The sequence below is a fragment of the Pseudochaenichthys georgianus genome, chromosome 7 (genome assembly GCF_902827115.2).
Source record: "Pseudochaenichthys georgianus chromosome 7, fPseGeo1.2, whole genome shotgun sequence".
NCBI classification, from domain to species: domain Eukaryota; kingdom Metazoa; phylum Chordata; class Actinopteri; order Perciformes; family Channichthyidae; genus Pseudochaenichthys; species Pseudochaenichthys georgianus.
The window spans coordinates 43,196,497-43,268,585 of record NC_047509.1 but is presented as its reverse complement, the minus strand read 5'-3'; the positions used below and the strand labels follow the sequence as shown (position 1 = coordinate 43,268,585).

At 44.2% G+C, this 72,089-nt stretch overlaps 1 protein-coding gene across 1 annotated transcript; it reads left to right on the top strand.

The window, feature by feature from the left end:
- The first annotated feature begins 20,641 nt into the window (after positions 1-20,641).
- On the top strand, positions 20,642-29,777 carry dnaaf4 (dynein axonemal assembly factor 4). The gene is made up of 9 exons (XM_034087447.2): positions 20,642-22,669; positions 23,199-23,346; positions 24,445-24,578; positions 24,694-24,910; positions 24,986-25,131; positions 28,310-28,419; positions 28,499-28,652; positions 28,833-28,938; positions 29,069-29,777. The coding sequence occupies exons 1-9, from the start codon at positions 22,547-22,549 to the stop codon at positions 29,179-29,181; spliced, it is 1,251 nt and encodes a 416-aa protein (XP_033943338.1). The 5' UTR covers positions 20,642-22,546; the 3' UTR covers positions 29,182-29,777.
- Positions 29,778-72,089: the final 42,312 nt, after the last annotated feature.

Here is a 72,089-nt window from a genome sequence, read left to right as displayed (position 1 = left end):
CTTGTCAACGCGCTAAGGTGCACCGCCACACGAAGGCCCCGTTGGAGCGTTTCCTGGTGCCTGAGAGGAGGTTTGATCACGTCAACATTGACCTGGTTGGTCCGTTGCCTTCCTCTCAGGGGTTTTCCTACCTCCTCACCATGGTGGACAGAACGACCCGTTGGCCGGAGGCAGTTCCGCTCGTTTCGCCATCAGCCGCAGACGTTGCCCGGGCCTTCATTGCAACGTGGGTTTGTCGTTTTGGCACCCCGTCAGACATTTCCTCAGACAGGGGCTCTCAGTTCACGTCCGAGCTCTGGAACGCTGTGGCAGGCGGTTTGGGGGTCAAGCTGCACAGGACTACCGCTTACCACCCTCAGGCTAACGGCCTCTGCGAGCGCTTTCATCGCTCCATGAAGGCGTCCCTCAAGGCGTCCCTCAAGGCCGGCCTTACGGACGGTAACTGGGTCGACAAGCTGCCCTGGGTGATGCTGGGCCTGAGGACCGCACCTAAGGAAGATCTGCAGTGTTCTACAGCGGAGATGGTCTACGGTCAGCCGCTGAGAATTCCGGGGGATTTCCTCCCAAATGCTTCAGCTCCCTGGTCTGCCACGGCCCAGCGAGTTTTTCTGCGTGACGCGGCGGAGGCTTTCGCTCCAGTCCCGACTACTCAGCACGGTGCGCCAGGGTCTCAAGTTCCCGCGGAGCTACGCTCAGCTGGGCACGTCTTCATTCGTCACGACGCACACAGAGGCCCCCTGCAGCCCCCTTACGACGGACCTTTTCGGGTTTTGGAACACGGTGAAAAACACCTGGTGGTCGACATGGGCGGTAAGGCTGAGCACGTCTCGGTTGACCGGGTGAAGGCTGCTCACTTGGACGTGGACCGGCCGGTGGTGCTGGCTCGGCCGCCGAGACGGGGCCGACCCCCGGCTTTGATTCCTGTCAGGGAGTGTGGACCTGTTGTTCCGGTCCCTCCTCTGTCAGGGGCCGCACGGGCGGAGGTCGCTGTACCGACTCCGGTGCGCAGGTCTCGTGGGGGCAGGCGGATTGTTCCTCCCCGCCATACGGATTTTGTTTACACGTGAATTCTGGGGAGGCTTGTGTGGTGACACGTTATGGGACATAATTCACCTCTCTTATTGTGTTGCCACACGGACCCTTTAGTGGGAACACCTGGAGAGTTAGCCTCCATTCCTGCTAGCTCGTTAAGCAGAGCAGACGATGTGTTGACCTCTCTATATTTAATGGATAATAAAGAGTGGAACTCCGTTCTGAATACACCGCCTCCGACTCCCTTTTCCTGGCGCTACAACCTGTTCCAAAAGAGATATCTACCATTAACACCATTTACCAGCCACATACTGGTGAATCGTGCACGTGGCTGGTACTGTATGTTGCACGCACCAGCCAAAAATAACAATGGCAATCTATTGAGTGGCTGGTATAATTTCAACATTCACTCGGCTAGCCATTTGGCCAGTGGACAAAAATGTTACAATTTGACCTCTGCAACCGTATTGTTTAATTACACTGGGTCTCTAATGACATCTTTTAAGTCTACTATAAATAAACATATTCCTCTATCCTCTCACTCAAACCCAGTGTCATGGTAACCTGATAAACCTGTAACATTAACGTTACGTGGTCAACAATAAACCTGTAACCTGCCTATAAACCCACAGATGTATTTATGTATGTAACTATGTATTTTTCTACGTTTAACGTTAGCCAGTAGATGGTGGCAGCGGAACGTAATGATTAACGTTACCGACCTTGTTTATGTCATGTCAAGAGTTGGATGTCAACGCCACTCAACGCAAACAAGTGTGACAAGCAAACTTTACTCATCTTTTCAAATATTCAGTTACAAAGCTAGTAGCAAGCTAAGTTAGCATTACATAGCTGATGCTGAGCTAAACATGTTTGCTAACCGTCCATGCGTTAATGTGACTGACCTCTCCGGGTGAGTTTTCAAGTGCCTGATGAAATTTGACGTTGTTGCGCCAGCATCCTTGATTTTAATATTGCAGACTTTGCAGTGTGCGCTCCTTTTGTTGGTGCCGCCGGCGTTTTGTTCGAAGTTTTTATAGTTGAACCTAATTACAAGCGGTACAGCTGCAGGAGTGCCGCCAGTCGCCATGGTGTTACCATGAGGTAGTGCGAGAGGCGGGCACCTGCGTAATGAGGTTACCCTGGTTACCATGAAAAAAAGGAAGGGCGCCCGTCAGACGTTTCAGAGTTTCCTCAATGGTAATACGCCAAAAATAGAAAACACAATGATTGTTTACGAGTCCCAAAACACGAGTCCAAGTCGAGTCCGAAGTCTTTTGAGCAGGAGTCTTTTGAGCAGGAGACTTCAAGTCTGAAGTCTCTGTGTGTGCGACTTAAGTGCGACTCGAGTCCGAGTCACAAACTCGAGTCCGAGTCAAACTCGAGTCCCCATCTCTGATTTTGACTAGGTTTAAATATAGACATGCTCTTAAGCCTAACAGAGGTGGAGCATTTGTATGGACTATGTCAAAACCTACCATGGCTGTTTTCTCACCGTGTTTACATTGGGCCCGGCGCCACGAGGGGGCAAAAGGGGGCATTGCCCCCTCAGTTGTATTCTTTGCCCCCTCACTTTGAGCATCATTCATCCATCAAAAAGTACAATAAATGTCACAATTATTAAATAACTTTAAATAATTATTTTCCCCAACACAAGTTACTATGTTTAGATCAGATATGTGGGCAGGCAGTCAAGCAACGTGTAAAAAAGCCTCAACCCCAGGTGAGTTTAGTCTTAATGCTAGCATGTGTGCTTAGCTGTAAACACAGTCGGGTGGGTGACCAAAACGTCCCCGTTTTCCGTGGCCGGTACCCGGTTGAAACTCCCGAAATGTTCCTGTTTTTTAACGTGCGTTAAAAAAAATAGAGCAAGGTGAAATCAAATGTTATATGTCAGTGAAAACAGAGTAACAAGAGGCTTCTCAATACTCAAATTTCCCCTCCTCGACTCCCCTCCTCGACTCCCCTCCTCGAGACTTAGACCCGCCCACAGGAGATGCGAGCGGAGGACCGAGGAGGGGAACCGAGGAGAGAGGAGGGGAAGCAGCAGACGTTTAAAGAAATGAGAACTCCTCTCCTCTGAGCGGTCATATTAAAGCGACGTCCGTTCATTATGACGTGGCAACAGCTGCATCAGCTGTCGAGTGTTTTGTCATATTTTATAATCTCTGTTAGATCAGCTGAACATTGTTCCCCCACATATTTTATTTGAATTCATTGAGGAGTGCGGTATAATGAGACAATAACAGGCTACAGATGCGGACACACACACACAAATATATTTATATAAATATATACAATTTAAAGTATGAGAGCACTCTCATAATAACGTAACACAGTCAGAGACTGGATATACCCCCCCCCCCTCTCTGGTCGCTGAAATGGGGAATTGAAATACGGGCCAAAAGTTGTATTTGCAAGTATTAAAAGTAAGGACATCAAACCAACTGAGACCCGTCTGTCCGCGGCATCTGCGCACTGTACAACACACACACCTACACACTGTACAACACACGCAACCTACACACTGTACAACACACGCACCTACACACTGTACAACACACGCACCTACACACTGTACAACACACACCTACACACTGTACAACACACACCTACACACTGTACAACACACACCTACATACTGTACCACACACACCTACAGCTGCTAAAGCATAATCAGGCTACAGCCGTTGTGTATTTTATTATGTGAAGCACTAAATGGTTTTAGAAAAATATGGACTCTTTGTAGATATCTACTAAACTAAAGCAAATAAAGAGAGTAGGCCTGTTATACTGAGTGATATATATTTTACACACTGCTCTGCTTTCTGCAGGACCTTCACAGCTGTTCTCACTGTAAACATCGCGTTGCGATGAGAGCATGGTTCTCAAATAATATCCAGGGGATGCATGCAGAGCTGTCATTGGCTGAGATAAGTCCGGCCGTGCGTCACGCCTCCACCGTTCCCGGAAATGCATCCGCGGAGGAGCCGTGGAGGAACCATCAGTGTATCCTCGGTTATAGCTCCTCCAGAGAGCCTCCTCGATGCTCGATCCTCGGTCCTCGGTGTGCATTTAGAGAAATGAGACGTCCTTCAAAATGGCGCGCTGAAATTCATTTCCGGGTCACTACCGGAGGACCGAGGAGTCGAGGAGTCGAGGAGGGGAAATTTGAGTATTGAGAAGCCTCTCCTGTGTTGGCCTGTTTGTAGCGTTAGCTATTTTATTCTTCTACTACTTCTTCTTTTTTCTTTAATGGCGAATCGCTTCCACTTGGAGCATATATCGCCACCTACTGTTTGATGTTATTAAATGTTCATATTAAATCCTTGCCCTCAGACCAGTGTATTGAGGCACTTGAAGATCAGCTTGTTTACTTCATTTACTTTCGTGTATTGACTTGAAATCCATGTCCTTGATGTTATGTTGTTCCAGTGCAGTTTTCAGAATGAGTCTTTGTCTGTTATAATCCGGGCAGCTAACAAATACATGATGTATTGTCTCTGGTTGTTGGCAACCATCACAATTGCCATTTGGATGTTTTCCAATCAGATGCAGTGATGAGTTTAATCAGAGTGACCCAATGTATCCTGCTGTTAATGCTCTGTTCTCTTCTATACTCCCCCAAGGGCTTCCTGTTCCTACTTCCCTTTGTATCTGTATAAATGTCTTCCTTTGTGTTACTGTCCCATACTTTTGCCATTGTTGCTTGATAACCACTTTTGTAACAGATTTGACTTCTGATCGACTGATGGGTACCATAATATCAATCTGGTTTGCTTTCAAACCACATTTTGCCAGTTGATCCACTACCTCATTCCCTCTAATACCCACATGCGCTGGACCCACACAAATTGAACAATTCCCAAATGAACTAACCTAAACATGATGTGTAAAATTGCATGTAAAATATCCTGACGACATTCTGAAGAGAAGTTGTTTATACTCTCCAGAACTTGCTGTCAGAGCAAGGACCACTCGCATGCATATGGGATGAGTCGAGGTGGACATACCACTGGTGGTACAGAGGGTTTGAGTTGGAAACGGCATTCTCCAGGAAACAGTCCGATGCCTTCAAACACATCAGCCAACACTTCCATCATGGTTGTGTGTGTTATCGGCTTTGTATCAACTACATGTATCACTTTGACCAGAGATGTTCACAAGTCTTTTTTTGCAAGTCCAAGTCAAGTCTCAAGTCTTTGTGGGGTGAGACTTGATCAAGTCCAAGTCTTTGGTCACGAGTCCAAGTCAAGTCTCAAGTCTTTGTGGGGTGAGACTTGATCAAGTCTCAAGTCTTTGGTCACGAGTCCAAGTCAAGTCTCAAGTCTCTAAAAAAAAAAGTCTCATGTCTCTTCTGGTTGTAATCAGCCTTCTATTGTCTGCTGCTATCCAGTCTGTTAAGAATACTGCACAGCTATATCTAAGACATTCAAAGCATTTACTGTGTTATTATCACTCCTATATCTATTAGCATACAGTATCAGTACTGATTAGTTGTTTGTTATATGATCACTTTAAACCGGCTATTGCAATGCAATATGAGGAAAACATCACACTTTAGCTAAATGCAAACAATTTATAAGCAAAACACTTCAGAATCAGAAATCAGTATCACAAATACTTTATTAATCCCCCGCAGGGAAACTGTGTTAAAAGTATTTAAAAGCTGCAATATTATCTGAAATATACTGAACTGGTGACATTAAAACATGACCTTGTGGTGACACGTTATGGGACATAATTCACCTCTCTTATTGTGTTGCCACACGGACCCTTTAGTGGGAACACCTGGAGAGTTAGCCTCCATTCCTGCTAGCTCGTTAAGCAGAGCAGACGATGTGTTGACCTCTCTATATTTAATGGATAATAAAGAGTGGAACTCCGTTCTGAATACACCGCCTCCGACTCCCTTTTCCTGGCGCTACACTGGTGACCCTGACGTTTCCGAGAAAGTTTCCGGAAAATTAACGAGCATGGCTGAACGCGATGTGTTCGTAAAGCTGCCGGAATTCTGGGAGCACGCCGCGGAGGCATGGTTCGCACATGTGGAGGCGCACTTCGCCTGCCGACAGGTCCGTGACGGGGACCTGAAATACTACCATGTGGTAGCAGCGCTGGGCTGCTCTACGTCGTCCAGGTTGGTGGGATTCATCGCAGCCCCCCCACATCATGGCAAATATGAGGCGATTAAGGCCCTTCTCCTTAAGACATTTAGCTTATCTGCTAAGGAGAGGGCCCGCCAGTTACTTGACATTCAAGGCCTGGGAGACAGCAAGCCATCTCAGCTAATGGAGAAAATGCTAAATCTGCTAGGGGGGGAAGATCCCCGGATTTTATTCACGGAGATTTTCCTGCGTCACTTGCCTCCCCGGGCCCAGACGGCGCTGGCCAACACGCCTGTCACGGAGCCGCGTGCCTTGGCTGAGGAAGCGGATCGTTTTTTCCTGGCTACACAACAGCCCGGTGCAGAGACGTTAGCCGCGACGCGCAGCAGCACATCTGCAGTCAAGACAGCATGGCGGGGGCCGGACACGGCTGTGGCAAGCCGGCGTGGAGACACCGGAGAGTGCTCTTACCACGCACGTTTCGGGACAAGGGCGAAGAGATGCATCGCTCCGTGCAGCTACAAACCCCCAGGAAACGGAGGGGCCGGCGCTCGGTAGTGGCCCTGAGCGTCGGCGGCACGTGCAGGCTCCTCTTCGTCAGCGACAGCGTTTCGGGGAGCCTGTTTCTGTGTGACACGGGCGCTCAACGGAGCGTAGTTCCCGCGTCGAGTGAAGACGTCACCCGGGGAGGGCACGGACCGCGATTGACGACGGCTAACGGCGGTCCCATTCGCACGTACGGCGTGAGGCCTATGTGTTTGTGCATCGGAGGACAGCGTTTCAGCTGGGATTTCGTGACAGCGGACATTTCTTTTCCCCCCTCGGAGCGGATTCTTTGTGTGCTCATGGACTCTTAGTGGACGTTAAGAATAGGCGTTTGATTGATGCCTTGACGTTTTCTTCCCTCGTGTGCACACTTGGCAGCGCAGCGTACGACGGGCTGTCGGGCTCGCTGTCAGGGGCAGACACGTTTCTCAGACTGTTGGCCGAGTTTCCAGACCTGTCGCTGCCCACCTTCTCTGCGCTTACCACTAAGCATGGCGTGGAGCACCACGTCACTACCGAGGGGCCTCCTGTCTAAGCCAGGGCCCGGCGGTTGAACCCTTCTAAGCTGGCTGTGGCGAGGGCGGAGTTTGCAACCATGGAGCGCCTGGGCATTGTCCGCCGCTCTGACAGTCCTTGGGCTTCCCCCCTGCACGTCGTCCCCAAACCGAACAGCGGGTGCCGCCCGTGCGGGGATTACCGCCGACTCAACGACGCCACTACGCCTGACCGCTATCCAGTGCCGCACATTCAGGACTTTTCGGCGCATCTGGCCGGTACAGGGGTGTTTTCCAAGGTGGACCTGGTGCGTGGATACCACCAGGTGCCCATGCACCCCCTGGACATTCCCAAGACGGCAGTGATAACACCTTTTGGACTTTTTGAGTTCCTGCGGATGCCTTTTGGACTCAAGAATGCCGCTCAGACGTTCCAGCGCCTGATGGATTCGGTACTGCGGGACCTGCCGTTTGTGTTTGTCTACCTCGACGACATACTCGTCGCCAGCGCTTCAGTGAAGGAGCACCTGTCCCACCTCCGAGCCCTTTTCACACGGCTCAACGAACACGGATTAATCATCAATCCGGCAAAGTGCAGTTCGGGGTGTCTGACATTGATTTCCTGGGGGCACCGCGTCACCAAGGGCGGTGCGACCAACATCTGCCAGCGAAGGTGGAGGCTGTTGCGGCTTTTCCTCGCCCGCTCACATGCCCCCGGTTCGCTCCGTGAGTTTCTCTGGGGATGGTGACCTTCTACACCGTTTCATCGCCCGGGCCGCACACATCATGCGGCCGCTGTATGAAGCGTTGAAAGGCAAGACCCCCGTCCAGGCGATCGACGGGACAGCAGAGGCGGACGTCGCTTTTGCTTGAGGTCAAGGACCGCGTTGGCTCAGGCGGCTTTGCTGGCACACCCATCATCTACGGCTCCCATTTCCATCACCACGGACCGCGTCGGACTATGCGGTCGGCGCAGTGCACGAGCAGTGGGTGGAGGGCGCTTGGCAAGCCGCTCGCCTTTTTCAGCCGCCAGCTGACGCCCAGAGAACGCAGGTACAGCGCCCCTTTGACCGAGAGCTCCTTGGACTTTATTTGGCTGTGCGGCACTTCCGTTTCATGCTGGAAGGCCGTGAATTTACGGTGTTTGTCGACCACAAAGCCGCTCACCTTCGCCATGTCAAAGTGGCGGAGCCTTGGTCGGCACGTCAGCAGCGGGCAGCTTTCCCTACATATCAGAGGTTCACTACGGACATTAAGCACGTGGCTGGCAAGTCGAACCTGGTTGCTGATTGCCTCTCCAGAGTCGTCATCGGTGCCGTCCAGTTGGGCCTGACTATACCGCATGGCGGCGGACCAGGTCACAGATCCCGGCGTCCAGGCTCTGAAGGTGGAGGGCGCGGGGCTGCGCTTGGAGGACGTAGTGTTCGGCGACGCGGCATTACCCTCCTGTGTGACGTTTCCACGGGCCTGGCGCGGCCCTGTCGTCCCTGCCAGCTGGAGGCGCTCTGTGTTCGAAGCGGTGCACGGCCTATTACACCCTGGCGTTAAACCTTCGGTGCGCTTGGTGGCCGCGAAGTTCGTCTGGCATGGGCTGAAAAAGGATGTGAGGACTTGGGCCAGGGAGTGCGTGGCTTGTCAACGCGCTAAGGTGCACCGCCACACGAAGGCCCCGTTGGAGCGTTTCCTGGTGCCTGAGAGGAGGTTTGATCACGTCAACATTGACCTGGTTGGTCCGTTGCCTTCCTCTCAGGGGTTTTCCTACCTCCTCACCATGTGTGGACAGAACGACCCGTTGGCCGGAGGCAGTTCCGCTCGTTTCGCCATCAGCCGCAGACGTTGCCCGGGCCTTCATTGCAACGTGGGGTTTGTCGTTTTGGCACCCCGTCAGACTTTCCTCAGACAGGGGCTCTCAGTTCACGTCCGAGCTCTGGAACGCTGTGGCAGGCGGTTTGGGGGTCAAGCTGCACAGGACTACCGCGTACCACCCTCAGGCTAACGGCCCTCTGCGAGCGCTTTCATCGCTCCATGAAGGCGTCCCTCAAGGCGTCCCTCAAGGCCGGCCTTACGGACGGTAACTGGGTCGACAAGCTGCCCTGGGTGATGCTGGGCCTGAGGACCGCACCTAGGAAGATCTGCAGTGTTCTACAGCGGAGATGGTCTACGGTCAGCCGCTGAGAATTCCGGGGGATTTCCTCCCAAATGCTTCAGCTCCCTGGTCTGCCACGGCCCAGCGAGTTTTTCTGCGTGACGCGGCGGAGGCTTTCGCTCCAGTCCCGACTACTCAGCACGGTGCGCCAGGGTCTCAAGTTCCCGCGGAGCTACGCTCAGCTGGGCACGTCTTCATTCGTCACGACGCACACAGAGGCCCCCTGCAGCCCCCTTACGACGGACCTTTTCCGGGTTTTGGAACACGGTGAAAAACACCTGGTGGTCGACATGGGCGGTAAGGCTGAGCACGTCTCGGTTGACCGGGTGAAGGCTGCTCACTTGGACGTGGACCGGCCGGTGGTGCTGGCTCGGCCGCCGAGACGGGGCCGACCACCCGGCTTTGATTCCTGTCAGGGAGTGTGGACCTGTTGTTCCGGTCCCTCCTCTGTCAGGGGCCGCACGGGCGGAGGTCGCTGTACCGACTCCGGTGCGCAGGTCTCGTGGGGGCAGGCGGATTGTTTCCTCCCCGCCATACGGATTTTGTTTACACGTGAATTCTGGGGAGGCTTGTGTGGTGACACGTTATGGGACATAATTCACCTCTCTTATTGTGTTGCCACACGGACCCTTTAGTGGGAACACCTGGAGAGTTAGCCTCCATTCCTGCTAGCTCGTTAAGCAGAGCAGACGATGTGTTGACCTCTCTATATTTAATGGATAATAAAGAGTGGAACTCCGTTCTGAATACACCGCCTCCGACTCCCTTTTCCTGGCGCTACAACCTGTTCCAAAAGAGATATCTACCATTAACACCATTTACCAGCCACATACTGGTGAATCGTGCACGTGGCTGGTACTGTATGTTGCACGCACCAGCCAAAAATAACAATGGCAATCTATTGAGTGGCTGGTATAATTTCAACATTCACTCGGCTAGCCATTTGGCCAGTGGACAAAAATGTTACAATTTGACCTCTGCAACCGTATTGTTTTAATTACACTGGGTCTCTAATGACATCTTTTAAGTCTACTATAAATAAACATATTCCTCTATCCTCTCACTCAAACCCAGGTGTCATGGTAACCTGATAAACCTGTAACATTAACGTTACGTGGTCAACAATAAACCTGTAACCTGCCTATAAACCCACAGATGTATTATGTATGTAACTATGTATTTTTCTACGTTTAACGTTAGCCAGTAGATGGTGGCAGCGGAACGTAATGATTAACGTTACCGACCTTGTTTATGTCATGTCAAGAGTTGGATGTCAACGCCACTCAACGCAAACAAGTGTGACAAGCAAACTTTACTCATCTTTTCAAATATTCAGTTACAAAGCTAGTAGCAAGCTAAGTTAGCATTACATAGCTGATGCTGAGCTAAACATGTTTGCTAACCGTCCATGCGTTAATGTGACTGACCTCTCCGGGTGAGTTTTCAAGTGCCTGATGAAATTTGACGTTGTTGCGCCAGCATCCTTGATTTTAATATTGCAGACTTTGCAGTGTGCGCTCCTTTTGTTGGTGCCGCCGGCGTTTTGTTCGAAGTTTTTATAGTTGAACCTAATTACAAGCGGTACAGCTGCAGGAGTGCCGCCAGTCGCCATGGTGTTACCATGAGGGTAGTGCGAGAGGCGGGCACCTGCGTAATGAGGTTACCCTGGTTACCATGAAAAAAAGGAAGGGCGCCCGTCAGACGTTTCAGAGTTTCCTCAATGGTAATACGCCAAAAATAGAAAACACAATGATTGTTTACGAGTCCCAAAACACGAGTCCAAGTCGAGTCCGAAGTCTTTTGAGCAGGAGTCTTTTGAGCAGGAGACTTCAAGTCTGAAGTCTCTGTGTGTGCGACTTAAGTGCGACTCGAGTCCGAGTCACAAACTCGAGTCCGAGTCAAACTCGAGTCCCCATCTCTGATTTTGACTAGGTTTAAATATAGACATGCTCTTAAGCCTAACAGAGGTGGAGCATTTGTATGGACTATGTCAAACCTACCATGGCTGTTTTTCTCACCGTGTTTACATTGGGCCCGGCGCCACGAGGGGGCAAAAGGGGGCATTGCCCCCTCAGTTGTATTCTTTGCCCCCTCACTTTGAGCATCATTCATCCATCAAAAAGTACAATAAATGTCACAATTATTAAATAACTTTAAATAATTATTTTCCCCAACACAAGTTACTATGTTTAGATCAGATATGTGGGCAGGCAGTCAAGCAACGTGTAAAAAGCCTCAACCCCAGGTGAGTTTAGTCTTAATGCTAGCATGTGTGCTTAGCTGTAAACACAGTCGGGTGGGTGACCAAAACGTCCCCGTTTTCCGTGGCCGGTACCCGGTTGAAACTCCCGAAATGTTCCTGTTTTTTAACGTGCGTTAAAAAAAATAGAGCAAGGTGAAATCAAATGTTATATGTCAGTGAAAACAGAGTAACAAGAGGCTTCTCAATACTCAAATTTCCCCTCCTCGACTCCCCTCCTCGACTCCCCTCCTCGAGACTTAGACCCGCCCACAGGAGATGCGAGCGGAGGACCGAGGAGGGGAACCGAGGAGAGAGGAGGGGAAGCAGCAGACGTTTAAAGAAATGAGAACTCCTCTCCTCTGAGCGGTCATATTAAAGCGACGTCCGTTCATTATGACGTGGCAACAGCTGCATCAGCTGTCGAGTGTTTTGTCATATTTTATAATCTCTGTTAGATCAGCTGAACATTGTTCCCCCACATATTTTATTTGAATTCATTGAGAGTGCGGTATAATGAGACAATAACAGGCTACAGATGCGGACACACACACACAAATATATTTATATAAATATATACAATTTAAAGTATGAGAGCACTCTCATAATAACGTAACACAGTCAGAGACTGGATATACCCCCCCCCCCTCTCTGGTCGCTGAAATGGGGAATTGAAATTACGGGCCAAAAGTTGTATTTGCAAGTATTAAAAGTAAGGACATCAAACCAACTGAGACCCGTCTGTCCGCGGCATCTGCGCACTGTACAACACACACACCTACACACTGTACAACACACGCACCTACACACTGTACAACACACGCACCTACACACTGTACAACACACGCACCTACACACTGTACAACACACACCTACACACTGTACAACACACACCTACACACTGTACAACACACACCTACATACTGTACCACACACACCTACAGCTGCTAAAGCATAATCAGGCTACAGCCGTTGTGTATTTTATTATGTGAAGCACTAAATGGTTTTAGAAAAATATGGACTCTTTGTAGATATCTACTAAACTAAAGCAAATAAAGAGAGTAGGCCTGTTATACTGAGTGATATATATTTTACACACTGCTCTGCTTTCTGCAGGACCTCACAGCTGTTCTCACTGTAAACATCGCGTTGCGATGAGAGCAGGTTCTCAAATAATATCCAGGGGATGCATGCAGAGCTGTCATTGGCTGAGATAAGTCCGGCCGTGCGTCACGCCTCCACCGTTCCCGGAAATGCATCCGCGGAGGAGCCGTGGAGGAACCATCAGTGTATCCTCGGTTATAGCTCCTCCAGAGAGCCTCCTCGATGCTCGATCCTCGGTCCTCGGTGTGCATTTAGAGAAATGAGACGTCCTTCAAAATGGCGCGCTGAAATTCATTTCCGGGTCACTACCGGAGGACCGAGGAGTCGAGGAGTCGAGGAGGGGAAATTTGAGTATTGAGAAGCCTCTCCTGTGTTGTGCCTGTTTGTAGCGTTAGCTATTTATTCTTCTACTACTTCTTCTTTTTTCTTTAATGGCGAATCGCTTCCACTTGGAGCATATATCGCCACCTACTGTTGATTTATTAAATGTTCATATTAAATCCTTGCCCTCAGACCAGTGTATTTGAGGCACTTGAAGATCAGCTTGTTTACTTCATTTACTTTCGTGTATTGACTTGAAATCCATGTCCTTGATGTTATGTTGTTCCAGTGCAGTTTTCAGAATGAGTCTTTGTCTGTTATAATCCGGGCAGCTAACAAATACATGATGTATTGTCTCTGGTTGTTGGCAACCATCACAATTGCCATTTGGATGTTTTCCAATCAGATGCAGTGATGAGTTTAATCTAGAGTGACCCAATGTTATCCTGCTGTTAATGCTCTGTTCTCTTCTATACTCCCCCAAGTGCTTCCTGTTCCTACTTCCCTTTGTATCTGCTATAAATGTCTTCCTTTAGTGTTACTGTCCCATCACTTTTGCCATTGTTGCTTGATAACAACTTTTGTAACAGATTTGACTTCTGCTCTACTGATGGGTACCATAATATCAATCTGGTTTGCTTTCAAACTACATTTTGCCGGTTGATCCACTACCTCATTCCCTCTAATACCCACATGCGCTGGAGCCCACACAAATTGAACAACAATTCCCAAATGAACTAACCTAAACATGATGTGTAAAATTGCATGTAAAATATCCTGACGACATTCTGAAGAGAAGTTGTTTATACTCTCCAGAACTTGCTGTCAGAGCAAAGGACCACTCGCATTGGCTGTGTTTCCTCTACCCACTGAAGTGCTAGTGAGATAGCCATCATCTCTACTGTATATACTGCCATGTGATCACTCGTTCGCTTTCCCACTTTGACCTTTAACTCAGGAACATAAAATGCACAACTAGTTTGACCATTTTCTGGATATTTGGATCCATCAGTAAATATGTGTATAAACTGCCCATATTGTTCATGTAGAACAGTGTTCACGTAAGCCTGCACATTGATTTTACTTTTCATTGAATGTATCCGTTTCAATAAGGATAAATCTACTACAGGTTGAGGTAGAAACCATGGTGGAACAGCTGATAACAACACCGTCAGACTAATATTCCATTCTTTAACTTTGAATTCCTTACATAATTCCGAAACACAAACACAAAAACTTTCTTTTTTAATTTTGTTACTTTCCCAACTTGTTTTTTACAGTGTGTTTAGTACGGTGAGTATCTTCATGGCCCTGTAGATTTTCCCAGTAATGAACAATTAACTGTTTTCTCCTAAAAATTGGTATTTCTCCGACCTCTACCTGAAGTGCAGACACTGGTGTAGATCTGACTGCCCCACCGCATATCCTTAGTGCTTGTGCCTGGACTCTATCTAATTTGTGAAGAGAAGAGTATGCAGCTGAACCATACACTATTAGTCCGTATTCTATGACTGATCTAATTAAGGCTGTGTATAGCCTACGTTCCTCAAAGCAGCTTCATCAGCCCCCCACTTAGTGCCTGCCAAGCACCTCATAACATTTAAAACCTTTTCACATTTATCGACTACTTTATCAATGAGAGTACTCCATGTGACTCTCTCGTCCAACCATACTCCCAGAAATGTAAATGTCTTCACTTTCTTTAGTTATTGTAACTTCTTCTTCTACCTCTACTTCTTCTTCTTCTACTTCTAATTCAATGTACTTGCCCGCAAAATATTGGACAAAAGAAACTCGGCTAGTAGTGTCAACTAAATCCATAGTATTACAACAAAAGTGCTTTAAACGAGGTAAGTTACGAATTTACGTTCTCAATCGCTAAGTGTGGGATTGAATATTAAATTAGTTTAGATTAGATGTATTGTCCCCAGGGGGGAATTCATTTCCACAGCACTGTTGTGGTAATCTGTATTATATAAACCGTATTGGTTAAAATGAGCGACATCTAGTGACGGATTTTGGAACATTGATTTGATTTGTCCCCAGGGGGAAATTCATTTTCACAGCACTGTGAAAACAATATGACATCAACAAAAAATAAGACAGACAACTACAGATAGCATCACACATGATGGTTACTTGTTATCATTTAGGGCTGCCTGTATGGATCAGGTTTTTGCCAAAGCGAGCCCTTTTACTAGAATAATAATATGTTATGTATTATATCAACCGTATTGGTACAATGAGCGACATCTAGTGACGGATTTTGGAACATTGATTTGATTTTTCTCATGGCAGTTTGACTCTAGAGACAAACCAGGGGACTTTATTTTTATTTGTAATCTGTGTCTGTCCATTTGGTGTATTTGATCCACTATTACATTTGGTTTATATATTAGTCACTTTTTTATGAAATGCCAGGTTTTAGGCCTTGATTTGAACATTCAATCCTGAAAATAGAAAATCAACCAGATTAATGTTTCTTTAATCCTGACCTGACTAGAGTAATTAGTAAGTAAGTAAATAAATCTGTATAGGAAGACGAGTTAAGGGATAGAGGAGAAAAGGTTACTGTATAATTACAGAGCCTGTCCATTTATAAATTGAGGAAATCAATGTTATTCCGTTAACCAAAGTGCAGCCATCTATCTATAAACTATCTAATATCTGTTATTAGATCAGAGGAAAAGAACGGAATGAGAGGGGTAAATCCGGAATAAAAATAAAGAAGCAAAGAGATTGTAGAGCAGTGAGAAGGAAAAAAGCTTGGTGTGTCAATTCATTAAATTGCCAGTATTTTTCGTTGTTGTGAAAAAAAAATCGCCCCCTCGGTCATTTCATCCTGGAGCCTGGCCTGGTTTGATTAAAGGTAGCGTAGGTAATTCACTTCAGAAACACTTTTTGTTATATTCCATGGAATGCTCTTAACATCCCGATAGCAATGAATATATTAACTGCTTTGACAACAAATCCATAAATAAACGTCATCTGTGGAAGCTGTGGCGCTGTAAAAAGCACGACCAATCATCTGAGCCGGCCCGGCTAAAATAACTGGATGGCCTACCTGCCTGTCAGCCTTCCATCTGTGCACAAACTTATCTCGTGCCCTCATTGGTTATGTGCGCGTTCGTGTGTGTTGGAGGAGGGGCTCTGAGGAAGTCTGAAGGAAGGGGCAGATTGTTTTCGGCTGCGTACTTTCAAATGCTAGCGCACTCGAGCTGCTTTCTCCATTCTTACCTAAACTTTACATGTCAGTCTACATGTTCCTTCTGCTTCTATCCTGTGCCCACCATAATCTGAGAGTCTGCTTGATGGGGGGCCTAGTATCAGGGGCGGACTGGCCATTGGGAATACCGGGAGTTTCCCCGGTGGGCCATTGCTGTGTGTGGGCCGGAGGGCATTTTTTTTTTCCTAAATCCTACCGGCCCACATTTGTAAGTGTTCCGGCCCAGCCCAGCCCAGTGGGGTGTGGCCAGGGTTGGGTTGTAACGGAATACATGTAACGGTGTTACGTAATCAGAATACAAAAATCAAGTAACTGTATTCAGCTCGCGTTACATTTGAAAAACGAGTAATCTGATTACAGTTACTTTCGTAAACCTGAAGTGAATACATTTTGGATTACTTATTGGAATTATTGGTGGAAAGATTTCCTCACAACATTTAATATTCATTACTAGTAGGTACAGCCGAATCATCACAGCGCACAAAACCGCGCAGATGGACCAAAAAGGGGAGCGTTTGAAAAAAATGTGCGGGTCCGCTCAGTGAAACAATAACAACGTAACATGGAGGAACAAAAGTCTGCGTTTAAATTGTGTGTGTGTGTGTGTGTGTGTGTGTGTGTGTGTGTGTGTGTGTGTGTGTGTGTGTGTATAGAGGTGTGTGTGTGTGTGTGTGTGTGTGTGTGTGTGTGTGTGTGTGTGTGTGTGTGTGTGTGTGTGTGTGTGTGTGTGTAGAGGTGTGTGTGTGTTAAAACACATCAGCCACACTGCTCTTTAGCCTTTCTAATGATTCTGAAGGTAAACGCAGTGAAGGCGGTGCGTGAAAGGCGGTGTGCGCTCCTCTTCTCAGAGGCTGAGTTAACCCTCCCGCTGCCTCCTGGCGCTGCAGAGATTTCATGAAGTGAAGGAGGTTTTCCTTCTATAAAACAGCTGTGGGCAGCAGATACTGTGAGAGTCACAGACATGAATTCATAGATTAAGATTAGATTAATGTCCTGCCAACACTGGCAGGACAGAAGGCGACACGCCCTTTCTAGGAGCGCACACTGCAAAGTCTGCAATATTGTCTGGTGCCTTGCTCAAGGGAACCACGGCAGGAGGTGAACTGGGACCTGTCCAAGTAGAAGTCCACACTCCAAATAGGTCTGGTTGGGGACTTGAACCGGCGACCGTACGGCTCACAGTCCAAGCCCCTACTGACTGCCATAGATCTAGTCCCTAATTTTGCTCTCAAAATGGACCAGATTGATGCATTCAACTTCCCGCTTGCCCCCGGACCCCCCTAGAGGAGCTGAGGTCCACCACCTGCCAACACCCCCTGTTAAATTGTCTCACCCACATTGAGGATGCTTCCTACGCCCATGTTTTATTCCATGTGTCAAGTCAGGCAAATTGGGTCAAAATGTTATTGCATCAATGATCTGTTAACATTAAAATCACTATATATATAACTATTTTGCTCTGGCAACTCAAGGGCTCAGATAATGTGATTACTATATGAATAATTGTCCAAAATAACATTAAAGGCATAGGGTTTTTTGTTAAGTAACATACTTTCGTCGCTGGCCCATACATGCCGCGCATTAAGTGGGCCTGTCTGTCAATTAATCCCCGGGCCACTTTTTCCCCCCAGTCCGCCCCTGCCTAGTATTACACTTCCATATATCTTGCGGAATGTGTCTGCTGGTATAATACTAGTCTGAGCACCAGTGTCCATTTTAAACTTCAGTTTGTGCCTCGCTTTTCTTATTTCTACTTCTGCATATGCCTGTTCTCTATCTGTGTTTTCACACAGTCTCTACTGTACACTCTACATCAGGGGTGGGGAACCTCCGGCCAATTTGGTACGGCCCTCGAGGTAATTTATAAACACACGCAAAAAATAAAAAAATGAAAGAAATCTAGACCGCAAAAAAATGAAACAAACGAGTGCCTAAATAATAGTGAAGTCACGTTGTAATAACAATAACTCATCTCTCTCGGTTTTTCTTTTTGAGCAGGAAATGCACGCAACTACAAAATAAATAAAATCGTACTGACACTTATTATATACATAAAGTATATATAGATATATATAAAAATAGGGACACCTTGTATTGTTTACTCTCAGTACAGCACCACTTTCCGAACAGGAAATGCACGCTAATACAACATAAAATAGCACTGACACTTATTATCTATATATATAGATAGATATATTTATTTATATATATAAATACGACATCTTATATTTTAGTTACACCCGCTAGACAACAGTGGAAGGTTCGAGAAACAACCGTGTCCGAAAATAGGCACTCGTGAGGCGGGCAGAGTCCCCTGTCAACTCCCGTTACATATCTCCATGGTGTCATTTGAGCGAAAACTTTTACGAGAACCAGACTGGGGGGGTCAAAGGGGCTTGACCAAGGCCGACCCAAAGTGCACGGTGGTCGGACTCATCACCTCCTTGATGAGTCTCCATTGTGATTTGAAAACTTCCATCAAACGAGTCCTTCGGTGGGCGGGAAAAAAACCGCGTCAGAATCGTCACTTCTTGTACTGACAGTGGAGGTGTCCTGAGAGTGGAGGTCTGCAGGCAGGCTCCCATGGTTTTTGCGTGGCTGTGTCTTTCATGGGAGCCTGCCTGCAGACCTCCACTCTCAGGACACCTCCACTGTCAGTACAGGAAGTGACGATTCTGACGCGTTTTTTTCCCGCCCACCGAAGGACTCGTTTGATGGAAGTTTTCAAATCACAATGGAGACTCATAACGGAGGTGATGAGTCCGACCACCGTGCACTTTGAGTCGGCCTTGGTCAAGCCCTTTTGACCCCCCCCAGTCTGGTTCTCGTAAAAGTTTTTCACTCAAATGACACCATGGAGATATGTAACGGGAGTTGACAGGGGACTCTGCCCGCCTCACGAGTGCCTATTTTCGGACACTTTTTTCACTTTTCCCCGGTTGTATTATTTTGTAGGTTATTTCACCCGGTTTCTACCGGGGACATTGCCCCACGGCCTGTGTCCAGCCCCCCCCCCCCCCCCCACACTCATCCATACATTAACGGATTTTGACCATCTTTGTTGCATTTTTCTCCTCTCCTCTCACTGATCGAATGGCAAACGCGACCCACTGTCGGAGGGCCTACGCGCCGGCCGATATTGTTGGAGTCTACCGGACCAGGTCCGTCCTCCGCGCAGATCGTTTGGATATGGCCAGAGCGGGGTCGCCGTCCGGATCTGCCGATGACCTTTCTTAGTTCTGAGGGAAAAGGAATTGTGTCCTAGACACTATTCTCTGTTAGCTGTACAAAAACTAGACTTTGCACTCCAATGAATTGTTTCTTCAAATAAGCACTTTATTACACAGTTCAACAAAGATATATCAATCTGTACTATACCACAAAGCGCTTTGGACTCCTTCTTGAGTTCCCACAGTGACAGGCTCGTCAGTGTGAGATCCCAGTTGAAGTGAGTCCCGAATTCTGAATATATCTTGTTCTTTATAGTGTTTGCTGTGAAGCCCCCACCTTTGGTGCTCTCTGTGCTGCAGTCTGCCTTTTCTGCCCAGCAACACACAGTTTTAGCTAAGGTCAGGCCAGGGCCATACTCCCTTTGTGCGAGATGGTCCGCCATATTGGACAACTCCGGACGGCAACCCACGATGGACATATGCCATACATGTTTGCACACATTCACAGTAAATATTTATTCAGTATGATGGCTGTCTAACAGAAGTTAAATCCATGTCTCACTTATTCTGACAATGTACTTAACCCCAAATAAAAGAACCCAATAAAAAGAGTTGTTAAATAATAGTGAAGTCACGTTGTAATAACAATAACTCATCTCTCTCGGTTTTTCTTTTTGAGCTTTGCTAACAGCCACTGTGTCAACTGTCCATCTTGGGTTGCCGTCCGGACTTCCGGACCATCTCGCACATGCGCAGTACCGATCGGGCAGGGGGACGGATCGGGTAGTGACACCCTGGCCCTTTCTCATTTCTCGAACTCCCCTCCTCGACTACTATCCTCGATACTTAGTCCCGCCCACAGGAGATGCGAGCGGAGGAGCCGAGGAGGGGAACCGAGGAGAGAGGAGGGGAAGCAGCAGGCGGTTAGAGAAATGAGAACTCCTCTCCTCTGAGCGGTCATTTTAAAGAGACGTCCATTAATGATGACAGGAGGCACAGCAGCCCTCTGTCTGATGGACAGATGTGTTCATGATGACTTATATATTTACTTTGATTCATTCACAGTGCGGTATAATGAGACAATAACAGGCTACAGATGCGGACACACACACACACATATATATGTATATATTTATATATATATACAATTTCAGAATCAAACAGAGCACTCATAATAACGTAACACTATCAGAGACTGGATATATCCCCCCCCCCCCCCTCTCCCCTCTGGTCACTACAATGAGGGAAATTAATTACGGGCCAAAAGTTGTATTTACAAGTATTAAAAGTAAGCAGAGGACACCAAACCAACTGAGACCTGTCTGTCCGCTGCATCTATGCACACACTGTACCACACACACCTACGCCACACACACACACACACGCACATACAGCTTCTAAAACAGACTACAGCCGTTGTGTATTTTATTGTGAAGCACTAAATGGTTTTAGGAAAATATCGACTCTTTGTTTGTAGATATCTACTAAACTACAGCAAATACAGAGAGTAATGTAGGCCTATACTGAGTGACATATATTATACACACTGCTCTGCTTTCTGCACGGACCTCACAGCTGTTCTCTCTGGAAACATCGCGACCCGATGAAAGCAGTTAATAAAATAATATCCAGGGGATGCATGCAGAGCTGTCATTGGCTGAGATAAGTCCGGCCGTGCGTCACGACTCTTTGAAAGATCTCTGTTGCCGGAAATGCATCCATGAAGGAGCCGTGGAGGACCCATCAGTGTATCCTCAGTTATAGCTCCTCCAGAGAGCCTTCTCGACGCTCGGTCCTCGAAGTGCATTTAGAGAAATTAGATGTCCTTCAACATGGCGCGCTAAAATTCATTTCCGGGTCACTACCGGAGGACCGAGGAGTCGAGGAGGGGGATTTGATGAAATAAGAAAGGGCCCCTGTCGTGTCTTTAGCGGAAGTGGCGATCTGCTCATCGAAATAATATGCTACAAAGGGGCGGACTGATGATGTTGAACTTTCCTGTCGGCTCCAAGACCGTAGTCGAGGAAACAGGGGGGATAACTCTGTGTCGTCTCCCAGGGCAGAAGCAACAAGCTTCAGGTTCAATAACCCACTTTAGCTTTATGACTGGAGAGAGGCGAGTTGTTCATGCCGTTGCATTTATTTAGTTGTTCTTCTGTTTCACAAAATACATCACAGACCTCTGTTTTTCTGCTGCCTCGTTTCACTTCCAGAAACATACACACGCTCGCTCACTCTCGCTCTACCATCAACACACACGCCACACCCCTCTCTCTCTCTTAAAGGGACAGCGATCTCATCTCACTCTGCTGTTAGGAGTTAAGGGAAGAGGCTGAGCGTCACCATGATGATGACTTTTTTAATCACTGTGATGCTGAGTCTTACTGAAATGTTTTAATATTTAATATATAATGTAATGTATATTTTGCATCCCCTATATAATTGCTTGTGTGACTTCGGGGGGGTAATAAAGGTTTTACAAAGCTAAATAGGGTTTTAAAAAGCGTTAAGGCAGTATTTCCACTAACCCAAAATGGAGCTGAACATACACAGTAGAACAGCTTTTCTCATTAACCTCAACATATAAAACTCCCAAAACAGTTTACACACAGGTTTTAACTATGATCACTGGGGAAAATATAACATTCAGTTTGCTAAATGCTTTATCACAAACAAAACTATTTGTATTAAAGCAACAAGTAAATATTTCCATTAAACAAGACAAATTCGAGTCAAATTACTATTTCCTCTCAATCACTGTTTACAGGATGGACAAAATGCAGCTCTAGGACCATGTGTTGATGCACATAGGCTAATATCTGTTTTGAGGTGCTGCGTTAAAACAATATACATTTATTTAAAAGTAAATGTTGAGCTCTGTTTTAAAAAAAAAAACGTGTTTTAGCAATTGAAAAACTGTAATTTAGGCTTTTTGGCAATCAAAAGGAAATGTACAGAATCGGGATTGATTACAACTCTCAATTTCGATTTTCTTCCGATAACTTGAAGTGAGCATAAGGTCTCTGGTCGCCACAGCAACGGGACGCTAGCGGCAGTAGATCTCTCCTTTCAAGACTCCTCGCATTTTGTCGAAGAAGTCCGTTTTTTGAGCTGAGTACATCGACTTGTTGCGCTTTCAAAGAGCGGGTACTGTGCGGAGATGCCGCTAATAGTGACGGACTACTCGTGGACTCAGACGGACAGCACGGTGTTCATCAGCGTGCCTTTAAAGGGAGCGCGCGCGGAGAGAGTGGACTTCCTGTCTACAGAAGAGTACCTGAAGGTAACATAGGGCTGTTTCACAGTTAGTCACAGTACTTTACAGTCTATGACTCACACACTTCGCGTTTGTTAGTTTACCAGCAACAACATAAAAGGACACATGTGTCGGTCTAGTTGTTCATCTCCATGTCATGGGATTGAAATAGTGTTGGTGATGTTTGGTTTTATTGATCTTGTTTAGATTAAAGATCACCATGATTCATTTGATTTTTTAATATTTCTATAAACAACTCTTTTACAATTCTGTAAAATGGCAGTAGAGTTGTTTCTAATTACCATAAAGCAGAGTAAAATATAAACAGAATTAGTGACATCTTCTTCAATTTGAGTACAATGTAATCAACTGTGTACTTACTGTGTACACAAAAGTTTCATTAACATTACAATTTCAACTGACGCATCCCAAAGCTGTATTTTCTTATGCCTAATGTGCAATGATTTATATTTGATTAAACAAATGTAAGTGCATGTGCTTTTTGTTTGTTTCTCAAATAGCAAACAATATGTTGTGTGCGTGGTTTTGTGCTCAGGTGCATTACCCCCCCTATCTGTTCGAAGCCTTTCTGTCTGAACCTGTGGACGAGGACAGAAGCACAGCAAAGGTTGGGAATGGAGTCGCAGTCATCACTCTGCCAAAATGTTCCAATGCATTCTGGGAGCATCTGGTGATAACTACATGTAGGAGTAAACCTTTCCCCCCCTTTTACATTCATAAAACCCATTGAAATATTGCTTTGATGAAATATATGAGAACATCATAGTCCTGTAATTTGTCTGAAGTGCCTGAAACCAGTTAAACTCAGACTAAAAAGTATAAAAGACACAAATAGACAATTCACAATACTTCCAATATGACAAACATCAATTTAAAAACAAAAATATACACCATAAAAATATTAAATAAGGCACACATTAGAAAAAAGACAAATTAGCAACTGCATTTAAGGCAAACAAAATGATTGAGAGTTTATTGAAGGCCACAGGCCGAGGCACGTTGTCGAACAATAAGACTACTTAAAAAGTCTTTCAACTCAGAGTTGCTCAGATGAACAAGGCTGTGAGAAAACGGGCAATAATGGGTTTCCTCAGACAATCAACATGTCTGAAATCTCCTTGCGCACTGAACCCCAAAGTGTGTCAGCAGTGTGTGAATGTGAGTTTCCCTGAGCAGCCTGTGAGGTAGCCTCTGTGTGAATGTGTGTGAATGCTGGAGGCCTGGAGCAGTGCAATACAAATGCTGTCCATTTACTGTTTCCAACTAGCCAGTGTTAATCTGAGGGATAGCATTCTGGTATCACACTGTATCGTTCATCAACTTCCTACTGGCAAGCCCAGCGGCAAGATGAGATGAGAATACAAGTATGTACTTAAGGGTACTCAACACATCGCCCAGCTATTCTGCACAGTGTTCTTCTTAATGTTACACAATGTGAATCTGACAGATATGTACTGCACATCAGGACCGTTCTGGACCCGCTGTCACTCATGTCTCTCCATTAATGTCATGTGCCTTGCGCTCTCTGTTCTGCCACATTATCATAGTGAAACCTAGGAACTAGTCAGCATGCCAAATCTAACCCCAATTGCAATGTTCAAATGATTCATGACCTTTGCCGGAAAAGGCTGGAAAGGCTAAGAAATAAAAAGATAGAGATCAGTAAACTCCGAGTCTACTGCTTCAACAACATTTTGAATATCTGCTTGATTTAAGTAAAAATATCCAATACTGTACATCTCCTTATAATTCATCTACCATAGTAAATCAATGTGTTTCAGATGATAAAGAAAAGAAGAAGGAGGTCAGAGAAAGGGCTCTGTTGAAATACCAGGAGAGGCTGTGTTCGGAGTCCAGATCCAAGGCTGAGAAACAGCAAGCAGAGAAGAAGTACGCACTGGAGACCATGATGAAGGTAACACTTTCCATGACCTCACAATCTACTCATGACCCCGTGTACCAAAACACCATTACTATCGTGCTCTGGAATCAAGACATATTGAGTTATAATTAGTTTGACTTGACCTCAGTTTGAAAAGGAGGAAAGAGACAGAATTGTGAAAAGGAAGGAGGATGAGCGAGAGAAGACGACAGCAGAGCTGGCAGCATGGCAGCTGAGACAGAGAGAAGCAGCCGAGACAGAGGCCAGACGAAAGCTCCAAGGCCAGAGAGACCGTCAGAACAAACCGAAGGCCCCGACAGGGAAGCAGGAGGAAGGATGCTCAGAGGGAGCAAAGGTCAAACTGGGTACGTCATGTACTGTGTGATCGAATGTGCTTCTGGTGAGATGTTGGTAGTTAATGGTCATGTCTCTGCATTTAGATGGAAGGGGCAACAGTGAGGCAAAGAGCCAGAAAGCCCCCGCGCTCCTGCCCACTCCGAGGCGCTCTGCAAACATTCAAGTCAGATTCACCCCGCGTGTTTTCCCCACCGCGCTCCGGGAATCAAGAGTGCCAGAGGAGGAGGAGGTGAGGTCATCTTCTTCTCTGACAGTCTGTCAAGTGTAAGGCCTGGCGCACGTGGTGGTGGTAGTGCCAGCTGCTTTTTTAATATATATTCTGGCCAGAGTAATAAAAAAACACGATCACTTTTGTGGGTAGTCTTCTATTAATTGTAGTCTCTGTGTATACAGGAGGTCCTAGTGCACTAGTCATTCTCTCTGCTCTGCAATGTTTAACACTTTTTCACATCAGCATATTTTATGGACAAACATATGTGTTTGTATCTGTACTCAGCTACACAGAAAAGGCTAAACAGTTCATTAAACTATTTAAATCACTACACAGATATGGTTGTACCGGTAGTTAAACTGTTAGCCAGCCACTGCAAACTGCTGATCAACTACACCAGATGAATAACATCCAGGGACTCTGTCCACTGAAAAGCCAGAGGGCTCTTGGGTTGAAACAGACTGCAGGCCGGAGCAGATCAGAACAGCAGGAAACAAAACCTTTACTGTGTAACAAAGTGGACAGGACGAGGGACGAAGAGCCCGTAGGAGGGCCAAGCCGAGGAGTCCAAAGCTGACCAAAGAATTAGGGATGCTCCGATTGCCAATTTTGCGGCCGATCGCCAGAATCAGTATCGGCCAATACGGATCCGATCGAGTGGGCGGGGCATATGGGGATCTTCCATTTAAAGTGATATTTTAAAACTCAGTTAATGCTCATTCACTGGCGCGTCCACAAACAACAACCAACATAATTATTACATTCGGATGAAATACATTATTCAAGTTTACATTCTCTTTGGAGAATAACACGGGAGAAATGAGCGGGAGCGCTCTCTTTTCCACTCCCTCTCTCTCTCTCTCCTGACAGCCTGTCAGTGGCTGCAGTCGGATAGTTTAAAAATCATCTCCTAAGTTCTAACCCTATCTCCTATTCCTTGACCTCTGAGTGAAACGTCACGGGGTTAAGGGATAGTGGATAGGAGAATTCAGAAGGACTTAGGAGAAGAGACTGCGGTGCTTTAGAGAATCCGAATGCACTTTCACTATCCGACGTGTTTATGATGCGCCAGCGGACGTCATTGTGTGCGTCTGCTGCTGTGGGGAAACTATGGAAACTACAGTTTTCTATACAGCGGACGACAACATGGATGTTCAATAAGAACGAGGGACTACTGTAAACTCATCTAGAGACTCTGCACCGTGCTCTGATGCTGCTGCTTTGCTTTATGAACGGGGACAACAGAGAAACATATTCTTCATGACCAAAGTTGGAATTGAAATAAAAAAGGAAAGTAAAACTTATGCTTGTCACCCTCTCCCTCCGGTCCACATTAATACAAATGATTCCAATACGTATGATTGTATGACAAGATCTTAAAATCAATACAAATGTATTTATTATAAACGTTAGTCCTTAACATCTATCACTGTGTATATCACCATTCAAACATCTTTTAAAAGTTGAACAAACCCCACACAGCTCAGTAAAGACTATGAAATGTTGACTTTATTTGATCATTTCAGTAAAAACTAACGTTCATATTTCTCTTTTTGATTATAATACTGATGAACGTTCAGAACAAAGCACTTTGGCAACTTGCCACATACGTTTTAAAAAGCTTAATAAGCACCGTAACTTTCATGATATCATTTCTCCGTCATAATAGTTTGTTTCCGTGAACGGCCGACTGTTGAGTGACGGCAAATGCTGCGGCTGCAAGGCATTGTGGGGCAGCATTTTCTCCTCTCCTGTCGGTTAGGGAGGTCCAGTGGTTCCTAAGCTAAAGGAGGTTATAAAGGAAGTTTGAAACCTCCTTTCCTAGCATGTAGAGAATTAGAACGGCACTTGTCATGGCTGCCACTGAGGGACTTCTGGGTCATTTCACTCCGTTAGGAAGGTTCCTAAGCTAAACGGACTATTCGGCTGCAGCCAGTATCTCATGCAGCTCACTGATCCAGTAATGAGTGACCCGACAGTGAAGAATAAATATATTTATAACTAGCTTAGCTTGTTCCAGAGGTAGATAAAATAGCTAAGTGTGTTAGGTCTAACTCTTAGTGTGTGTTGCTCCGCTCACCGGTCCGTCACAGCGGGTTGACATGCAGGATTTCTGCTTCACACACGTTGCATACCGCTATTTTATTGTCATTTTCGGACACCTTAAAATACTGCCAGACCGGTGAAGCCATTTTAGCGAGCTTGCTTTGCCGCGCACAGAGAAAAGTGTCATGTATTTTACGTCATGCGATCGGCTCTCGCGATCGGCATTTTTAGAGAGCACCGATCGATCGGCCGAGCGTGAATATCGGCCGATATCGATCGGCGGCTGATCGATCGGAGCATCCCTACAAAAAATACAACATTAGACCACACACATCTGTATTTACTGATGGGTGTGTGTGTGTGTGTGTGTGTGTGTGTGTGTGTGTGTGTGTGTGTGTGTGTGTGTGTGTGTGTGTGTGTGTGTGTGTGTGTGTGTGTGTGTGTGTGTGTGTGTGTGTGTGTGTGTGTGTGTGTGTGTGTGTAATACAATTTAAAATAAATGTAGACATGTGTGAACTGACATTTTGTTTTGGTTTTAACAAGGAATTGCAACAAATTATAATAATAGACCATAGATCACTCTTTTTTGGCACTTCCACATGTGGCCAGAACAGACATAAAGAATGAGTCTGGAGGCAGTGGATTGACAGACTCTGAATGTTGTGTTTGCAACACGAACCGATGAACCCTAGTTGTCGTGCCTTTAAACATTCCGAGAAAATAACATCTTATCAAAGCTTTGAGTAAACCTTTAATCCACCATATGTGCATATGCATACAAATGCATATATGCTTTTTTTTAATCAATTTTAGATCGATTCTGGATCATTTGGATTGGACAGATTGCCTATTTATTTGAAAAATAATTGTCTACGTTCTGGTTTAAACTGCCATTTTGTATACTGAAATGTTAGAAATGCATTCAGTATCGTCAATAATCGCAAAACCACTCCAAAATTGTCCAAATCCGACAAACCACCTTTAACTGTTGTCCACATATTTATATGTGCAGAGAACCCGTACTATACATTTCTGACATAAGATGTTGGGGTACTCAACATTTCCGGGTTCTCGGTGCTGGCAACTACACTGATATGCTTTGTGAGCGGAACAAGCACTCAGATCACACTTTTGATATCTGAATCAACAGTGGCTTCAAAAACAAGCCGAAGCCAGGCGTGCAGGAAATGCAGACGTGGAGGAGCTGAAGGACCTGAGGGAGGAGGAGAGGAACCCTGAGTGGTTGAAGGACAAAGGAGAGTAAGTGCTATAGCAGCTACTCACTGCACCAGTCCTTGTTATTTTAACCATGCGATCACTGAATGACTCTTCCCTGCAGCCAGTGTTTTGCTTCTGGAGACTTCCTGGGGGCAGTGAATGCCTACAACCTGGCCATCAGGCTCCACAGCAAGATCCCGGCACTGCACTCCAACAGGGCAGCTTGTCATCTGAAGTTAAAAAATCTCCATAAGGCCATTGAGGATGCTTCTCAGGTGTGCACTCCTATATTTGACAATAACAATAACAGTTATAAGGAGAGTCCAAAGAACTGTCCTGTTGGAAACTGTAACTTTGCACCCAAGATGTGTACCACTGCTGCCTATAAAGCTCATTGAATGTGCATCTAGCTATTATTTAAAGCAATACTCATCTCCCTCCTTGTTTGTGTGCAGGCTCTGGATCTGCTGACGCCAGCGGTCCCTGCCAACGCAGCAGCCAGAGCCAGGGCCAGCGTCCGCCGGGGGTCCGCCTTCTGTCAGCTACAGCTCTATGCAGAAGGTTTGAAAAGCAACAGGAACATTTGATTTGCGACTGTTACTTTACAACTTTGCATTTTTTGACTTGATTTTAATGAAACATTCACAATATGAATCAGTGTCCTGCAAGCTGACCTCCTACGTCTTCTCAGGGCTGCAGGACTACCAGGCGGCTCTGAAGCTGGACCCTCACAATGCAGCGCTGCAGGCGGACACTCAGACCATCAGAGACATCCTCCAGGGCTCTGCAACTGGGATGCACTGAAGCACACAGAATGCTACTCTTTTCATTTTTCTGTTACCCAATGGTTTTATAAATGATACAAAAGAACCAAAGGCTGCTGCATACGAATCAAAATGAAGGACATGTGTTGAATTGTTAGTGATTACTGATTACTGGTAGACAGTGTGTGCAGAACGACATTGTGTGGTCTCAAGTTGTACCACCTAAAATGATAAGTGATTAAATGGATCTTCATCACCATGTAACCTAATTGAATAAATTACTTTCGAAACGAGTTTTCAGTATAAATGTCACTCACAGGAGTAAAATGTGTACGTTTGAAAAATACAATACAGTAGAGTTTAAAAATAACATATTATTAACTCAGTGGTGAGCCGTGACTTTTATACCTAGGCCCTCTGACCCCCACCCCTTCCCTAAAAAAAAAGTTATTACGTCACAGCGTATACTACAGCGGAATATCAAAACAAAATGCATCAATAAAAGCGACCCTCTACCACACAAAACAACACCTGTAAATAACCCAATTTGTGTTCTTTGAAATTGAAAAGGATTGTGTTTGTTACTTTCGTTGCAGTTGTATGTCTTAAGTGTAATTTGACATGCTTTTATTTTGAAGGCGGGTTTACGCTGTTGACAGGAAGTTGTTGTTGCTATGGAAACAAGATAAACTTCACAGCGGGCGGAACTTGTCATAAAGTCTGCGATAATAAAACCCACCCATTTAGAGGTAAGATATGATTGGTCAATTGTTTGTACTGTCATTTGACATTACTCTCTCGTTCAGTTACTATACTGTAGCGGGCCCTGTAGCAGGTGAATTTTAAGCTGGACCACCAATCAGCTCCTGTCTTCGCAGAGACGAGCTTCTTTCATTTAACCCTTCACATTCAAACATAAACTGAAAAGGCAGATTTGGAGGATTTATTTCTTTGGAAATGTTATTTTAAATTCAATTAAATCAAGTTATTTATTTTTTTAATGTTTTTAAATATTATTTTGTAGAATATTTTAGGCCCTCAGAGAGGGCCTAGAGGGCCCTGACGGCTCGCCACTGTACTAACTATGATAAACTATGTAATACTAATAGTAATTGAGTTAACACAACCACCAAAGTCCATTTATTTTAAACGCGTCATACAGTTGGGTTTTTAAAGCTGCATTACTGCTTTATTAGAGCAGAAATCATTGGAAACCCAGTAGAACACTCAACTCTGTGTTGGCTAAATCCAAAGTTATAAACAGCATTGCTGTCAGGGTAAAGTTTAAATTAAGTCAAAACTGAGCGTTTAAAACATTTCAGTTGAAACTAGTACTGTTACTTTATGACACTGATAATACTTGTGTACTTTTACTTTGGTAGGATTTTGAGTGCAGGACTTTACTTGTGCAGTAATGTCTTTATTTACAACCTCTTAAGGCCCACGGACCCGAGCTCGGGTCCGAAAATGCTATATATGTAGCAACAGTGCTATATCTGAAGTGTCATTCATGAAACTATTAATGTTCCATACCCATCTGACCGGAGGAAACTTGGCTAACTGACGATACGAAAAAAAAAAAGTTTTTCGAAAAATAAGTCTCACAAGAAGCCTCTAAATGAGCCCATGGCAAACATGTGCAATTGCTATTTCTGCTCATAACTCACCAAAACGATCATTTATAATTCGGCGACAGGAGAGCAGAGAACGGCAGATCGATCAACGAAACAGCAGGATTTGTTTTCTTTGTCTTCATTGTAACAATGGCAGCCAGAAAGAAGACTTTTTTGTCCGTCGAGGAGGCATTGGACATCGTATTTCAGGACTCTCCGTCAGAAGATAGTGATCTCATCAAGCATAAAGGGGACAGTAATGACTCTGATTATGAACCTCCGTCACCGGAATGGTCTGTAATCTCTCTGTTTGTATATATTATTTATTTATTTGGTGTAAGAGTATTCATCTGTTTTTATCTTTTAGTTATTTATTTGGTGTAAGAGTGTATTCATCTATAGTAATTTCACACACGTGACAATAACACGACGGCATCCATCTTGTGATAATGTTCTTTCACACACTCAACAACAAACAAAGAAGATGGATGCCGTTTCTTGTTTTTGTTGTTGAAAGACATACATGTTGAATTTAACACGGTATTACATTTCATTGAGCTGACGCTTTTATCCAAAGCGACTTACAATTATTACAATTATTACTTATATTATATATACACACATGCATATATATATATATATATATATATGACAGACGGAATATTATTAAATATTGAAAAGATTATATGAACCCTGTCTCACATAATTTACACGGTATACATTTTGAGTGATATAATGTTATTTCACACACTCAAAATTGATGTTCTGCTGTTGTTGTAGAGACATTATTTCTGATTTGAGTTACATTTTTGAAAGTACAAGCCAGAGAATTAATCTATTTGTTTTTTCCACATTTGTTTTCACAGTGAGGAAAGCGATGATGATGTGGCTTCTGGATGCCCGAGTATTATGGGGAAGATGCCACCAAGGTCAGGAGGTACTGCAGGAGGTGCTCTGATGCTGGCAACAGAAGGGTGAAGACACAGATAGCAAAATATGATTGAATCAATGTTGAAATATGGTTAGGCAGAAATATTGAATACATGTTGAAACCCGGACATTGAAATTAAACAGAAAGCGCAAATTGTTTTGATGTTGAATAAACTTTGGACTTTCAACCATAACTGACATATAATCAATGTTGATTCAACCATCATCTAAAGAGGAATCTACATGCACATTTTTGGTTGATTTGACATTGAATCAATGTTAGGAATCAACATTGATTCAACCATCATCCAAATGGGAATCTAAATGTAAAACTTACATTAAAATATTCAACTTTTCTAAGCATACTGTAACACATTAAAAAAGTGAATGTTTTTCACCAATGAGTTTTCTGCGTATAGGTCTACATCTTAACAGACCATTAATAAGTGCAACATCAATACTGTACTGAATGAAGTGGTCCAAACTTGTAAACACACACTACACCCAACCCTGTCTCCTAAAAATTGCGTTCTCACAGAACTAAACTGCATTCTTAATTACGTTTAGCTAGAAACGTATTTTCTCCCACGTTACGTTTGTTATGAACGTATCTCAAATACGTTTATTTTCTACATATCTTCTAGAAACGTATTTTCTCCCACGTTACGTTTGTTATGAACGTATCTCAAATACGTTTATTTTCTACATATCTTCTAGAAACGTATTTTCTCCCACGTTACGTTTGTTATGAACGTATCTCAAATACGTTTATTTTCTACATATCTTCTAGAAGCATATTTTCTTCCACGTTACGTTAGTTATGAATGTATCTTAAATACGTTTATTTTCTACATATCTTTGCCATTTATTGTCTTGCTTATAATAATGATAATAGTTATTTATAAATATTATTTTAGAGCACACATTTGAAATCGAGAATCGGGCTCGATATATGGTTTAATTAAAATCAGTAGGCGAGGCTGTAATTTTGCCAGCTGTTACTCTCATGAGCGAGGCAGAAACTAATAGTTTGATCATGCCAAAAAGCTGCTGTGTCGTTTATTGCACCTCAAACATTAAAAAAAATCCAGAGTTACGTGTTTCTGTACTTCCTCTAAGAAGAAAGGACAGTAACAGAAGAGCTCTGTGGCTTCAGGCTTGATCGCCGTTCAAATGACAGCGCTGGTTTCCCCAAAAGTGGGCGGGGCTGTAAAGTTAAGTAGATTTTACTCTCATCTATTATTCAAAACCATTCTATTTATTCTAACGTAAATTACATGCCAGTGTTTTATCTTTTATTTATTTGTTTTTATTTTAAATCGTATAATGTCGGACTTTTTTTCCGTCTGTGAGGAAAAGAAATGGGGTTTAGAGCCTCAGAATACTGAAATCTGTATTTTTTTAAATCTTTTCCTTCTAATTTATTATTCTTTTCTAAATAACACACTGTTATTTACTCAACAATAACACAGAATTATCCTTGTTTTATTTATTTATTTAATTCTATAATCTTGGGCTTTTTAGCCGTAAATAAAGTCACCGGAAACAGACGGGACATTTTGAGCGAGACACACCACAAACCCACCAAACCGCAATGCACGCTGGTATATGGTATCAGACAACGAAAAAAATAATAATACCTAATTCAGAGTGTGCTTGCTTTTCTCTTTGGAAGTCATCACATAACGGCATTGTAATACACGGTTCGGCTGCATTACATATTACACATCTGCCGTAGTTCTTTATTTATAGAGAGAGACAAACAGGAGAACTGCTGCCAAAACTGAATACTTGACTTGGATCATAAATATATCAACAATTAAACAACATCTTCAATTTCTTTTCACAAAATACGTCTTCTTGCAGTATCAATAGTAATTCGGCTGACTTTTATATTTGATCCAATTGGTATATAGGTTATATTTACACCATAACGGTGCACAGCTGATAGAAAAGGACTTGTAGTTTTTAAAGATATTACTGATTTTTTTTTAATATAAGAATGTAAATACTGAGTTAAGAGAATAGTCAGGGGATTTGGGTGATGGGAGACACATCTATGGAATCACAATTTCAATAGCCTACCATTAAATGACGGATAGCCTATGCCTTTCTGTCTGTGATGTTTTACAAATCAGATATTAATGTGTAGAAGTAAAACAAGAGAAATAGTATAGCAATATCCTGTAAAATTATGTAAAAACATGAATAAAACTACACATCTTCAGATGTTATACATACATAAGTGTCTACACTAATAATACAAAGTTATTATTAGTATGCTGTGTGTACCTTGTGTGCACCGCCTAGTGGTTAAAGCGTGTTATTGAATTATTTTTGTTGAATAATCTTATTTGATTAAAACAATATTAAGAGTACATACTTTCATAGGGGGAAAGTAGAAGGTCAATGAGAGAAATATAGAATATAAAAAGTCAAGAAGATACTAAGTGATTGATCTCTACAATAAAACAGTTTAGTGCCGGATGTACACAGATATTAATAGGAGGATGTGCAAAACAGAAAAACGAATTAACCTTTATTAACACATTAAAGAATACTTTAGGTTAAGGTCTTCTTTTAAACAAGAAAAAAGCTTTGGGGGTATCCATCTACAGATGAATATTAAGCCTGACAAAGTACTTAACGTCTAAAATATTGCTTTCCTGCAATATTAACTATGTTGAAGCACTTATTTTAACTGATATTATACACATTAATTATACTCTTATGTATGTAGATAGAATAAGAAATGTGCAGAATATGACAGTTTAATGGTGGAGGTATACAGTACACACATATTCATAGATGTCTTGTAATGCACTGTTGAGGAACCTGTGACCCAAGTTGTGTATAAGATCAATACACCTTAGAAAATCTTGAAATCATGAAAGGGATGTGCAAAATAGCCATTATACAGTTTGTAATTAACTATTAGTAGAGAATAACGAGTAATGAATATACTTTATAGAGACCTGCAGATAAATGTTTAGTCTTCTCAAGCACCAACTATCAAATATCTCTCCTGATTGTTGGCACTTGACAATCACCTTACCTGAATTTTACTCAGGTGTAACTAAAGTCTGATTTAAGGGTTGTTTATATTTCACATCATTAATCAGAATCTGCAAAGTAACTCAAATAAATGCAGTGGAGTAAAAATACCAGGTTAACCTCTGAATTGTAGTGGAGTAGAATTACAAAGTAGCAATGAGCTGTCATGTGGGTATATATTAATGCTGCCCATTATGGACACAAGCGATGTTCACCCATTTATTAATTACATGTTTTAAATGTGTACACACCAATGTGTTTCCTATCGCCTAAAGCTCCAGGGCTGTACACAGTTTAATACTGTCAACTTCTAAATTTGGGAAAAACGTCTTTTAAAACTACAATTCCCAGTAGAGACGTGCCATAGAGAACATGTTGTTAAACACAATAGCCAGCATGTGTAGTTCTGGGGGGACGTTCAAGTCCAGTTTTGAATAGTCTGCCGTGGTTTCGTTCCATTTCAAAGAGCTTGACGCTCGGCGTAACCTTGGCGCAACATTACGGGGTTTGTCAACGGGACTGTAGTCCCAAACGATAGCTGGGGATTATGGGTAGTGTAGTGTCTTCGGCGATCCTAAATCTCGAAATGTCCCGTCTGTTTCTGGTGACTTTATTTACGGCTAAAAAGCCCAAGATTATAGAATTAAACGAATAAATAAAAACAAAGATAATTGTGTGCTATTGTTGAGTAAATAACAGTGTGTTATTTAGAAAAGAATAACAAATTAGAAGGAAAAAAAGATTTAAAAAATACAGATTTCAGTATCCTGAGGGTCTGAGCCGCATTTATTTTCCTCACAGACGGCAACAAAAGTCCGAAATTATACGATTTAAAATAAAAGCAATAACTGTGGCTTGATATTGAGTAAGAACATGTTTTTATGAACCACACAGCTTCCGGTCTTCCACGACCCGACCGGAGAAAAAGACGTGCTGCAGCCTGCAGGCACGAAACACGTTACCAGTAGAAATACATTGCTTTTAAAATCGTGCTGTGCAACACGAAAAAAAGGGGCAAATCGTGATGGTGAACACGAATCAATAGATTAAAAATCGTGATGGTGAACACGAAATGCCGTGAGACTGGGTTGTGTATACATACTGTATGTGTTGCACAGATTACTCACCTCAGGTAATAAGGAGGCGTACATGTGAGCTTCCTAGATGTATACATGTGTTGCACCGATGACTCACCACAGGTAATAAGGAGGCGTACATGTGAGCTTCCTAGATGTATACATGTGTTGCACAGATTACTCACCTCAGGTAATAAGGAGGCGTACATCCTTATAGGGGATCCATTTATCATCTGGTTTCATTCCACCTCGAAGGGCCTTTGTGAGCTTTATGTTTTTAGGGGGCCATAACAAGGTATTTTCTTCATCTTTGAACCAGCTCTCTAAAACTACTGCTGTGCCACCATTTGGGAACTGTACAACTGACCACAGCACAACCTCACCGTCCATCTTGAAAGGGCTAGGGCTGAAATGAGAAGAATTGATCATAATGAGCTCTCCTTACAAGCCTTTGCCCATACTATCCTACGAGGCCAAAGTGCAGCTACTACACAAATAATTATACTGATTAAAAAAAAGCTTAAGTGTTTCAATTGGCCAGCCAAATGGGTTAACGGTATATATGTGATATTGCACTAATTGAGCATCTGTTCATGATTGAGGTAATTGTTTATCCCCCAAATCATGAATGCTGATCTGAACTTTGAGTCAATGTGTCCAAACATGTAGTTACTGCGCTTTGGCTTAGTCGGGCAGTATGGTGGTTATTCTGCATAATGAAGCATCGTTATTGCAATGGCACCGTCTCCATCTGGATAGAGAAGACATTTGCGCTTGATATAACAAAGTGTACCTATCCCCATATCCGCTTGCAACCCACTGACCTTGTATGTACCAATGTATGATGACTCACAGGGATACATGTAGTATGGCTGTTTGTGTCTGTACTTTCTGTAAATGATATATACATCTTCCTCTGATTTAAGGCCCTGTCACACTGTCCCAAAATTGACACCCGATGGACACACGATAAAGGAAATATTCAAATTCGGCTGTGATCGTAGCAACATCGGGCCATTCGTGAGGGCATCTAAGCCATCGTATGACCGCCGGTGGAGTTTCTCAGGCTCCGGCAGCAACTTCGTGAGCGGCAACTTCGTAAGGCACTCGTGAGGGCATCTTGTCAAATCGTGTCATCTTCGTGGTATCATCGGTGCATTCGCCCTCACTCTGATCGGGGCGAATGCCCGATGGCACCGATGATAACAAGATGCCCTCACGATGGCCTTACGAAGGGCAACATTGACACACGAATTCAACACGAAAATGAACCTTCGCAAGGTCCTTCGGCAATTTTTTGGCATGCCAAAGATTTTGCCACCGCTCACGAAGTTGCTGCCGGAGCCTGAGAGACTCCACCAGCAGTCATACGATGGCTTAGATGCCCTCACGAACGGCCCGATGTTGCTACGATCACAGCCGAATTTAAACATTTCCTTTATCGTGTGTCCATCGGGTTGTTTTATTGCACAACAAAATCATGTAAACATATTATGTAAATAACCCAATTTGTGTTCTGTGAAACTAAAAAGGATATCATATATTATTTTGAAGGAGAGTTGACAGGAAGTTGTTGTTGCTATGGAAACAACATTACAGAGAAAACGTAATATTTTCTACATATAAAGACGGAGAAAGTAAAGAACAAAGTCTGAAGATATCAGTACAGTATCATAGTACTGTAACATAATTGTTTTTGGTACTTTCGTTGCAGTTGTATGTCTTAAATGTAATGTAAATGTTGCCTTCGTGTGTGGTTCGGGGCCATCTTCGTGCGAAATTCACAATTCCATATTCGTGTGTCCATCGGGTGTCAATTTCGGGACAGTGTGACAGGGGCTTTAACAATATTCTCTACTAATGCAAATCCATCTCCCACCTCAATACAATTGTCTCCCTTCTTTGTGGACAAAGTGAACATATGAGTGGAGACCTTCCTGTACTGTTGTGAAGGAATGACCTGTGGGGGCACAGGCCCATCAATGTGGATGTTACGCAGTATTGGATCATTGGTGGCATAGTGCTCCAACATGTGGAACTTTAGACAACCTTTTGACTACCTGTTGTAGAGGCTGATGTGGCTTTCTTAGAAGATGCTTCATTTGTCCAAGATAGTTCTCAAAGGGGAATCCTGAGATATTATCTAGAGTGCCAAACTTCCTGTATTCCTCAGCCAAATGAATAAGCTGGTGTACATTGTACACAATCTCATCTTTTCCCAACCTGATCTCACCAGAATGCGTGACTCCACCACGACTCCTTAACACCACAATGCGTGGTGGAGTCACGAACTTTGTTACATTTGCGTGTCGGCACCACGCAAACAACCCCAATGTAAAGTGAATGAGGCTCCTTTGTCGTGGTGCACACACGCATTTCTACAACGTGCATTGTGTGTAATGCAACTGTTATTTTTATTAAATTAGTTAGTTTTTAAGGAAGGCCAGAGCTTCAGCTGTGTCAAATAGATTGTTCCCTTCAGTTAACGTTATTTAAAAGATAATGATCATGTCCCCTGTATTGTATTACGAGCGTCCATTCCCATTGGATAACGGAGAATTTTACACCCGGAAGTAAGTAGCCTATTCTCCTTACTGTCGATTGATTTTACAGTGATATCTGCACTACTCATCGACTAAAAAACACCAAATTGTCCTTGTTAATTACACAACATTGATTGGTTTGAATTGTGTACAATGCTTTTGTATTTTCCCCCTTCGATTCGGAGAAACAAATATATTTTCGGAGTTTTTGGACGGCAGAAGACACTACACTACCCAGAATCCTCAGCTATCGTTTGGGACTACACCATGTGCTTAGCTTGACAAACCCCGTGATCAGTCCTCAACCTCTGTGATTGGATGCGCGACGTTTACACAGAGCGTCCAAAAGGACTTTGAAATGGAATGAAACCCATCGACGGCACACTATTCAAAACAGGAATCGAACGTGTCCTACCCCCCTCCCCCCCTTAGGTCACAGGCTCCTCCAACAGTGCTACGCAATAAAACAGATGCACAGAAAAAATAGTGAAATAGTGCAATAAGAGTCTATATACAAGTGATTGGAATATGATATATTAGATACATAATTTCTAAGTAGCAGCCAGATGAATGTTATTTCTAAGTTCAGGTGTTTAATAATCGTATAGCCTGTGGGATGAAGCTGTCTCTGTGTCTGGTGGTTTTAGTCCGGATGCTGCGGTACCGCCTGCCAGACTGCAGCAGACAGAACCGTTTGTGGCTGGGGTGATGGTGGTCTTTTATAATCCTGAGGGCTTTCTTTAAGGTTAACCTGGTATTTTTACTCCACTACATTTATTTTAGTTTACTTTACAGATTTGGATTAATGATGTGAAATATAAACAAGCCTTAAATCAGACTTTAGTTACACCTGAATGAAATTCAGTGAAGGTGATTGTCAAGTGCCAACAATCAGGAGAGATATTTGATAGTTGGTGCTTGAGAAGACTAAATATTTATCTGCAGATCCGTTTAAAGCATATTCATTACTCGTTATTCTCTAATAGTTCATTAAAGACTGTATATAATTGCTATTTTGCACATCCCTTTCAAGATTTCAAGATTTTCTAAGGTTTATTGACATATCATATACACAACAGTGTAGTTATGCAATGAATGACAAACTTAGGTCACAGGTTCATCAACAGTGCATTACAAGACATCTATCAATGTGTGTGTACTTCCACCATTACACTGTCGTATTCTGCACATTTCTTTAAATAAAGCCTTATTAGTTAGCACATCCTCCTATCAGGCACTAAACTGTTTTACTCTAGATATCATTTGAGTATCTTCTTGATATTTTCTATTCTATATTTATATAATTGACCTTCTACTTTCCCACTAAAAATAGTGGGAAAGTAGAAGGTCAATTATATAAATATAATTCTCTTAATATTTGAATGTTTTCATAAAATATAACACATTCAAAAGTGCTTTACAAAAATGAAAGACATTAAGAAAAAGGCATTTTAAAGAGTCATTAAAAAGCAACACAATCTTCCTGCATTGCAATTACTCTAAACGTGCAATAACGTGCTTCAACCAGTAGGTGGTTTGGGTTAAAAGGCTGTCAAGTTTACAGTGTTAACAAAATAAAATATACTGCTGTTTCCGGTTTAGTTTACGACGAATATTATTTTGTTATTGTTTTGATATTTGTAACACAAAAGCGATGGAAAAAACCCATAGCAACCAAAAAAAGATGGTCTTAACATGACCCAGTCGTCTAGTAGTTAATAAAAAACAATAATATCAAAACAAAATATTACTACTAACTTTATTGTGAAATTAAAACAGAACGGTAAAAGAATAGTTTCCGGTGTATTCTGATGCCCGATCTCTGTAGATAAATAAAGAACTAAGACAGATGTGTAATATTTAATGCAGCCAAACCATTTATTACAATGCATTCATGTGATGACTATCAAAGAGTAAAGCAAGCACTGCTGAATAAAGTATGATTTTCTCTTTTACGAAACCTTTTTTTTTCATATGGAATGCAGTTGGAGGTCAACCAATCAAAGAACTTGAGGACTGATCACGGGGTTCATGGTGTAGTCCCAAACGATAGCTGAGGATTCTGGGTAGTGTAGTGTCTTCTGCCGTCCAAAAACTCCGAAAAAATATTTGTTTCTCCGAATCGAAGGGGGAAAATACAAAAGCATTGCACACAATTCAAACCAATCAATGTTGTGTAATTAACAAGGACAATTTGGTGTTTTTTAGTCGATGAGTAGTGCAGATATCACTGTAAAATCAAACGACAGTAAGGAGAATAGGCTACTTACTTCCGGGTGTAAAATTCTCCGTTATCCAATGGGAATGGACGCTCGTAATACAAGACATGATCATTATCTTTTAAATAACGTTAACTAAAGGGAACAATCTATTTGACACAGCTGAAGCTCTGGCCTTCCTTAAAAACAAACTAATTTAATAAAATTAACAGTTGCATTACACACAATGCACGTTGTAGAAATGCGTGTGTGCACCACGACAAAGGAGCCTCATTTACTTTACATTGGGGTTGTTTGCGTGGTGCCGACACGCAAATGTAACAAAGTTCGTGACTCCACCACGCATTGTGGTGTTAAGGAGTCGTGGTGGAGTCACGCATTCTGGTGAGATCAGGTTGTCTTTTCCATACAACTCCCCAAAGTGTTCAACAAAAGACACCATCAACTTGTGCGCAACATTTCCTCAGAAATACCAGGGGACAGAAACAAGTACATGCCAACAGAAAACAACATGAAGTTGTCGTACAGCTCACTGGGGAGGGAATCCTTCAGAACAACATGAAGGATCACTCGGTAGCTTTCCAGCGATCTGTATCCGACAGTCCCCTTGGTTTACGGTTACATTCACCAGGCATGTAGGAACGTAGCATTATCAGTTTACCTGAAATGGTTTCTACAGTTTTGGAAGGAACCCTTGTTGCCAAATTCTTCCCCTTTCACCACATCTTAAGCAGTTTCCTTGTTACTCCAAGACAACAGAGATGCATGTAATCGGTTGGGAACAGAAACCATCTGAACGAACCCAGATAAAGGGCTCTTGCCAACGTGATGTTCCTCATCAACCATGTCAGAGAAACTCGAGTCTGTCCTGAGTCTCACTTTTGTTTCAGGATATGTCATTTCCTTCCTCCATACACCCTCCTGAAAACACTTGTCACAACCTGAATAGCCATTAAATGCCTTGGTCTGCTTAACATACGCTCTAGCCGGGGCATCACAAATAATGGAAGAAACCTCTACTTTAAAAAGCTCGTCATTATAAATAACGCCATTAAACAGTACATTCTGAAGGTCTTTGACAAACTGCTCCAGGTACTCATAAAAACTCTTTGGCTTGCTTAGACCACAACACATACCAACACCAAATGGGGACTTGGTGTAATCACATTTGAGACATGCAAGTATGGGCCAAAACTGAAGTTTAGAACTTTTGAATAAAGGTAAACCATCTATATTAAACTGTAAAATAAGTGTAGTCAGAGTTGCTGGTAAACTCAAACATGCCGAACGTGAAAGTACCCCTTTTACTATACCAAAGTGATAGTACTCTCCCCCTTCAATTGTAGTGGTAGCCACATGTTTTTGCGTTCCAAGCAATGTTCTTCCATCTTTGGGAAGGCTGGGGTGACATATCTTCAAGATAGACAGCAAAGAGGATAGTGCCACCAGAGAGACTGAATAAGATGTTGCCCAATATTTTAAACTTATCATGAGTAAATCTTCATTATGCTCATCACTGTCAGAATCATTTTCAGATTCAATTTTATATCTATCTATACTTTCAAAATGAAAATGTGGTGAAGGCTTTGAGGTTTTGGAGTTGATCTTTTCACTCTGATCACTGATAGTTAGTGGTGGGTGTATTGGCCAGTCTGATGTAGTTGGTAAAGCATCTAGCAGGCACTCAGAAGAGGTTGTGACAGGAGTTGCGCTCTCTGAACAGTGAAGGTTCGTACTTGCATTAGCAGCAGCAGTTACATGATATTCAATGAGGATATCCTGCTCTGTCTCTCTCACTCATTTGTTGACTTTACGTCTTTTAGCCCAATAAGATGACATTATCTTAAGAGTGATGAGGTGCTGTAGTCACTGTACATAAGTTGTGCACATGGCTGTAATGGACTGAGTCTTCCTTCTCCAATTCTGCTCGTCTGGAAAGTGGTACGTGATCCTGAAAATGGGAGGGGGGAAAAAAGGTCCAAATGAATGTGCTGCAATATCACTGCAAATAAGTGTTGCAATAAACACAATATAATATAATACATCTTCTGTAGTGTTAAAAAAAAGATGAAGTGTCAGGGATTGTCATGAATTTAGAGAGGGTACAACATCTTTGAAACCGGCACAGTCTAATGCAATGGTTCCCAAAACAGTGTTCCGTTAGACAGTCCAGGTGTGCTTGTATCATGTATTTGACAAGGCAGCACACATTATGCAATATATAAAACTATTTATGAATAATTATTATCTAGATCAGCACTCATTTTCCACTAGAGACACATTCTATATCCTAAAAAACAAACAAAACAAAGACTCGCTGATTTACAAGCTTTAAAAAAGGCGTCTTACAAGATCAAAGCTTTTAAATCTATACGTTTTTTCACTATTCAAATGTTGTGAAAGTATTAAATAGGGCTTAGTTTCTTGGCATTAGTTTATGCCAACAATATAAAGAGTGCACACATTATAGATACTATTTAACATGATGAATACGTGTGCCTCGACACAACATCTCTGAAAACCACTACTTTAATGTAAGCCAATACAACAGCCCTACAACACAAACGTATTCATTTGTAGTATCAGAAGGCCTATTGCAATCCATCAGCTGGTACTGTAATACAGTGGTTCTCAGCCATTTCAGGCCTCGACCCACAAAAAGAATCATATTTGAACTGGGGACCCCCCAACATAATGATATTTGAACTGGGGATCCCTCCCTTGAGAACCACTGCAGTAATACTTGGTTTGTGGTCATTTAGAAAACAGTGTCAACATCTTACACTAATGTTGCATTCAAAAGAAAGAAGAGGGAAAAGCTGCATTGCAAGGTGAAATGAGCTGAAATAACATTGCACAATTGTAAATTTGGATCAACATCAGGGTAAGTTCATTATTAATCTTAACTACATAAAATACCAGCGTAAACAAACGTCTAACTTTAATGAAATAAGCGGGACCAATGCAGCCCAGTAGACTATAGTCCTGAAACACCGTCATATCCAACACACTCTCACTCCCTAAGCGTCCAATAGCGAAGTTTGGTCAGTGTCCGTGGCGTCCAATTGTGACGCTCCTAGGCTCCTTCAGCGTCATAAAGGGACGCAAATAGCTTTCAACTGATTGCAATGTATTCCCATCTGCGTCGGGATTTGACGCTCATGGAAGCACGGCATTCGTTTGTGTCGGCTGCCCTTAAAGGCAATGTGAGCGTCCATTCCCATTGGATAACGGAGAATTGTACACCCGGAAGTAAGTATTCCTCTTACTGTCGATTGATTTTACAGTGATATCTGCACTACTCATCGACTAAAAAACACCAGATTATCCTTGTTAACTACACAACATTGATTGGTTTAAATTGTGTGCAATGCTTTTGTATTTTTCCCCTTCGATTCGGAGAAACAAATATTTTTTCTGAGTAAAGGATGGCAGAAGACACTACACTACCTAGAATCCCCAGCTACGTCTATGTCACATGATCTTCAAATTTCTCCCTGCAGAAAAAGAAAACATGGCCGAAATTCGTTTTATTCTCGGTAGAAAATGCCTATTTTAAAGTTAGTTTGGCCATTAAAATGCGTTTTGATGTCATTTGATGCGAGAAATATGAGTTGTTATTTCAGATTATGTGTGCAGTGGATGTACATGATCTTTAGTTTGCTAGTTATTACGAAGATTACTTCAGGAAATCGCGACGTTTTCATTGTTACCAAGGTGGTTGCTAGGGACGCTGCTATCGATATTATTTCTGTTATGTTGTGTAACTGTTTAATGGTGTTATCTTTATTGCTACCCCCTTCCCCGTCAATGTATAGTGTTGGTCCACAGCCTAAACATATTAGTTTAACAAAATCCGTATCTAAAGATAGCCTACGTTATTTTCCCCCTGTGCAATTCCAGTCTCACATCTCACAGCACATCGTCATTAACAAATACGGGAAACAGACCGAAAACATTTAAAAAAAAAAATAATAATACTTTATTCCGAGTGTGCTTGCTTTTCTCTTTGAAAGTCATCACATAACGGCATTGTAATACACGGTTCGGCTGCATTACATATTACATATCTGCCGTAGTTCTGTATTTATAGAGCCCTGATGAGAAGACAAACATGAGGAACTGAAAACGTGACGTGGATCATAAATATATCAGCCATTAAACAACATCTTACATTTCTTTTCACACAATACGTCTCCTTGCAGTATCAACACTAATTCGGCTCACTTTTATATTTGATCCAATTGGTAGATAGGCTGTATTTACACCATAAAGGTGCACAGCTGATATAAAGGGACACCTGGTGGTTAAAGCATGTTATTGAATGTAACTATTTTTATTATTAGATATTAATACGATCCCTATAAAGTATATTCATTACTCGTTATTCTCTACTAATAGTTAATTAAAGACTGTATGTAATGACTATTTTGCACATCCCTTTCAAGATTTCATGATTTTCTAAGGTTTATTGACATATCATATAGGCCTACACAACTGTGGTGTAGTTCTGCACTGAATGAAAAACTTGGGTTGCAGGTTCCTCAACAGTGCATTACAAGACATCTATAAATATTTGTGCATACTTCCAGCAATGTTAACTATGTTGAAGCACTTATTTTAACTGATATTATACATAATGTATTATACTCTTATAAGATGTATGTAGATATTTCATCTCCGGTCTTGTCAGGTATTGAACAATCAATAAATAAAGAACACAGAATTATTGAATATAAAACACAGAATTTGTGTGATTATACTAAATGATAAACACAACTGCATATTTAACTGTTACACATGCTGATGTAACGCAAATGTTCCAAAATGGGATCAATAAAGTATATCTTATCTTAAGCTGATCGATGGCTACTGCCATATTTGCAAAATGTGCCTCTGAACCTTGACAAGTGCATGTTTCAGGCTTATCAATTAATGTAATGTAATGTAATGTTATCAATTAACAACAGGGGTCACAAACATAAGACCAGCTGTTAAATAAAGCTCTTCTGACCTTAGCTGGCATGTGGGTATATATATTAATACTGCCCATAATGGGCACAAGCAATTTTCACCCATTTATTAATTATATGTTTTAAATGTGAGTGTTTCCTGTCCCCTAAACCTCCAGGGATGTACACAGTTTAATACTGGCAACTTCTTATTATGGGAAATACGAAAACGTCTTTTAAAACTACAACTCCCAGTAGAGACGTGCCATAGAGAACATGTTGCGAAACAGAATAGCCAGCATGTGTAGTTCTGGGGACGAGGTGGGGGAGGGGGGACGCGGTGGACCCGTTCAAATCCAGTTTTGGACAGTCTGCCGTGGTTCCATCCCATTTCAAGTGCTGTTCGAGAATCGGCTTAACCCTCGGAGCACACTCTCCAATCACAGAGCTTGAGGACTATCACGGGGTTTGTCAAACAGAGCACATGGTGTAGTCCAAACGATAGCTGGGGATTCTGGGTAGTGTAGTGTCTTCTGCCATCCTTTACTCCTGGGAATGGACGCTCACATTACCTTTAAGGGCAGCCGACATAAACGAATGCCGTGCTTCCATGAGCGTCAAATCCCGACGCAGATGGGAATACATTGCAATCAGTTGAAAGCTATTTGCGTCCCTTTATGACGCTGAAGGAGCCTAGGAGCGTCACAATTGGACGCCACGGACACTGACCAAACGTCGCTATTGGACGCTTAGGGAGTGAGAGTGTGTTGTCATATCATGAAAATCATGGATGAACTTAAACCTGGTGTTTGCACTTTCTCCATTTATCTCTTGTACATGTACATAAACGTTCATATTTCAAATATAAAGTGCTTACCCCATGGCCACGGATGTTACATTTATGTTCAGGCCATAATCTTCCGTATTGTTCAATAAAAAGCTTTTTAATCCGATCGGTGGACATTTTCTCCGTATTTTCGCCATGCTTTCAACTAAGCGACCCTATCGGTTGGGAGGTGTATTGCACTCCTCTGATACATTATAACTATGAGAAAATGGCCACCGATTGGATTAAAATGAGTTGTATTGAACAATACGGAACATACGGGTACTTTTGAGGACCCATACATAATTGTAATATCCAACATAAATGGAGAACGTGCAAACACCAGGTTGAAGTTCACCCATGACGGTCGTGACAAGACGACGATCCATGACTCAGTGGACTAGACACGAGAGTACTTCTCTCTGTAAATAAACGCACGTCCAAACACCGTCATATTTCAGAATAGAAATTAAGCTAAGAGAGCCCATTATTTCTTGATAACTTTTCTGTTTTTAGCGGATCAAACGATGTGAAATTACCTCTTTTTCTCCGTGTATTTCACCCTCTCGTTTCGACTAGCGTGGTAAAAGCTGGCCTCCTGTTTTTGTATGCGTCACCAATATGCACTTATTTGATTGGCTGACTCGCACCATGTGATTCAGTTACAATGCAGGCAATTGGTCTATTTGTTTCTTGGCGCTAAAAACAGCGGTTAAGAAATAAATAAAACATATTAAATAATGAGCAATCGAATCCAAATGGCCTGGTTATAGATCTGGGGAACAGACCCAGAACCCTTAAGGTTCCAACTTGTACACTCTCAGAGTTAAATTAATAAAAGGAGACACTGACGAATCTTCATAAATATTTAGCTTGTTAGTTGACATATATATATTACAATTAACGTTTACCTACATATGAGCATATGATATAAGCCCAAAACAATGCAGTGTTTTTTTTCTGCACAGAATTCAGTTAAAGGTGGGGTAGGTAAGTTTCAGAAACCGGCTCGAGATACACTTGTTGTTATATTCCATGGAATGCTCTTAACATCCCGATAGCAATGAATATCTGAAGTGCTTTGACAAAAAATCCATAAAAAAATGTCATCTGTAGAAGCCGTAATACTGTAAAAAGTACAACCAATCCGTTTAGCCGGCTCGCCTACCTGCCTGTCAGCCTTCCATCGGGGCACAAACTTATCTCGTGCCCTCATTGGTCATGTGCGCGTTCGTGTGTGTTGGAGGAGGGGCTCTGTGAGGAAGTGGCAGATTTTCTCCAGTTGTGTATTTTCAAATTCTAGCGATCTCGAGCCGGTTTCTCAAACTTACCTACCCAACCTTTAAGATAAAAGTAATATTCCCAAACGTACTGTAAAAGCAGGAAGAGGGCGATCTGGACGAGGTAGAAATGCCAAAGCAGCCAGGAGAGATCAATCCAAAATGACACGGGGTGGAGGGAACATACCACTAGGTTAACATAAGATATTATGGGACATTTGGACTGCTTCACTCCTTGTAGTCTCTGTCCAAAGGTCACTTTTAGATGTTTTTGTCATTACGCACAAACTTAAGAAGATTTACACATAATAATAATTTAAAATAAAATCACAACACATTGTCCTCAACAAAAACATTTTTAATTTGTTTTTATGGAATGAATACCTATAGTGATGATTAAATGTTATACAATGATTTGTACAGTCTGGTACCTGAAAAAGGTTAAATGGCACTGATGGAAACAAATGTACCCAAATGTGCCCAAAGCTTATTCCGCTTGGACTTTTTTTTGTGCTAAACCTCTCTAAAAAAGGTCAATTCTCACTTGTTTTGCCTCACTCTTGATACAGAGTACTTATTATATGTTATACTTTGTATTCCTAAAGCTTTTAGGCTACTAACCCATCATTCAAGGGTGGTTTTCACTATAAGTAATGGGTTTTATTTGGGCGGAGACAAGAATTTACACTTTTTGACTATGTTCCATCTGGATTTATTCTGATACTGAAACATCTTCATTGATTCTGACACTTCTACATCCAACTCACAGATGTAACCTTGCTTTGATAAAAGAAATGATTCATATAACCCTTTTAGAAGTTAAGTTGTAGTCCTTTGTTTTGGGCATGTCATTTTCGAGCCTGAAACCTGAAAAACAGGCTTGGAGCTTAAGAGGTAAAGTGATGTACTTCATGTGAAGAGACTCATTACTTTCAACAAAGCCAGGTGTGTGTTTGTGGTTGAGACAGAAGTGGTGACCTAACCTGGCTCATCAATAATACTAATACTAATAATAAGTGACCTAACCTGGCTCATCAATAATACTAATACTAATAATAAGTGACCTAACCTGGCTCAGCAGAGGATTGTCTTAGTCACAGACTGACCGCACACCCAATCCTCACGCCACTGACTCAACAGTAGATTATAACGCTGACAGCAGATTGGAAGGATTTGCACATTGCTGCATTTACTTTGAAACAGACTTTCTGTGACTTTCTTGGTTTGATACTGAAGTGCAAATTGAGGTCAACTGATGGGACTAAACAGTGGGTCAGGACCCGGTGCTGGGTCATGGGAAGGCTGCTGTCTCTAAATGATTCTGCAAAAAAAAGGTTTGGTTCTTTATTCGAACCCTCCAGCTCTTGTATCAGCTTGAATTCCTTTAGCATGACATAATATAGTCATAACTCAATCAATGCAGGTAAGCAGTCTACTAAACCGAGTTTACAAGCTTTCAAATGTGGCTCTACTGATCTGCAGATCAGAGCTCCAATCCTGCCAAACATGTGAGTGTGTGTGAAGTGGCACTTGAAGACCTCGACCACACACCCTGCCCTCTGTCAGCACACACAATCCAAATCTGTAAACACCCTGCAAAGCCGCTTTTCTTTTCCCCTCATCAAATGTGCCAGAATCTTCTCAAAGAATTGGGAATAGTTGAAATTCAGAGTCCAAAGAATGGCATCATTAAGAGGCTTTGATTGGTGGAGCACCTTCATTGTGGCAGGCAGTCTGAGTGAATGAGAGTTAGTGAAGGACTACTCTAACCGTTTGAAAAGATAAACACTATCCAAGCGATAAGATGAAGTGTTATTACAGAAGACTATTGAAAGTCTTTGGAATGGAACAAATGGAGATGCATGCTGGGAATTAACTAGGCGACTTAGCTGCGGTACGAAAAGTAGAAAGGTTTTGATGACATTCTATCAAATCTCTGGAGCAGGGGTCCAACACAAATGCTCTCAGAGGCACAAGGCCACAACATGTTGATTTACACATTTATGTTTCAACATGTTTCACTCCATCAACTATGTCCATGGCATGCTCTAGATTTGTTTATGTTTTGTTATGTTTACACAACCAAACCTGTTTTCATTGTAGTACAGTAGTAGTAGTAGTAGTAGTACTACCTCATGTAAAAATGCAAAGCTTTGCTAATGCTGTTATGCTGTATGATGATTAAATGTTTGCATCTTGCAGGCTTCCAATTGTGAGTGGACCATTTAACCACAGTCATATGTATTTTTGTAGGATAGGCCTTCTATTAATATATTCCTTATAGATGCAATTAAGCAGCTGCTAAATGCTCCTCCAGCTCATTCAACAGATATTTTGGTGGAGTTGGTAGAGACCGAATCTTAGCTGAAAGGAAAGTGAGTGTTAGAATTCGATTAAACCAAAGCTTTGGATAAAGTATTGCACAAAGTGTCCCCACCAATGATTGCCACTCATACAGTAATACTTCTATTTATCCTGTAGTCCACAATCAGCATCAAAAACATTTTTAAAAAGGTAGGGAAGGCAGGCCCGGCTCCGGGATGAAATTACTGAGGGGGCTGTTAAAAAATCCGAGGGGGCGATTTTTAACAACGAAAAATACTGGCAATGTAATTAATTAACACACCAAGCTTTTTTCCTTCTCACTGCTCTACAATCTCTTTGCTTCTTTATTTGTATTCCGGATTTACCCCTCTCATTCCGTTCTTTTCCTCTGATCTTTAATAACAGATATTAGATAGATGGCTGCACTTTGGTTAACAGAATAACATTGATTTCCTCAATTTATAAATGGACAGGCTCTGTAATTACACAGTAACCTTTTCTCCTTTATCCCTTAACTGTTACGATGTATGAAGCAGGTAGGACCCAAATGCAGATTAACGTGAAATTCCTTTATTTCAAGGCTAAAATGACAAAGACAGAACAGAACACTCACCGAGGACAAGCCAATACACAAGACGAACCGACAAAGAAAGACAGAAAAACAGAACTTAAATACACACAAGACTAATCACACAAACAAGACACAGGTGAGGAGAGAGGAGAAAACACGGGGGCCACAGGTGAACACAATCGGGTAATCAGACACCAGGGAAACTAACGACAGGAGGAAAAACACAGGGAAAAGGACCAGACAATAACCCAGGAGGAAAACATGACAGAGAGAACAGCAAAAACACCCAAACCTAGACATAGAAAATGTGACATGACATTAGAATCGTGACAGAACCCCCTCCTCAAGGGACGGATTCTAGACGTCCCTAAACACCAAAACAAAAATCCAACAACATCCAGCAGGGTTGGTGGAGGGGGTCCGGAGGACGGGCCTTGGCTGACAGCCCAGGGCAAGGCAGAGTTCAAAGAGGGGGTCACGGGCAAACGGCCCGGGGGCAAGGCAGAGTTCAAAAAGGGGTTCTCGGGCGGACGGCCCGGGGGCAAGGCAGAGTTCAAAAAGGGGTTTTCGGGCGGACGGCCCGGGGACAAGGCAGAGTTCGAGGAGGGGCGAAGACCACAGCGGGCGAACTCAGGGGACCGGGCTCGAGGGCGAAGACCGGACAACTCCGGAGACCGGGCAGGAGCCGGTGTCGACTGGACAGGATCCGGAGCCGGTGGGACAGGTATCGGCAAGATTCCCCACGGAAGAGGACACAGGGCCGGCAGGACCCCCGGCAGGAGAGCAGTCGGCGGAACCTCCAACGGCACAGGACATGGAGTTGGCAGGACCCCCATCGGAAGAGTAGTCGGTGGGACATCCAACGGCACAGGACATAGGGTTGGCAGGACCCCCGGTAGAAGAGTAGTCGGCGGGACCCCCAACGGGACAGGACACAAGGCCGGCAGGACCCCCGGCAGGAGAGCAGTCGGCGGGACCTCCAACGGCACAGGACACAGGGTTGGCAGGACCCCCAGCAGAAGAGTAGTCGGTGGGACATCCAACGGCACAGGACATAGGGTTGGCAGGACCCCCGGTAGAAGAGTAGTCGGCGGGGCCTCCAACGGGACAGGACACAAGGCCGGCAGGACCCCCGGCAGGAGAGCAGTCGGCGGGACCTCCAACGGCACAGGACACAGGGTTGGCAGGACCCCCGGCAGAAGAGTAGTCGGCGGGACCTCCAACGGCACAGGACACAGGGTTGGCAGTACCCCCGGCAGAAGAGTCGTCGGCGGGGCCTCCAACGGCAAAGGACACAGGGTTGGCAGTACCCCGGCAGAAGAGTCGTCGGCGGGGCCTCCAACGGCAAAGGACACAGGGTTGGCAGTACCCCCGGCAGAAGAGTCGTCGGCGGGGCCTCCAACGGCAAAGGACACAGGGTTGGCAGTACCCCCGGCAGAAGAGTCGTCGGCGGGGCCTCCAACGGCACAGGACATGGAGTTGGCAGGACCCCCGGCAGACGAGCAGTCTGCGGGACCTCCAACGGCACAGGACATAGATTTGGCAGGACCCCCGGCAGAAGAGCAGTCTGCGGGACCTCCAACGGCTCAGGACATGGAGTTGGGACTCGAGAGAGGGCTCGAGAGGAAATTTGACAGTTGACTTGAGAGGTGACTTCAGAGGGATCTCGAGAGGTGACTTGAGCGGGATCTCGAGAGGGAACTTGAACGGAGACTCGAGAGGAGACTAGAGAGGGAACTCGAGCAGTGACTTGAGAGGGAATTCGAGAGATGACTTGAGAGGAGACTCGAGAGGGGACTCGAGAAGAGACTTGAGAGCGGACCTGAGAGGGAACCCGAGAGAAGACTTGAGAGGGAACTTGAGAGGGGACTTGAGAGGGGACTCAAGAAGAGACTCGAAAAGAGACTCGAGAGGGAACTCGAGAGGAGACTCGAGAGGGTACTCGAGTGGGGACTCGAGACAGGGCTTGAGAGGGAACTCGAGAGGAGACTCGAGAGGGAACTCGAGAGGAGACTCGAGAGGGGACCCGAGAGGGAACTCGAGAGGAGACTTGAGAGGGAACTCGAAAGGGGACTCGAGAGGGGACTCGAGAGGGAACTTGAGAGGGGACTCGAGAGAGGACCTGTAAGGGGACTTGAGAAGAGACTCGAGATGAGACCTGAGAAGTGTCTTGAGAGGGGACTTGAGAAGTGTCTTGAGAGGGGACTCGAGAAGTGTCTTGAGAGGGGACTCGAGAGGGGATTTGAGAGGGGACTCGAGAAGAGACCTGAGAGGGAACTCGAGAGGAGACTTGAGAGGGAACTTGAGAGGAGACTCGCGAAGAGACCTGAGAGGGAACTCGAAAGGGGACCTGAGAGGAAACTTGAGAGGGGACTTGGGTAGGAACTTGAGAGGGGACTTGGGAGGGGACTCGAGAGGGGACTCGAGAGGTAGCTTGAGAGGAGACTCGAGAGGTAGCTTGAGAGGAGACTCGAGAGGTAGCTTGAGAGGTAGCTTGAGAGGTAGCTTGAGAGGGAAGTCGAGAGGGGACTTGACATGGGTCTTGAGAAGGGTCTTGAGAAGGAACTTGTGTCGGTCGGTACGCCGACAGGACACGGGGAGCTGGCGTCGGCTGGAGAGCCAGCAGGAGACGAGGTGCTGGAGTCGGCCGGTACGCCGACAAGACTCGGGGAGCTGGCGTCGGTTGGAGAGCCAACAGGAGACTAGGTGCTGGAGTCGGCCGGTATGCCGACAGGACACGGGGAGCTGGCGTCGGCCGGAGAGCCAGTCCTGGAGCCGAAACTGGAGTTGGGACCATGGCTACTGGGGCCGGTACTGGGGCTGGGACCATGGCTGTGTGGGCCGGTTCTGTAGCAGGGACCATGGCTGCATGGGCCGGTTCTGGAGCCGGAACCATGGCTGTGGGGACCGGTTCTGGAGTCGGAACCATTGCTGCTGGGCGCGGAGCGGAAGCCTGGACCCTGGCTGTGTAAGCCAGGTAATGGAGAATGGAAGCATGGCTGCGTGGACCGGTACTGGTGCATGGATCCATGGCCTTGTAGGCCGGTTCTGGAGCCGAAACTGGGGCTGGAACCCTGGCCTTGCGTCTCTTAGGAGTCTTTTGGAGGCTTCGTGGACCTCCAAACACCAGACCCCAAGAAAGGGTCAGAACATGCAGACTGGCACTCAGGGCTACGTGAGAAAACCCTATGCCACTCGGGCAACAAGCTCCAGAGCCAGGGCTTGCGAGCAACCTCCTGACGTGCCTCCTTCAACGCAGCCTCTCTACCCCGTCTAGATGAGGCGCCTTTCCATGTATAAAAAATGTATTCCAGAGAGTATCCAAGACATTCCGCCTGTAGCATCAAATGGGCTGAGTCTGCTGGGTCCATAATGGGCGGTTCGTAATGTTACGATGTGTGAAGCAGGTAGGACCCAAATGCAGATTAACGTGAAATTCCTTTATTTCAAGGCTAAAATGACAAAGACAGAACAGAACACTCACCGAGGACAAGCCAATACACAAGACAAACCGACAAAGACAGACAGAAAAAACAGAACTTAAATACACACAAGACTAATCACACAAACAAGACACAGGTGAGGAGAGAGGAGAAAACACGGCGGCCACAGGTGAACACAATCGGGTAATCAGACACACCAGGGAAACTAACGACAGGAGGAAAAACACAGGGAAAAGGACCAGACAATAACCCAGGAGGAAAACATGACAGAGAGAACAGCAAAAACACCCAAACCTAGACATAGAAAATGTGACATGACATGAGAATCGTGACATTAACTCTTCTTCCTATATAGATTTACTTACCTCTAGTCAGGTCAGGATTAAAGAAACATTAATCTGGTTGATTTTTTATTTTCAGGCATTTCATAAGAAAGTGACTAATATATTAACCAAATGTAATAGTGGATCAAATACACCAAATGGACAGACACAGATTAAAAATTAAAATAAAGTCCCCTGGTTTGTCTCTAGAGTCAAACTGCCATGAGAAATATCAAATCAATGTTAAAAAATCCGTCACTAGATGTCGCTCATTGTACCAATACGATTGATATAATACATAACATATTATTATTCTAGTAAAAGGGCTCGCTTTGGCAAAAACCTGATCCATACAGGCAGCCCTAAATAATAACAAGTAACCATCATGTGTGGTGCTATCTGTAGTTGTCTGTCTTATTTTTGTTGATGTCATATTGTTTTCACCAGGGCCGGCCCTTGGCATAGGCAGTATAGGCGAATGCTAAGGCCATCAACCCATCGGGGGGGGGCGAAATTTGGGGAGAAAAATGACATCATTTATTTTTTAGCTGCCCGGATTATAACGGACAAAGACTCATTCTGAAAACTGCACTGGAACAACATAACATCAAAGACATGGATTTCAAGTCAATATACGAAAGTAAATCAAGAAATGAAGTAAACAAGCTGATCTTCAAGTTCCTCAAAAACACTGGTCTGAGGGCAAGGATTTAATATGAACATTTCATAAATCAACAGTAGGTGGCGATATATGCTCCAAGCAAGTGCAAGCGATTTGCCATTAAAGAAAAAAGAAGAAGAAGAAGAAGTAGTAGAAGAAGAAATACACTAACGCTACAAACAGGCACAACACTGTTACTCTGTTTTCACTGACATATAACATTTGATTTCACCTTGCTCTATGTTTTTTAACGCACGTTAAAAAACAGGAACATTTTCGGGAGTTTCAACCGGGTACCAGCCACGGAAAACGGGGACTCTGCCCGGAAAACGGGGACGTTTTGGTCACCCATCCAACTACAGCTAAGCACACACGCTAACATTAAGACTACAAGCTCACCTGGGGTTGAGGCTTTTTTACACGTTGCTTGACTGCCTGCCCACATATCTGATCTAAACATAGTAACTTGTGTTGGGGAAAATAATTATTTAAAGTTATTTAATAATTGTGACATTTATTGTACTTTTTGATGGATGAATGATGCTCAAAGTGAGGGGGCAAAGAATACAATTGAGGGGGCAATTCCCCCTTTTGCCCCCTCGTGGCGCCGGGCCCGAGGGTTGGTACGAATGGAGAAACCAGCTCGAGTGCGCTAGAATTTGAAAGTACGCAGCCGAAAACAATCTGCCTCTTCCTTCAGACTTCCTCACAGAGCCCCTCCTCCAACACACACGAACGCGCACATGACCAATGAGGGCACGAGATAAGCTTGTGCACAGATGGAAGGCTGACAGGCAGGTAGGCCATCCAGTTACTTTATCCGGGCCGGCTCAGATGATTGGTTGTGCTTTTTACAGTACCACGGCTTCCACAGCTATTGTCAAAGGACTTCAGATATTCATTGCTATCGGATGTTAAGAGCATTCCATGGAAATAAGAAAAAGTGTTTCTGAAGTGAATTACCTACGCTACCTTTAATCAAACTCGTGTTTTTAAAAAGAAAATCTAAATCTCCCCAGCATTAAGTGCATGCTTCTGTGTGTGTGTGTGTGTGTGTGTGTGTGTGTGTGTGTGTGTGTGTGTGTGTGTGTGTGTGTGTGTGTGTGTGTGTGTGTGTGTGTGTGTGTGTGTGTGTGTGCGCGTGCGCGCGCGCTGACCTATTGTAGTGTGTGTGTTTGATTGGCAGCCGGCCGGCCCTGCTGGCTGGGTGCTGCTCTGACTGACCAGGATCCTCTGGAGGTCTTTATCCCCGCACGCTGAGCAGGACACACACTGCTGCTTCTGGACACTACTCTTTAACCCATTTAATACACTTGAACAAAGGCAGTGGACCCCCATGTATACATGTTCCTGCACCAAAGAACAGCTTGGAATGTAACCAAAGTTAGGGCCAGTTGGCCCCTACGTGACATTGTGGTTGTATTTGTCCTTCTGAAGGTAACGCTCAATTATAAAGAAGGAAAAATGTGTTTTTAATTTGAACAACATCTTCTGCATAAGTACAACATACTGAAGAGTAATTGAAGACATGATCATTTAGGTTACGTCTCATTGTATGTGACAGCTGGCTGAACAACAGAACAGTAACCAGTTATCTTTATTGTAAATGTTTTTTGTCAGATAAGCGTTGTGTAATTTTGTCATCTTCAATGATATATTCATGACTAACTCTGGCTTCACCATTTCATATTGCTAACAAATGCCTGTTTGTTAACCTATCCAGCAGAAACAGAGCAGCATGTCAGGTGTGCGTCCAGCTGATGTATTAAAATATTCACTCTGTTGTGGTCCACAACAACTTCTGTGAACATGTCTTGTTTTTAAAATGCTCCATTATGTTCACCAGTCGTCTGCTGAGCAGGAAGTGAACTGTGGGTTTTCAGGGCTTTTGTAAAAACAACAGATGTCTGTTTCTGCTGGAAATGAGTGTGATCAGAGCGTTGAGACTGAGCCAAAGAACTGGTGAAGACATTTTAAGTTGTTACTGGCACAAATGACAAAATACAATTTTCAAATTACATATCTTGCTATATTATTACCTAACCCATATTATTGACGGCAAAAGTTCAATTATTTGCTGCAATCCTTGGTGAATGAAACACCTATAATGTTGATTCGCAGTGGGAATATGAAGTTGCTGCAAAAAGTCAAATCCCCCCTAAAGAAATCCTCTGCAGCATCGTCCCACTTCTCATTCCAACTTAAACTCTATAGTTAATGTTTCCACATAGTGTTTGAGTTATTTCTTATCAGTGTGAAAGACAAATAGACACACACAGCTCCTCTCAGATCTGGACTGTCCTCCCTCCTCCTTCCTCTCCCCTCCCTTTCTGCTCAGCTGAATAACCACTAAAGGTAAGTGAGATCATAATGACCCTGCACCGTCCATACAAACCTGATTAGACATGCAACCCTCTGCCTAATGAGCTGAAACACTGCTGTGAGTGTGTGTGTGTGTGTGTGTGTGTGTGTGTGTGTGTGTGTGTGTGTGTGTGTGTGTGTGTGTGTGTGTGTGTGTGTGTGTGTGTGTGTGTGTGTGTGTGTGTGTGTGTGTGTGTGTGTGTGTGTGTGTGTGTGTGTGTGTGTGTGTGTGTGTGTGTGTGTGTGTGTGTGTGTGTGTGAAATGTCTGTATTTTGCTCCTTTAGTCACAGCTGTGTGTGGTATTGTCTAACACACACTGACACTAGTAACCATGTAAACACACACACACACACACACACACACACACACACACACACACACATACACACACACACACACACACACACACACACACACACCAGAACTATGTGCTGATGCATGTAAGTGATGTGTCTTGGTGCCATTAGTGGGCAATCAAAACCAGTTGACAGAAAAAACACAATAGCTGTCTTATTAAGTAATAATAGATATGGCCTTATATTATATTTACACATCCTACGACAAATTAGAATTCACTCAAACTGTTGTTGGTTTTCTCTCTAAATGGCTCACACCCCAGCTCTGGTTTGGTCTCCACCAACCCCTGAGGAACACACTTTAATTGCTACATGCTGCTCCTCTCCAAAGTCAATAACTTTGTCTAACCATTTCATTTCTTTCTTTGCTGAAAATTCCTACTGATGGAAATGGGGTTGATGAGATCTGTGAAACTGATACATAAGTGAAATGTGCAGGGCTGGAAAGTTGGTTGTACCTTTTCTGTGCTGTTTCCAGACCCCAACCCAGCCTGAAAATCATAAAGTAGAAAAGCTATACCGTATATCAATAGAGTATCCAAGGAATACACAATGTAAAATATGAAGAATAAATGAAAACGCTCTACAATAGACCACTACACACTACAAAAACAGAAACGTATAGACCAAATGTGACCTGCTCCATCGAAATCAGTCGCATTGACCCGAAGACACATTTTGAGTTGTAAACACTGTTGGAAAGAGGATATTCCTAGCTTTCTAATGATATCAGGATTGTTGTTGTTCTCCAAATATTAAGCTAAATATGTCACATTATATAATGACTGTCACCGAGTCATCATTTTGAGAAAAAGGCCTTCAAAGTTTCCTCTTCTCTGGAATCCATCGATCTGATTGATTATTAGCAAATGATCAAAATACTACGGAGGGAAGATATTTTCGTTTGGAGGGGAAGCTCGCGAGTGTGTGTGTATACGTGTGTGTGTGTTTGTGTGTGTGTGTTTGTGTAATTTTGCGTTAGTGTGTATTGTGTTTGTTTCCCGGGGAAAACAATCACGAGAAACACCGGCTGTTGTTATGCCTGCTGTGACGTTAAGTTACTCCGTTCTCGGCTTGTATTTATGCCGTTACAAGCTACAAAGTTGTATTTATCATCTGAATTTGCCGAAACAAGTTTAATATTCTGAAAGCCAAGACTTTGTTTATTTGAAACCAGATGAAAACAAACTGTAACAGACCCTGCCGTGTTATCTATGATTACTATACTCTTACATTCATAATTTCAGCCGGAGGGAGGGGGGGGCGGCGCTGCGGAAGAGCAGATTGCGAGTGAGAGCTGTCTTCGTCCCTTTTACAAGCTTCAAAAATATATTTATCGTGTGATTTTGGAAATAAAAGTTTCATATTCTGAAAGCCAAGACTTTGTTTGTTTAAAATCAAACAAAACACCCGAACCCCGAAAAAATTGTATTTTACGTAAATCCACGTTTATTTTGAAATGAGCCGTTGCGACTTCCGACTAATTTCGATAGAGCGGGTCACAAATTAGCATTTAATTTCACAATCAGACAAAAATAGATAACGTAAAATACCCAAATATTTCCCAAATAGCAAAATAACATTAGTTATTTCCCATCAGCATCATTTCACATGTTTGTTCATACAAGCTCAACAAGTGATCTGTAACAAAACAAATATCAGGCCTTTTCAAGAAAATATGGAAGATCATTATTAAAACTAAATAAAAGTTAAGGCCCAAGCAAACATCCTTGTGGCAACACTCACACACACTAAAACGTTTCCATGAAATATAACTCTTAACCTGCTTGCCCCAACCTGCTCTTAACCTGCTTGCCCCCAACCTGCTTTTTTTTTCACGACACTGTGTCTCAGGGCTTCTTAATATTAAAAACACTATGAATGTGTCATACCCTTCTAACAGGAAGAAACTCAGCTAACTGATGATACGAACCATTTTTACCGAAACAAAAGTCTCACAAGAAGGGTCTAAATTAGCCCTGAGCGAAAACATGCTAACGCAGAGCACATAACTCTAGCTATACCGATCGATATACCTATTGGATCTGCACAAACAAGCTTACAGTAGCTAACATCCTGAGATTCCACAGATTATAGAAATATAAGTATCATCACTGAGCCATTAGAACTCGCGACAGGGGAAGCAAATACAGACAACACACGACGTAGCTTTAGGTAGCAAAACACGGAGATATGCTCACCTTTAGCTGTTATTCTGATCAAAAGTTATGTTCAATGGCATTAAAACGAGAAAAAACGCGGCTGAAGGTTAATCCATAGGTTAATCCAATGTATCTGTCATTTTGAAAAAAATATTGATAATCCATAATTCCATTTTTATGCAAAAATCGGAGGATAAATATTAGCTGCTAATGGTAGCCACCAGAGGTTAGCGCAGCTTCCGGTTTTTGCTACGCGTCACTCTCACTCCTTATTTGGTAACGTGTGTGTGTGTGTATGTGGAACTTTCCCTCGATTCCATTGGCTCTAGCGGTTAAAAAGAGATGTCAATCATCAAAATCGACCAAGGGGGGCCAGAGATAGTTCAAATCCACCCAAATGACCCCAGAAGTGTTTGTTTTTTTCCAAATCTCTCTAAAAAGGTCAAATTTCACTTGTTTTGCATCAATCTTGATACAGGGTACTTATTATATGTTATAGTTTGGATTCCTAAAGCTACCATCCCATCATTCAAGGGTGGTTTTCACGATAAGTAGGCTAATGTGTGTTTTTTGGACGGACACAATGATTTACATTTTTTTACTATGTTCAATCTGAATTTACTTTAAAATTAAAATAAATCTATATTGATTCTGACTTTTCTACATCCAACTCACAGATTTATCATTGCTTGTTTGCACCTGTTAGCATCTAGCTCTCCTGCTTACAAACATTTAGCCATGTATACAAGTATACAAGTATACAAGTAATAGTTTTAGTTGTCTGCGGTCTGCGGAGGCCTACTCCCACCTGTTGAGTACGGCTGTGAATCCCGCCTCCTCCCTATTCGATGCACAGATTCCTTTGAAAAAATAAAAAAAATAAAGAAAAAGTTGATCTGTATCCAAGTCTAAGTGTCCTTTGTTTCCACAATGCTACACTTACACATGATGTCTGTACAGATTCCCCACTCGCCGCCCCAGCCATAGCTCCTGTAGGGGAGGAGGCTAGTGGGAGTGCGCAGATGAGAGTGATGAAACGTAAACAAAGCTATCGTAATGTTATACGGGTACAGAGGCATTATGGCCGGCATATTGCTGTTGGAGAACACACTAAGCCTGGGGTTAAGACTCCAATTAATGCAGGTTACCAGAGTTGCATTATGGCAGCGCCCGCACTCACAGAAGAGCGCGTGGCGGTGCGTTCAGGGACCTTAGTAGAACGCACTACTCCTATGAGGACTCCAATTAATGATGTTCACCGTAACGGCCCGTCTACACTACAGCGTCGACAGCGTCGAAAGCTCCAATCTGCTCCAATCTGCCCATTCACTTTCAATGGGGTGACGTCACGTAGCCGCGCTTTTTCGCCGAACTGAATTGTGGGTAGCAGAGCGAGGCGTCTCAGGCGTCTCAGGCGACAGAAGTTGAATGTTCAACTTCTGTCGTCTGAGACGCCGGAGTAGCCAGCGCCAGCCAATCAAATCCCGTTTCCCAAAATCTGACAGCTGAAGCGCTAGCCAATCAAACCGCGTCTAAACTGGAAGAGATATCCCGCCGTTCATTTCTATATTTCAAAAAAAGTCGGAGGAGAAACTAACTATCGCCGTAGCGAATCACCCGGTTTTGTATGACCAGACCCTCTTCACCTACCGGGATACAAACCGGAGGAACCAGGCATGGAGGGAGGTGACAGACACAGTGGGGGAAACTGGTAGGTTTTCGCCTGTTTGGGGAGTTTATATATATATATTGCTCGCATTAAATCCCCGGGGGTTTTTGCTTTGTATGTCGGGGGCGGGAGATTCATGTGATTGGTTGTTGGCCGTGTTGCTTGAATAAAATCCCCAAGCTCCAGACACGCCCAGCTCCAAGCTATTTTTGGAGCTGTAGTGTGGACGCTCCGTACGGGTGAAAACAGCATTTTGAGGGAGTGCGTGCTCACATATGAGCGTGCAGCGGTGCGTTCAGGGTCCTCAGTAAATAATCGGCCCTTTCTGTGTCGAACCTCCATGGGCGAATCTTCCCTTCACGGGGAGTTTTGCGGCGGGACGGGTCGCCAGAGAGTACCACAGCTTTATAGCTGCGGCCCCACAGCTGAGGGCATGCCCTTTAACACAGTGTTATGGGGAATGGAAACTCAGCTGTGTACTATCAAGGTGGATGGACAGGACGCTGAAGCGGGGCTATTCACTCCAGTTCTGCAGCGTCCCACCCCCTTTTATGGGCATGCGAGAGGTGAAGCTATCCTCTCGAGAGGGGATGAGTTTCCTCTCAGCAGAGATTCAGGCTCTGGTGCAGAAACAGGCTGTGTCTGTTGTGCACCCTCAGCGCAGGGAAGAGGGTCTTTATTCCATGTACTTCCTGGTTCCCAAGAAGACAGGGGAATTCAGACCTATTCTAGATCTCCGCGGCCTGAATCGCCACATTTCCCGCAGGAAATTCTGCATGCTAACTATGAAACAGTTACTGGGGCTGGTGCAGCCAGGCGATTGGTTCACCACCATCGACCTGAAAGACGCGTACTTTCAGGTAGAAATTGCTCCAAAGCACAGAAAGTATCTGCGTTTTGCCTTCCAGGGAATAGCCTACGAGTACAACAGGCTGCCGTTCGGCTATTCCCTATCCCCACGCACATTCAGCAAATGTGTGGCCACAGCGCTTCAACCGCTGCACGCACACGGCATGAGAGTTTTCTTTTACATAGACGACCTCATCAGCCTGTCCTCCTACAAAAAACGACCATATAGGTCGATTGTTCAGCAGCTAAATACGACCCAGAGTCACGTTTTAAAGTGTAGCACCTCTAGTGGTCGTGTAAGAAACAACATGCTCCTGTCGATTGCAAACGCTCTGGAGGGTCATTATTCACAAATAACCCTCTCTGGAAAATCCTAAATTGTGGAATAGTGTGGCCATTAAAATGCTTTTTTATTAGATTCCTAGCGAGAAGTGTATATTGTACTTTTATAATCTACGTCCAGTGAATGTGTAGGATCTACAGTTTGATAGATATACGAAGATGATTTGAGGTCTCGCCAGGAGAACGTGTATATGGGGCAGCTTCCATGTAAAGTTAGCGTGGGTGAAAACAGTTTTTCCGGTCTCGAAGTTTTCATAATAAAACCGGAAGTATTCCCCACACTGTCAAATGATTACACAGTGATATCTCCATTACTCATCCACTAAAAAACATCAGTTTATCCTTGTTAATTACACAATATTGATTGGTTTAAATTGTGTACAATGCTTTTGTGTTTTTAACCTTCGATTCGGAGAAACAAATTGTTTTTTCGGAGTTTAGACACTACAGAGTTTCCGAAGACACTACACTACCCAGAATCCCCAGCTATCGTTTGGGACTACAACATCCGCCTTGCTTTACAAACCCCGTGATTAGCCCTCAAGCTCTGTAATTGGATATTGGAGTGGCAGTGCGACAAGGTTACGCCGAGTGTCAAACAGCTCTTTGAAATGGAATGGATGTCATAGTCTGCTCCATCATTCACCAGTAGTTTTCCATTCACCTGTCTCACCTGTTTTCCACACCCACTCGTTAACTCACTCTCTTTCTCTTCTGCACCCATTAGCTTCTGCCAGTATTTAAACTCGCACCTGACACACACTCTTTGCCAGATTGTACTTTGCCTCATGCTTGTCTCTCCCGCGTTCAACACTAGATTGCCTACCCGGTTCCGACCCTGCCTGTCCCCGACCTGCCTGCTCTGCCTGTTTCCTGATCCTGCCTGTCCCTCGACTATCCTGCCTGGCCTGTTATCCGACCCTGCCTGTATCCACGCTGACCGCCTCGCTTACTCCCTGACCCTCTGCCTGTCCCTGACTCACCTTCTGCCCGCTGTCCTCCGGTGCGTTATACTGCCCGATTGGTATTCCTCCGATCCAGTGGAATCTCCAATAAAGGATATTACCAATTCTCCTTGGTTTCTCGAGTGCTGCATTTGGGTTCTCCTTAAGACTGTGACAGAACAATCTGGCCAGAACATGGACCCAGCGCACTCCTCTTCACCAAGAGACCGTTTCGAGAGAGTTGAGGACGCTCTCCAGAGGCAGGAAGCCTCGATAGCCGCCCTGGCCACCGAGGCTCATCATGCTACATCTTCACATGACCAGACGCTAACCTATTTAGCTGCGCAGCTACAGCAGCTAACGGCTACTGTGCAGCAGCTAGTGGCAGGAGTGGCCGCTCCAGCGCCTCTTCCTATGCCGTCGACACCCGCTTCTGCATCACCTCTGATGGGATTTACCCCGGAGCCTCGGGTGGGAACTCCGGAGCGCTACGCCGGGGAACCGGAGGGCTGCAGCCCGTTTCTTACGAACTGTTCTATCCTGTTTGCACTGCAGCCACACACTTTCGCTTCTGAAGCTGCTCGTGTGGCGTTCACGGTCAATCATTTGACTGGGAAAGCCCGACTGTGGGGCACAGCGGAATGGGAGCAACAAACACCCGCCTGCTCTTCGTTCCCCGCTTTTTCTGCGGAGCTGCGCAAGGTGTTTGGACCCGTGTCTGTGGGTCCAGACGCTGCAGGAGGACTATTGAACCTGAGCCAGGGTAATGGATCTATAGTGGATTATGCCATTGAGTTTCGCACCCGGAGCCGCCTCAGCAACTGGAATTCTGCAGCCCAGTGTGACGCCTATCTGCGTGGGTTGGCGGATTACATCAAAGATGAGCTTGTGTCGTTTGATTTGCCCAATTCACTGGATGGGTTGATTGAACTGACTTCCCGCATGGATCGGCGCATCCAGACACGGAGACGGGAGCGGCGATCGGCGGAAGTTCAACATGCCTGGGCGCCCCGACGTCCGAGTTTGGCTGCGACTCCTCACCTCACTCCAGAGCCGCAACCAGGGGGGGATGAGCCCATGCAAGTGGGTCGCACCAACCTCACTTTGGAGGAACGTGAGCATCGCAGACGTCGTAATCTGTGTCTCTACTGCGGCCGGGCCGGCCATTTCGTTTCTCACTGCCCGGTAAAAGGCAAGGCTCAGCAGTAATGGGGAACATACTGGTGAGCCAAACCCCTGGATTTGTTCCCACTCAGAGACCATTGAGCCACGCCAGGTTGCTATTGCCGGATAGCTCTCAGGCTCTTGCAGTTTTTATTGACTCTGGTTCGGACGCGAGTATTATGGATGAAGAGCTTATGCTGCAGTTGGGTATAGACCGGGTTCCCTTATCTCGCCCAGTTCCAGCCAACGCCTTAGACGGTCACCTGCTGGGGACAGTGACTCATCAGACTGTACCCGTTCACATGCTCCTGTCTGGGAACCATCACGAGACTATTCAGTTTCATGTTCTCCGGTCTCCACATATCCCGCTTATCCTGGGTTACCCATGGCTCCGCCGCCACAACCCTAACATTGACTGGGAGACGGGAGCCATTTTGGGATGGAGCCCCTCTTGTCATCAGATCTGTCTGAAACAGGCTGCCGCGCCTCAACGCTCGGGGAACCCCAGCCAAGTTCTGGATGTTACAGGAGTTCCACCGGAATATCTGGACTTCAAGGAAGTATTCAGCAAGTCGAGGGCTACTTCCCTACCACCACACCGGCCCTACGACTGTGCCATCGACCTGCATCCCGGCACCAGCCCTCCCAGGGGTCGATTGTACTCCCTGTCTGCTCCGGAAAGAGTTTCCATGGAGACTTATATCAATGACGCTCTGGCGGCTGGGATTATTCGCCCGTCCTCATCACCTGCTGGCGCAGGGTTCTTCTTTGTAGAGAAGAAAGACAAGACCCTAAGGCCCTGTATCGACTTTCGGGGTCTTAATAACATTACAATCAAGAATCGATACCCACTGCCTCTTATCTCTTCTGCATTTGAGTTGTTGCAGGGAGCAACCATATTCACGAAGCTGGACTTGCGTAACGCGTACCACTTGGTACGTATTCGCGAGGGGGATGAGTGGAAGACCGCCTTCAACACCACCTCGGGGCACTACGGGTACCTAGTCATGCCTTTTGGGCTTACCAACGCCCCTGCAGTATTCCAGGCGTTGGTAAATGATGTGCTCCGAGACATGTTGGACCGACACGTGTTTGTTTACTTGGATGACATCCTGATCTTTTCCAAGACACTGAAAGAACACGTGCACCACGTCCAGGCGGTTCTCAGGAGATTACTCGAGAACTCGCTGTTTGTTAAAACGGAGAAGTGCGAGTTTCACACATCCTCTGTCTCTTTTCTGGGATACATCGTGGGACAAGGGAGCATCGAGATGGATCCTGCCAAGGTTGATGCAGTCACTTCCTGGCCGGTTCCAGATTCCCGGAAGCGGCTACAACAGTTCCTCGGGTTCGCCAACTTCTACCGGAGGTTCATTCGTGGATACAGTACCTTGGCCGCTCCTCTCACAGCCCTGACCTCCTCTAAGGTCATGTTCCAGTGGTCCTCCTCGGCTGAGGAGGCATTCCAGAACCTTAAGGCGAGGTTCACCTCCGGCCCCATCCTCCGAGTACCCGATCCTGTAAGACAGTTTGTTTTGGAGGTGGATGCTTCTGATATGGGGGTGGGAGCCATCCTGTCTCAGCGAGCAATGGACAGCCAAAAACTCCATCCCTGTGCTTTCTTTTCAAAGCGTTTGACTCCAGCGGAAAGGAATTATGATGTGGGAAACCGGGAGCTGCTAGCAGTGAAGTTGGCTCTGGAGGAGTGGCGTCACTGGCTCGAGGGGACCAGTCAACCTTTCCTGGTGTGGACCGACCACAAGAATTTGGAGTACATCCGGTCGGCCCGCAGACTGAATTCCCGACAGGCTTGATGGGCCCTTTTCTTCACTCGGTTCAATTTCTCCCTCTCCTACCGCCCTGGTTCTCGGAACATTAAGGCTGACGCTCTTTCTCGTCAGTTTGGAGAGGGAGGTAACATTCCCAGGGGCTTGGACACCATCCTTCCGACTTCTCAGCTCGTCGCCGCCCTCATCTGGGAGGTGGAGGAGAGGGTCAAGGCTGCCCAGCAGGACCAGCCGGGACCCAGTGCCTGTCCTCCGAACCGCCTGTTCGTTCCGCAGACGTTGAGGTCTGATGTTCTCCAGTTGGCTCATAACTCCAGACTCACCTGCCATCCTGGGATCCAACGCACATGGGAGGTAGTCCAGCAAAGGTTCTGGTGGGCAACACTTAAGGAGGACACCAGGGAATTTGTTAATGCCTGCCCCGTTTGCAATCAGAACAAGTCTTCTCACCAAGCTCCTGCTGGTCTCCTACGACCTCTGCCTATCCCTCATCGCCCCTGGTCTCACATTTCTTTGGACTTTGTTACTGGTCTCCCACCGTCCAACGGACACACTGCCATCTTGACGGTGGTAGACCGATTCAGTAAGATGGCTCATTTTGTGCCGATACCCAAGCTCCCCTCAGCTAAAGAGACGGCAGAGCTGGTCCTGCTCCATGTGTTCCGGCTCCATGGGCTGCCTACTGATGTGGTTTCCGATCGTGGTCCTCAATTTACCTCGGTGTTCTGGAGGGAATTCTGCACGCTCCTTGGGGCCACGGTCAGTCTGTCATCTGGTTTCCATCCGCAGTCCAACGGTCAGACAGAAAGAAAGAACCAGGAGATGGAGACAACCTTACGATGTATAGTCTCCAAGAACCCAGCGGCCTGGGCTAAACAGCTGCTCTGGGTCGAGTACGCCCACAACACTCTGGTCAGTTCGGCCACCAAGCTGTCCCCATTTCAGTGTGCTTACGGGCTTCAACCCCCTCTGTTTCCGGCCCTGGAGAGGGAGGTTACCTGTCCGTCCGTCCAGGCTTTCATCCGTCGTTGTCGACAGACCTGGAATCAAGCCCGGAGAACTCTCGTCTGTTCGGCCAACCGGTACGCCTCCTCTGCCAACCGCCGACGTTCTGAAGCACCTGTCTACCAGGTGGGCCAAAAGGTATGGCTTTCCTCCCGGGATATTCCTTTACGGGTGGATTCAAAGAAACTTGCACCTAAATTCATTGGACCGTTTGAGATTGTCAGAATAATCAATCCCGCAGCAGTAAGGCTAAGACTGCCTCGGACTCTGCGGATCCATCCCACCTTCCACGTTTCCAGGATCAAACCTGTCCGAGAGAGTGCCTTGGTTCCTGCGATCCCTCCCCCACCACCCCCCCGGATGATTGACGGCGGGCCTACGTACACTCTCCGACGACTTCTTCGTTCCCGTCGCAGAGGAAGAGGAGTCCAGTACCTGGTGGACTGGAAGGGTTACGGCCCTGAGGAGAGGTGTTGGGTTCCAGCTCGTCATGTGTTGGACCCCCGGCTCATCAGGGAGTTCCATCGGCGTAATCCCGAGCAACCGTCTAAGACCGTCACGTTGACGGGCAGAGACACAGGGAGAGTCTCTCCTCTTACCGTCAGCTCTTCAGAGGAGGACAGCGAGGGGCAGGCTTCTGATGAGGATGCAGATTCCCACAGGGGGCAGGAGAGGGAGGCGGAAAGAACTTTTTCAGATGAGTACTAATCCCACCTCCCACCTTCATCTGTAGATTAGCATTTAGGGACGTCAGGAGCCGTCCATTAAGGGGGGGGTTCTGTCATAGTCTGCTCCATCATTCACCAGTAGTTTTCCATTCACCTGTCTCACCTGTTTTCCACACCCACTCGTTAACTCACTCTCTTTCTCTTCTGCACCCATTAGCTTCTGCCAGTATTTAAACTCGCACCTGACACACACTCTTTGCCAGATTGTACTTTGCCTCATGCTTGTCTCTCCCGCGTTCAACACTAGATTGCCTACCCGGTTCCGACCCTGCCTGTCCCCGACCTGCCTGCTCTGCCTGTTTCCTGATCCTGCCTGTCCCTCGACTATCCTGCCTGGCCTGTTATCCGACCCTGCCTGTATCCACGCTGACCGCCTCGCTTACTCCCTGACCCTCTGCCTGTCCCTGACTCACCTTCTGCCCGCTGTCCTCCGGTGCGTTATACTGCCCGGTTGGTATTCCTCCGATCCAGTGGAATCTCCAATAAAGGATATTACCAATTCTCCTTGGTTTCTCGAGTGCTGCATTTGGGTTCTCCTTAAGACTGTGACAATGGAACCACGCCAGACTATCCAAAACTGGACTTGTACGGGTCCAGCCCGGCCCTCCCCCCCAGAATTACACTTGCTGGCTATTGTGTGTTTCGCCCAAGCGGCAAACTCTGGGGAAGAGCCGGGAAGCCAATACGGAAGTGCCACACACTGCAGTTCATATATTGGCCGATAGGCGATGGCTGCAGAAAGGAGCAATTTCCATAGACCCCCATGTTAAAATGCCCAACTTTACAGCGGAAAAAAACATGTTTTTCTCCCTGGCTCCATACATTTTATTATCGATACAGTTAGATTCCACCTTCATGATTATGGATCTGTGAGTGAATTGTTTTCTAACGCGACCCTTTTATTTATATTAGGTCTTAAAGTTTTTGCATTAATTAGGGCGTGGTCACGTTGATGGACACGTACAGGCCTCACTGTCAGCTAACAGCAACTTGTCCACTCTGCTAGGCTACAACCATAGGGGCTACAACGTTAGTTAGTCATAGTACTGTACTTGACCCTTTAGCTTTAGCCGTGTTCATGGTGATATACCAGACAATTAAGATGTCGTGCTGTGCGCTTGAATGTACTAACAGAACTTCCAAGAAGTCTACTCTCAGCTTTTTTCGGTGAGTAAAATGATAATATTATACATGTTAACCCCGTTAGCAGGTGTGTGTGTGCTTGTTAGCTTAGCTTGTTATGTAGCTTATTAGCCAGCTAAGGATGTAACCCTTTATACGTGTGTGTATATATATATATATATATACAGTTTAGTTTATGATTCAGCCTTGGGTAAGACTTTTATAGTCTATGGCTATGACGCCCATAATGCTAAACGGGAGCAAATGTTAAAAGGGGACCCAATTATCCCAGTGGTGGGATAACCGAAGCTAACCGGAGCCGTAGCTAGCCCTTTGCGGCTCCGTTAGCTTCGGCCAGCGGCGGAGCCCGGCGTTATAACTGGAGATCAAGGAATGCAGCGAAACGCGGACTTGGTTCGCCTGCAGCCTGCTATAGTATTAGCTAAAGAAATGATGTTGAACAAGTCTTATTAAGCTGAACATCGCCACAATTGTTCTGCTATGTATCGGTACTTATTTTATTTTCTTAACGTGTGAATGACAAGCATTAAGAATAACAACAAATAGCTATTTATCTTGCATATTGTCTCGTTTGATTATGAATGTAACGTTTATATAGTGGAACTACACTGTTTTATCAAAACCAAAGTGCCACGCAGTAACTTGGTAGGCCCATGCATGTATTTCAGCAGGAAATGTGCAACCTAGATTACATTTACCAACACAGACTATATAGAAATATTTGTAAAAGTTGTTCATGCGTTATTAAGTGAATATGGCATTAACCCTCCTGTTGTCTTTGGGTCGGTTTTCATGTATTTTTGAATAACGGGTTCCTTTAGGTGATCCAGACAGGCTGGACCAGTGGGTGCTGAACATCCGGAGGAATACATGGACCCCCAACGTTTCTTCTCGCCTGTGCAGTGAACACTTTGAGAGTCATCCCTTCAGCACGGACTCATGGGTACAGATCCTTTTTTTAAAAAAAAAAATAACTTCCATTTGTGAGTGTAAATTGTTGTTACTAATTAAATACATGTTATACATCATACAATGCTAAATAATTGTTATGGCACAGCTTGCACATCCGTGATGAGTAATATTCTTTTGATTAAAGGCCAAATTAAGATTTTGCCAGTTAAGTAAAGAAACATAGAAATCGATTTTTTTGCAAACCATCACATTTCTCTTCAATTTATGCAAAGACTCTTTATCATAGATAGAGAATTGCCATTTCCCCCCACATACTCTATGTTAAAAACAGATGAATTATATTACCTTTTTTTTACATTATTTTAATAGCAACATTCATTCATCTGTTGTCATCTTATAACTTATTTATCTTAACAGCTATCACTGTAAAAAAAAAATGATTTAAGTTAATTTTACTATACAATATTTATCTCTACATTCTGTTCTTGCATATGTCTTATTATATTTACGTGTATATAGATTTCTGCCTGCACTAATTTATTATTCTTAATTTAATTTAGAATTTATTTTATTGTTTTATGTCTTATATAACTATGTTGCATTGTTGGAGGAGCTCGGGACAGATGATTTGCATTGCCATTCCTACACTGTAGCCTATGTGCATATGACATAAATCCTTTGAATCTGAATCTTGGAAACACGTAATTGTTGAATAGATTAACTGCATAGTTAACATGTTGGCCCTCTATTGTCTTTTATAATGCACTCTTACATTTAAAACAACATTATTCAAAAGAAAGTTGAATATCTACAGACCTCAAAAAGTTATTTTATGTGTTTTTGTTTATTATTTTTATTAGGGAAGGAGATGCCTGAAAAACACTGCAGTGCCCACCATTTTCTATTTCACCAAAGAACAACAGCCTGGAAGGAGAAGCAGGTGAGTAGCAATGACAAGGTAAGTGACACTCCTAGTTCGACTGTTAATAGTAATGAGGAGGTTGCAGATGTCGACCATGGTAGTGGTGAAAACAGTCTTGCTGCTGATCAGAGCAATATCATTATGATACAAGGCACACCTGAAGAAGCATTTGTTGTTCCACATGTGGAGCGTAATGACATTCCAACAGTCAATGCTTGTGAGGAGGATGTTGGTTTGGGTAGCAGCAGCCAACAAACAGACTCCGCCTCTGTTCACTCTCACACTTGGGCTTTAAACCAAGTACTGAATAGTTTGTGCACACATTTCTAACATGTGATCTTTCTTTCATGTAGGACGCTTGAGGGAAGTTGCAACGCCTCGGCCAATGGGATGTCTTCTCCACGTGAAAGAGATTGAAGGCATCATTTATAACTTGAGACCATTTTCCAAAAGTTATGACTTGTATTGGCTTAGATGGTAATGGATTACATCTAACACGAATCAAGATCGTATTGAGAAAAATGAAAGTGTAATCCTTAGTTACATAGGAAAAGATGTAATCGGATTAGTTTTACTTTTTTTAATAATAGGGAAACTCAGGATTACAATCTTATTCAAAACCTAAAAAGAGCATATATATGTAAAATGATCAAATTGTATCTCTTCTCTGGAAGCGGTACTGTTCTGTAGGCTAATACTAATACTAATTGTGAATCTATACACCTACTGCCTGAATCTGCTTTATGGTATTATATTATACATTTTAAGTAAAAAAATCATATTAATA

Coding starts and splice junctions, on each gene's coding strand:
- dnaaf4 (XM_034087447.2), top strand. CDS start 22,547: ATGCCGCTAATAGTGACGGACTACTCGTGGACTCAGACGGACAGCACG. Junction 24,911..24,985: donor GGGAGCAAAGGTCAAACTGG/GTACGTCATGTA, acceptor CTCTGCATTTAG/ATGGAAGGGGCAACAGTGAG. Junction 28,653..28,832: donor CCATTGAGGATGCTTCTCAG/GTGTGCACTCCT, acceptor GTTTGTGTGCAG/GCTCTGGATCTGCTGACGCC.